Source organism: Bos grunniens, chromosome 27 (assembly GCF_055505025.1).
Source record: "Bos grunniens cultivar Pamir isolate PY7600 chromosome 27, Bosgru_T2T1.0, whole genome shotgun sequence".
NCBI lineage: Eukaryota > Metazoa > Chordata > Mammalia > Artiodactyla > Bovidae > Bos > Bos grunniens.
This window is the reverse complement of record NC_141191.1, coordinates 655,512-716,459: the sequence shown is the minus strand read 5'-3', so window position 1 is coordinate 716,459 and position 60,948 is coordinate 655,512. Positions and strand designations below refer to the sequence as shown.

The following is a 60,948-nucleotide window of genomic DNA, read 5'->3' as shown; positions in this document are numbered from 1 at the left end:
TCACGTTCTTCTCTGATGTCTTTTGCCTGGAATGCCCTCTGCACTCTTTGGCTTCCATCCCATAGGGCATTTTTCGTTTCTTGAATGTCCTAAGTTTCCCTGGTCACATAGCCTTCCAAGATGCTATTTTCCCTGCCTGAAATTCTTCCTGAAACTCAACCCTGGTTTACCTAGGTTCAACCTATGGACCTCCACGAAATGGGGCCTCTGGAAAGCCTTCCCTGACACCCAGGTTTTGTGGTGAGGGAAGAGGCCCCTCTATAGGTTCTCAAAGGATCTGCCTGTGATGTATCATTAGAGTCGTCTCGGTGAAAGCAGGAACTCTGTGTCTTCTTCTCTCCGCCTTCTATTTCCTGAAACTTATTACATGCCTCCTAGCTCATCGTAGGTGCTCAGTATTTACTTAGTGTGTGAACGACAGAAAAGCTCTTGGAAGCCTCAAGGGGTCACTTGGCTCGGCCCTTTTGATCTCTTTGTATATTTGGCGAGTCAATTCTTTCCTTTCCTGGGTTGATGTGTACACTATATTCGAGGCACAACCTAAGGCATGAAGACATATCCATACATAGAGGTTCTTGCTTTCAAGGAACTCGTACAGCAGATTTCTACAAGTTAGGGCTTTTCAAATGCTCTAGAAGCATGTGAACGTTCAGTATGCTCCATTTTCATTTCAAAGAAAGATCGTTTGACTTCCATAGCAAAGGTGGAGACCTTCCAACGTTGAGGCCAATACTTATACCTTGACCATTTCAGGCAAGTCTTGTGGTTCCTTCTGGAGGTGTGTGGCTCTTGCAGAAATGTGAAGATCTTCCATCGTCCTCAGACTTTGGTGTCATTTGCAATCATCCAGAAAGCTTCCAGGTCTAGGTTCCAGACCACCACCACACACAGTCAGTAGCCAACGGAGTGGATTCCAGGAATACGCATTGTTCACCGACATTACCGTTGATATTGTTGCTGCACACTCAATGCAGTGGGCAGGGCCTGGATTGTCCACTGGGTCTCATGTGGAATGGAAAGAAGGGCTCCCCCCCCACACACACACACACCCCACCCCCACTGTTGACAGCCTTGTGACTAGAAACGGTCCCCGAAACAAGAATCAGACAAACCAGAGAAGCCCAGATGATAGTCCTTGAGATGAAGGAACTAAGCAGCTGGTTGAGATGGCACCAAGGGGAAAGGTTGCTCTTTTTGTCTGCCCCTCTACTCCTTTCTTCCTGGACGCCTTAGGGTTTTGTCATGGAGATTTGAAAGAAAGTGCACAAAAGTCATATGTGTTGAATCAAGATTTTGCATTTAACCATCTCTCAAAAAGGAAGAGAGCTTCACCTGCACATGTTTCTTCCAAAACCGTCAATTGCTTTTCAATTCTGGGGTTTCTCTCTTGCCTTGTTCAGTTAGCCTTAACAGTAAAAATCAACGAAAACTACATAAAGATTCAAAGATACCAACAAAGGACAGCTTCTGTTTTTGAAACCATCTTTCCATTTAGTAGAACACGAGCTCTATTCTTTGTATTTTGCCTAGGGAATTAGCAATGTCCTGGTTCAGATGGCAAGGCATCTGCGCGCAGGAGACTGGGGTTTGATCCCTGGGTCGGGAAGATCCCGCCGGAGAAGGAAATGGCAACCCACTCCCAGTATCCTCGCCTGGGAAATGCTACGGACAGAGGAGCCTGATGGGCCGCAGTCCATGGGTTGTATTCAAGTTGGGCTCAACCCAGCAACTACGAACACAAGTATTTCCAAAGACCACACTCAAGTGTGTGTGTGTGTGTGTGTGTGTGTGTGTGTGTGTATCTCCTCTTGCCGTCTTGGGGTCTGTCTCGGAATCTTCATGTATTTCTGCCTCTGTATCTCCTGACAGCCAGCTGCCGGCCCGTTCGTCTGGCCCCCGCCTCTCCCAGGCGCTCTGGCTCTGGCTGAGGAGCTTGCGCAGGCCAGCTGTTTCCCTTGGCGTCGGTGTGTGCGAGTGTCTGTGTGTCTGTCGGTGTGCCTGCCTGTGGCTCGTCTGCTCTCTCAGGAAGGTCGAGGGCTTGGCGTGGGGGCAAAGGGGGGCGTAGGTAGTGCGAAGGGGCGTGGCTGAGGCGCTCCGTCGACCGTGTCTCCCTGGCTTCTGGTGGGTTTGGGCACCGGACAGGTGCTGGGGAAGTTGAGTGCTCAAGTTTCCCTGCGCCTAGGCCCGCAGGAGGTTCAGAGGCCCCTGGGCCGCGGGGGTTGGGAGGCGGCGGGCCCCGAAGACCAATACCTCCGAGGCCGCGCGGGCCTGGGCAGCGAATGGGATCAGGGGGGCGGGAAGGCCCCGCTCAGCGAGCGCGGCCGGGTCTGGAGTGGCCGGGGGTGGGAGGGCACCGATACCTCCGCACCCCTCATCCCAGCCCCCAGGCCCCGCGCGCACGCGTATCCTGCCAGTTACTTCCTAGCACCAAACTGATTTTTCCTCAACATTGTTCAGTGCCTGTCATGGAGGGAAAGAGGGAGAGTTACTGAAAAAATATTCAAAGTCTCTTATAGGAAAATATTTTGAAATATTATATTTTAGAAGTATAGACTAGTAAATTATTTTTAAAGTATTCATCCTATTATGTACAGGCTGTAAAATGCTATCAAGGGGCACTTTTGGATAAATACTTTAAAATATACGAGTCATTTTGGCCTGTGTGAAACAGACTAAATAGCCTAAGCCATGAGTTCCGTTTTAGTCTTAACTCAGATCAACTCGTGGTGGTGGTGGTGGTGGTGGTGGTCATTCGTTAAGTCGTGTCGGACTCCTTGAGACCCATGAACTGCAGCACACCAGGATTCCCTGTCCTTCACTATCAAAGAACCCTGTCTTTTTCACTATCAAAGAGCCCTGTCTTTTTGGGCTACTGTTGTAAATGCCGTAGACTAGCTGATAAACAACAGAAAGTTGTTTCTTGTAGTCCTGGAGGCTGGGGAGTCCCAAGATCATCAGCAGGTGCCACGTCTGGTGAGTCATGTTTCCTGGTTCCTAGACTGCCTGCTGCTTCTCCCTGTCCTCGCAGCACGGGAGCCCATTCCTTCCTGGCCTGACCCCTCCCAGAGTGCCTGCCTCCTAGGATCATCACCACGTGCGGGGTGAAGTTTGAGGGCCCATAAACTGTCAGCCCATTGCAGTCCCTAAGTATACTCTGCATTATTTCAGTCTTTTGAAATAATTCGAGCTTTCCTAATAGCCCAATACATGTTCTTTTTGTTATATGTTCGTTGGGCTCTTGAAAATAATATGTATCAGTGGGAATGCAGTGTTCCGTGTGTATCAGTTACATCAGGTATGTCACTCATGTAATTCAGCTTCCAGTAGCCACGTTGAGTAAAAGCAGAAGTAGGTGAAATTACCTGTAATATATTTTATTTTAACACACCCCAAATATTATCATTTCAGCGTGTAATCAACATGATAAAACCTAATGCAATAGTTCACGTTCTTTTTTTCATGCTAAGTCTTTAAAATCCAGCATGTGTTTCAGGCTTGCAGCGCATCTCATTGTAGAGCCAGCCACATTTCAGGTACTTCATGGTTGCAGGTGACTACGTACCAGGGAGCCCAGTTCCAGGAGAGATGTGTCTTTAACGTCTCCCACTGGGATTATGAACTCGGCTGTTACTCCTTTTCTATTTCTGTCAGTTTTTATGTATTGATATTTTGAGGTTATGTTATTAGGTACATTCAAGTTTAGAATCCTCATCTTCTTGCTAGACTGAACTTGTATCAGTATGAGATGTTCTTTTTTATTGCTAGTAATGCTTCTTTCTTTAGACACTATTTGACAGTGATGTTGCCACGTCAGTTTTCTGTCCGTGTTAGCTTGGGTATCTTTTACTTTCACCTGTCTAAAAGACCTTCCATCTTAACATGTACCTCTGAATAGTGTATAGTTTTCACTGGAATCAGTTTGAGTATTGGCTCTGTTTATAATGTTGATATTTCAGTGTGTAGACACCATGTTGCTGTGTGATTTCTGTTTGTCCCACCTAGTCTGTGTTCTTTGCTCTTGCCTTCTTTTAGAAGTATGAAGTGTTTCTCTAGTTCTGTGCTCCTCTGTCAGGTTGTTGGGTGTACATTTGCAGACACAGCGTGTGTTTTACATTCAAGTCTAACTTAGTACTCTTACTGCCTCCCTGACACGACTGTTTCCTCCTTGTCACTGTCACACTTTAAACGGTTAGATATATTTTTGGCATTAACATCATTGTTTTGTAGAGTTAGTATTTACCCTCACAGTTACCTCATTGTTGGTCTTTACTTGTTTTTTATATTTCCATCAGAGACTACTTTTCTTTTTCCCAAAGCACTGCCTTAATATTTTTTTTTAGTTCATGTGTGTGGGTGATGAGTTGTCTCATTTCCATTTGCCCTCAAAGTCTCTATTTTGCTTTCACTTTCGAAGAGAGTTTTTGTTGGATGTAGAATTCCAGGTTGGTGGTTATTTGTTTTTCAGCATTTTACAGATGCCAGTCCATTATCTTCTGACTTCCTTGTTCTTGGAAAGTCAGCTCTCAGTGTTGTTGTGCCGTTAAAAGCCACACCCTTTTTCCTCTGAGTGCTTGAACATTTGCTTCTTGCCTTAGGCACCCGCAGAGCTGCTGAAACCAATGTGTGGTTTTCATTTTTGACTCAATGGTCTGATTCTTGAACCAACTCTTACCACTGTCCCTGTCAGTCAGTTCAGTCGCTTTGTGTCTGACCCGTTGCAACCCCATGGGCTGCAGCACGCCAGGCTTCCCTGTCCATCACCAACTCCTGGAGCTTGCTCAAGCTCATGTCCATCGAGTCGGTGATGCCATCCAACCAGCTCATCCTCTGTCGTCCCCTTCTCCTCCTGCCTTCAGTCTTCCCCATCATCAGGTTCTTTTCCAATGAGTCAGCTCTTTGCATCAGGTGGCCAAAGTATTGGAGCTTCAGCATCAGTCTTTCCAATGAATATTCAGGACTGATTTGCATTAGGATTGACTGACTGATTGGATCTCCTAGTAGTCCATGGGGCTCTCAAGAGTCTTCTCCAATTCCCCAGTTCAGAAGCATTGATTCTTTGGCATTCAGCCTTCTTCATGGGCCAACTCTCACATCCATGCATGACTACTGGAAAAACCATAGCTTTGACTAAATGAACCTTTGTTGGCAGAGTAACGTCTCTGCTTTTTAATATGCTGTCTAGATTTGTCATAGGTTTCCTTCCGAGGAGCAAGCATCTTTTAATTTCACCATCTGCAGTAATTTTGGAGCCCAAGAAAATAAAGTGTGTCACTGTTTCCACTGTTTTCCCATTTATTTGCCATGAAGTGATGGGGCTGGATGCTATGATCTTCATTTTTTGAATGTTGAGTTTTATGCCAGCCTTTTCACTCTCCCCTTTCACTTTCACTAAGAGGCTCTTTAGTTTCAGCCCCTGGAGGCATTTCTTATTCCCCTTTCTGTCTTTTCTCCACCATGAGGGTCCCCATTTATAGTTTTTAACAACATAGTTTAACAACAGATTCCTTCAATACATTCTATCCCTTTTCCCTCTTATATATATATTGTAACCGATCCGTCCTTCAGTTCACTGATCGTCTCTTCAGCTACATCCAATCTGATGTTAAGCCCAGAGACTGAGTTCTTAAATTCAGTCACTGTTATTGTAAAGTTCTAGATTGGTTTTGATTCTCAGAAATTTTTCCTTTTGTCAAGTATATTTTTGAACAGGTGACATTTGCATCTGATACCTCTAGCATACCTCTGATACGCTGATATATATCTCATACCTCTGGATCTGGTTCAGTTCTTTTTCTCTTGGTCCTGTTTGTTGTTACACCCTCTTTTGCTTCTTTGGTTGCATGTTGGACATTATGTTTGGAAAACCCTAGAGGTTCTGAGTGATGCTGCCTTCTCCAGAGTTTCCTCTGACGCAGACCTCCAGTGGGGACAGAGCTGTCTGTTCACTCAGGGCCTGAGGGACTTGAGGCTTGGGGATCCTTTTAAGCTCAGTCTCAGCAGCCTTCACCCACCTTCCCCCCCAACCCCAGGGAGGAGCTTTCCAGCGTCTCCAGTGTCTGGAAGCCTGGGGTGCCTCCCAGGGCCCCGCGTTCTCGGCAGGTCCTGAAGCCCACCGTCTCTCCTGAGCACCAGGAGGTGACTGATAGTCAGCGCTCAGCCGGTTTGGGCAGAGTGTTGGGTACGTTTTCTGACATCCGGACTGACTCGTCAGGCCTGCGCTTGACTTTTTGTCTCCACAGCCCAAGGAACCCTCCAGAGCTGTGTGAGCCAGCCCCCTCTGCTTGACTTTTTCCCTTCCTTTTCTTCACAGAGTCAGCTTTGCTCAGATGCCCCGAGGGAACGAGCGGCCCTCTCAGTCTCCAGCTCCCTCACTGAGCTTCGCTTTTGTTTGAAATCTTGGATTGTGGCTGCCTAAGGACCTCTTTTAAGCCTTATTTAGCTTTTCTAGCTCTTGGTAGGCTGACCTACAAGATGCTTGCGTCTGTCACTGGAAGTGGAGACACCCTGGGGGGAGGGTCTTCTGTCATCTGAAGCCACATGTAACAATCACAGTAATTGTCTTGATCAAGTTAATTTGATACCAGGGAAAACAAGAACCAGGGGGCCTTGCTTGGTATCCATGGCTGTGTTTCTGGTCAGAGTCCCCAGGTTGCCTGGGCTGTTTCAGTGCCATGTGAACTTGGGAAGGAGGTGGAGCAGGCGGCCCACGCGGCCTGGAGACAGAGGAGCCGGTCTCCCCTCTGCCCTTGCGCCTGGCAGCTTAAGGCAGGCCTTGCAATGCCGGGCTGCTGGTGGTGGAGGCCAAGGCTGAGGAGGGAGGGGTTACGTGACCTGTATTCTGTGACATGGTCACACGTGGGTTTTCTTTTTCAATTTGAAAAAATGACTGCTTTTAGTCTTCCCTCCAGTTTCACTTTAAGGTGGAAAATGAAGATTTTATTCGTAAAATTGAGCACAGTGACCTTACAGTCTTTTTGAAAGCAACAGTTGATGTTTTAAGAACACATCTCAGAGAACTCCAGTAGATAAAGCTAAAAAAAGAGAACGTGTTCAGGGTGAACTGCAGGCAGGACCCCAAACTGTACCCTGTCTCTCCCAGAGTGTGTAATTGGTGAGATGGGTGGATATAGGACCCCAAGCACCCTGGGGACCGAGGTCCTCAAATGACAGCAGAGGGCTGGGCTGAGCCAGGAGCAAGTGGCGTGTGTGCTGGCGAGTGGAGAACCGCGAGGGTGGGAGTGGAGCCAGGAGAGGGGTGGGAGACTCAGGCGGGGTCTGGGAGGCGCTGGCTGTCGCGGCTCGAGGCAGGGACACCCCTGAACCTCCACCATGCAGTCCCCACGGGGCAGAGTCGTCTGGCAGCCGAGGGTCGAAGTAAAGAGGGCGAGTTCACAGCAGATTGAATGAACCCCTGTACCCACTGTGGGTTCATTTTAAGTGCCTTGAGTGAGGTTGGTCAAGCCCTTGCTGAGCTCGAGTGAGGGAGTCCGACAGGGAGGACCGAGCTCAGGGTGAGAGTGAGGGGCAGCTAGCGTGGTGAGTCCTCCTCAGCTGAGTGGGTTCTGGGGACGCCCTTGAGTTCAGGGCTGCCCTTTCAGTAGCCTCACTGGAGGCTTGTTTGGGGGGTAGAGGGGGCAGAAGCCCACTTAGAAGACGTGCTCATTCCCAGGGCTGGTGGTTTCTGAAGGAGTTTATACTGGTTGGTTTGACTGTGACCCAGTACCTTGCAGGGTCATGTTTGACAGGGGGCCTGAGCTGTGGGCACAGCCTGCCTTCTCCTGCACTCCACACTCAATTGTTGTCTTTTTGGCAGCCCCTCCCCCCTCTCTGCACCCTTGACAATGGACCTGAGCCCAGCCCCCCTGTTGCCACAGAGCCCCTTGTGACCGAGTGGGTTCCAGTTCTGGGCTCCTGGGAGATGTGCTGGAGGCGGAGCCTTCATGCCATTTGGTGGTCATAGTGTGAGAGCAGTGGTCATAGTGTGAGAACGGTGTGTGTGAGAGTGGTGTGTGAGAGCAGTGTGTGTGAGAGTGGTGGTCGTAGTGTGAGATTGGTGGTGATAGCTCGGTAGCCGAGGTATCCTACCGTGAAACAGCGGTTGCCCCCGAGTGGGGGGCTGCCCCTATCCGCGAGGATGGGTCGCAGAAGGGCCCGCCTTTGGGCGTTATTCCAGCGCTGCAACCCCAAGGCAAAGGCGAAGACTAGGAAGGACTTGGCCTCGGCCCACGTCCTGGAAGCAGAGCGGCCTGAGGTGAGAGCAGCTGGGGGCTGGGCCCGTCAGATTGGCCCTCACCTGGCGAAGCACTGGGGTTGTGTTTCATTTTGTTAGCATGGTTGTGGGCCCTGCCGGCCAGGGCATTCTGGCCTTAGTGGGCAGGATCGACCCCAGCAGGTTTACCTTGTAAGAGGTTGTGCAGTTGCTGCATGGAGGATGGGCGGGGGCCCCACAAGAAGGGAAACACTGGCTGGAGAAGTCACTGGGGCACATGGACTGAGCTATAGAGTCAGTCCTTGAAGCAGAAAGGGTAAGGCCCTTAATGTCTCCCTTCTTGCAAAGAAAGGATATACGGGCTGGAGGAATCTCTGGGGCATGAGGATCGAGCTAGAGAGTCAGTCCTTGAAGCAGAACGGCTAAGCCCGTTAATGTCTCCCATGTTACAAAGCACAGACCAGTGTGTCCAGTATTTTAATGACAGGTACCTACTGCTTACGTGTATGACATACACCCTCATAGCTACACATGTCTACTGCATGCCTCTTACAAGTGCTGGGCACTGTTCTGGGTGCTGAACACTCAGTATGTAGTAGTGGATACGTAGCCCAGGATTTTTTTAATTTCTGCAAAGAAAAATAGAAGAACGAAAGACTCCGTGTGGTTCAGTTTGAGCAAGTTCACCACGTGGACGGCCCCGCATGCACGCAAATTGTGGTAAAGTACATATAACATAAATTTAACATTTTAACCAGTTGATTGAATGACTGGGTGGCTTCTGTGGAGTCAGGCTAACAGATGGCTTTGAGGTGCCATCCGCCTTTTTCCCAGAGGAACACTCCAAAGCCTCGTGGCCTTGTAGACCTTCCTTTTTTTCTTCACTTTCCCCAGTGGCTCCAGGTCTGTGTGTCGTTTAAGAATCTCTTTATCCACTTTGTTGTTAGGTTTACGTTTTGGAAAGTTTCTCAAATGTCCCTGGGTCTTGAGAAGGCAGGCTTGGATTCCAGGTTCTCTCCTGCCGCGTGCCTGCCAGGTCGAGGTGGAGGCTGAAGGCCGGTCTGAGTTGTGGTGGTCTGTGTGGTCTTGGGGTCAGTGGACCCCTCTTCTCTGGAGGGGCATGGAGATCCTTTGTGTGGAGCCTGGAGAGACTTGACAGGGTCAGTCTTCACAGTCTCACTCTCTTTTTAATTTATGTTTGCATTTAGTTTCTCATTTAACTGTTTTCTAGGAATTTCCAACTCCCGAAGGATACACCTACAGGGAGCAGCTTTGTAAAAGCAAAGAGGAAATCGCTCAGCTGAAAGCTGAAAGAAACAACACCAGGGTCAGTAGGGGGATTCTCACGTATTGACATTTGCCCCTCGGGGGTCACTGCTGGCCTCCGTGTGCTGTCTTTAAACTTTGTCTGATTTTCAAGTCATTTTCCACATCTTCCCGCTGAACAGACCAGGGTGGATCAGTTCTGGGTTCTCATACCTTGCTTCAAATTTCTGATGAGAGCTAATGTAATTTTAGTACATATGAGGGGGGAGTTCTCTTAACTTACATTTTTGTCCACGCTACACTTTGTGTGGGATCTTAGTTCCCCGACCAGGGGTTAAAACCCATGATCCTTGAAGAAGTGTGGAGTCTTAACTACTGGACCCCTGGGGAAGTCCACTCTAACTTTCGACTGAACTGGCAGGATTCCAACGTGCCTTAGCATGTTTCCGGCTATAGCGTGAGGCTGAGAGGAGTTATCGGCCCGGAATTCAAGCATGAGGTTGAAGGTGTTCCTTTGGCCCTGCCCTGCAGCTGCTGCTGGAGCACCTGGAGTGCCTGGTTTCGCGATATATTCCACCCGTCGGGATGACAGCAGGCAAGCGGCAGGCGCAGTCCCCAGCCGGCGTGAGGAGTGAGGTGGAGGTGCTCAGGGCGCTGAAATTGCTCTTTGAACACCACAAGGCCCTGGACGAGAAGGTACCAGCCATCCGGCCGTCCTGGATTTGTACACTTGCTGCCTTGTTAGGCGGATGATGCACATATTTATGTAACTAGTTGACTTCTGAGCGTCTTGAATTCTTGTATATACATTTTTTTCTGTAAGAATTCAGAGTTTTATATGGTTAAAAAGCGTTGCCTGCATACATGCTCAGTCGTGTCCGAATCTTTGCAACCCTGTGGACTGTAGCCCACCATGCTCCTCTCTTCATGGGGCTTCCCAGTCATGAATACTGGAGTGGGTGGCCATCTTCTACTCCAGGGAATCTTCCTGGCCCAGGGATCGAACCTGCCCTCGTGCATTGGCAGGCGGATTCTTTACCACTGAGCCACCTGGGAAGCCCCCAGTTAAAAAGTATTAGTTGGCATGAATGTCTCAAGATTTATTATATTCTGTATATCAATTTGCAGTTAAAAGCTGGGTAATAATTAATTTAGGAGAACATTTTGTTCTCTCAAACTTAGAATTTAAAGCTGTTAACAAGCAGATTCTCTTGATGTTAAGATCAATGAGAGACATTCAAGGTATTCTGTGACAGTATCCATGTATTAGGGTGAGTATACACTAAGAAGTGTACTAACGTATATACACACATCAACACACAGTGACTCAGCCCCTTTTATTTGAGTTGAGAGCGTGATTACGAGTAGCACTCGAAAGGTGTAGTTTGTTAGAAGAAGAATTAGGTGCCACACATAAAGAGGTAAGTTTGATCAGTCTTTGTGTAATTTCCGTGAAGGGTTTGTCATTTGAATCCTTTCATTTTAAAAAAGAATGAAGGCTGTAGTGGTGGGCATCAGATGTCATTTATCTTTCTGATTGAGGACCCGCCCACCAGGGTTATTTTAATGACTAGTAAACTAGACTTGTGGCTCAGAGTTGCAGGATCTCTTAAGTACCCCTTTGTCCAGTAGAAGACAAATTCTGACTCTAATCACCTGGTGGTATTCGGGATGGATAGCATCACCATGTATTTTCTTTTTATGTTGTGTTTTCAGTTTAGAGTTGAGTTTTCCAGGTGGAGTTTTGCTGTCTTTACTTATTTCTTAACTCTGATTCAATTTTTTTGGTTTTAGCAGATGATTCTTTCAGAGGAGAATAACCAGGAAAAGATACTAACGGACAGGGTGCTTGATGTACATCATGAGCAAGAAAACATGCCAAGCGCCAATGGAAAGGCAAGTCCTTGGTCTCGCTCTCTGTCTGGTTCTCGTCTTACCATCCAGTCTATGCGGGGCTGTTGGGACCTCTCACCGATGCACCATGTAGGTCTGAGTGGCCACGAGGGTCCTGTGAGCTCCCAGAGCGCAGAAGGCAGTTTTGACCTCACAGATTGCCCGGAAGTACTGTGTTCCCTCCCTCCCAAAACCAGGCTGTGTAAGGCTTCCTTTCCCCCTTAGAGACCCTCCGATGGCTCTCTAAGCCACAAGGAAGACATGGTTAAGAAGATGGAGCTACAGGAAATCATAGAGAGGCAGTTGCGGGAGCAGAGCCAGATGGAGGAGCGCCTGGCAGCCCTCTCTGCCCACGTGAAACATCTGGAGGAGGACCTGGACACGGCCAGGAAGGACCTCCTCAAGTCCAAGGACATGAGCAGAAAACTTGAGCGGGACGTCCGCGAAGTGAGTGACTGCAGCTGTGTCTGTTGTCCTGAGGTGGAATGTGGGTTTCTTGTTCTCCCGGGGATCTCAGCCTTGGGATGGCTGCGTGAGTAAGAGCAGAGCACCGGAGAGACCACAACTGGCTGCCTCCCTGCCTCTGCATCGAGGTCTCTGGGTAGAAGAGGCCTGGTCCAGGCGGTCCGTTGGCAGTGGACCAATGTGAGGGCAGCCCTGACGCTGTGCTGCACCCTGGGTGTGGACTCCTCATTTCCACAAGTTCTAGGGGGCCCACTGTGTTCCTTTTTTAAAAATTCATTCATCCATTCATTCATTTATTGGCGTATAGTTGCTTTACACTGCTGTGTCAATTTCTGCTGTACAGCAAAGTGAATCAGTCATCTATCTATCTATCTATCTATTTACGTATCTGTCTCTCTTTTAGATTTCCTGCCCATTTGCTTCACCACAGAGCACTGAGCGGACTTCCCTGTGCTGTACACTAGGTCCTCACTCGTTGACTTTATGTGTAGTATCAGTGCTGTATATATGTCAACCCGAGTCTCCCGGTTCATCCCCGCCCCCCGCCCCCCGCAACTGCCTGTCGAATGTGTTCCTGATGATGCTGAAATTTGCTTCTGATTCACTCAGGCGAGTCTGGTGACACCTGTGGAGCCTGTTCTCTCGGAGAGATGGGAGCATGCTGTGTGGGCTCTGCTGAGGCAGCTTGCCTGGCCATCTTCTCGAGTTTTCTGAGGTTCCGCTCCTTGAAGGGATGTGTGACAGTGATACCGGCGGTCAGACAAGTCGAGTGGTGTTTGCTCACCCTCAGATCCTCAGGCCCGAGCTGTGTAACCATGTGGAATCGTGATGTCTCTGGCGGTCATGTCTGCGGGTGTCCTGATTTATGAGAAACTCCCTAGCGGTCACTGTGAAAACAGAGAGTGCTGGGGACTCAGGCCTCTTCCTGTGAGCCTCGCCTCTCCTCTGTGCACAGACAGACAGCACCCACCCGGCCCACCCCTCCCCCGTGAGACCGTCTCAGAGAGAACCCCTCCAACATGTGGTACAGCAGGTGTACTTGTTTAGTAGCTTGGTGTGAGTAATTCTGTGTGAGAACTCAAAACAGAAATATTTGCACAGGTTTGCATAAGCTATTCACACTACTCTTTGGCAACAGGAGATTAGGTGGCACAGTTTAATACGTATAGAATTCTAGAAAACGCGTTTTCAAGACCTTTCACTTTTAAAGTTAGGACTTTGCTCTCACATTGGTTACTTAGTGACCAGGGAGGGACCTGAAGTGGATTTTGAAGTGGCGGACAGGAGTTGCACCAGCAGCAAGTTCTGGTCCTGGTTTGAGCATTTCATCCATGTGGTGTAACTCTGCTTTTGAAGAACTAGGCTTGAGAAGGCTGCTCCCAGTTTTGTACAATTTGACTTCTGTTTCCACTCGTTAATATTCTACTTTAATTCTGAGGAAATTGCATGAGACTTTTCCAACTTTCACTCGAGGAAACGAGCCTCAGAGCTCCCTGTTGGATCTGTTGAAGGTCCCTCCCTGTTCTGGGTCAAGCCCGCCTGTATGGTGTAGCCGACAGAGGTCCTGACTTCATGCCAGATACCTTCCATCCTGGAATTCTTGCAATAACAGGGTAGTTTAGTATACTTTTCGTTTGCTGTTTGGGTTTATTATGTAGAAAAGAAGCTTGGTAAATCAAGTGGCTGGACAGAACGTTAAGACAGATGGGTGCCAATCGTGGCAAACGTGACCTTTGGGATAGGCGCATTTTTGCTCACGTCCGAGAAAACTGCCGTGTGTAAGACTTTTATTCTGAGGATGTTAACTTAATGTTTGATTTGAAACTTAGGACGACATCAGTAATAAACTTGAAAATGAAGTTGCAAATAAGGATTCTAGGCATCGACAGGTAATGGCTTTTATGAACCGTGTCTGACTTTTATAGTAGTGAATTACTGAGGAAGGAAGGTAAAGATCTTTTCATGTGACTCCCACATTGGAAATCAAGTCCCAGTGTAAAGTTCTTATGACCCTAAAATACTGTGTTCAAAAGTGTGGATGTACATCATGGTAAATCAGCTGTACTGGAAGGAAATACATTTTTAAAAAATTGCGGGTGACTGCAACTTACAGGTTTGAATTATTTGGGACTTGGTTTAACCATTTTGTGGAATTCCATTCCTGACTCTTTTGTTTTACTTGAAGGTGAATCTGTTGGCTTGTTAGAGTTGTTACCGAAAGAGTAGAGAGCAGCAGGGAACTTCACGGCAGCTGGCTGCCTGTTGGGAACTGGGGTCACTGTGACAAAAGGCAGGGTTAGAGCTCCGGTCTGATTAGGGTTTGTACTTCCTGTGGTGTGGTGAGCCTTACTCGCTCCTGTTCCCGAGTGGTCTCAGATAATCAGGACTTAACCAGGAAAACCAAATCTGGCTTCTCCAAAACAAAGTGAGTCAGTCTGGTGTGTGCCAAAGTGTATCATTGTCCCCACCCCAAAAATAAAATACTAGAAAGCCATTGAAAAGTATGATGGGGAATGCTAATTAAAAGCATCACGATATACAAAATAATGGCTGTAAAAGGCAGATCAGAAAATACTATGTACCATATGCTATTGTTTTCTGCGGGTTTTAAAGCATAGCATATTGTTTGTGTACGTACATAGAGGAATACGCACACAGAAAAAGTAAGAAAGCTGCTTAGAAACAAATGCTAACCTCTCAGGAACCTGAGCTTATAGATAGTTTAATTTTTTTTTGTTTTTTAAAAAAGAATCTGTCTAAATGTTCTACATTGAAAGTTTTTCAGTGTAAGAAGATCTGTTAAAAGAATAATCGTGCATTTACAAATACTAGTTGACTGGCATTTCACCAGGCATGCTCTTATCAGGTCTGTATTTCAGAAGAGATGAAAGCCATATTTTGGCTTACACGCCCGTAGCCATCTGCGGTCGGTAGGGTTCCCTCTAAATGATGATTCTGGTGATATTTTAATAAGGGTCTGTAGTGAACCCTTCTTCCCGTAACTTGTCGATAAGAATGAATAAGATTCTACAGATCTTCTTTAATATAGAAGAACTTTTTTTTTTTTTTTTTTTACGATGTCCTTGGGGAATGTTTAGGAAAAGCAAATACTCTGGCAGGAGGTGTTCTGCTCACTGAGACCAAGCCCAGGAACACTGAGAGAAAATTTACCCTGAGGGAGCTTCCGAAACAGAATGAATCCACTAGACACGTGCATTTAGGTTTTGTCTCAGCTTACTTAAAGCGACAGTGGCTACACCTCTCGGCCTGTGTTGATCCTCTGCTCTCCCTTTGTAGACAGAGGATAAGAACCGCCAGTTGCAGGAGCGCCTGGAGCTGGTAGAGAAGCTGCAGCAGAGACTGCGGAGGGCAGAGACGCTGCCCGAGGTGGAGGCGGAGCAGGCGCAGAGGGTGGCCTCGCTCTCCAAGGTGCTGCTCTGGGTCCCTGGGGGGCGGGCACAGGGAGGGCCTGTTCCCCTGCTCTCCCACCGCGCCCCTGCCCGTGCTGCTCAGTCCACACAGGAGCGCAGACGTGGGGGTCGTGCTGCCCGTCTGAGATGGGAGCGCTCCCTGAGTGTCAGGCACGCCCCACTTCTGCATCATCCCTACGTTAATTTCCCTCCAGTTTTGTCCCAAGTTGTGTGTGTGCCTAGGACGCTTCAGCTCCGAGTCACTGCTGCTCAGAGTTCAGTCAGCCACTCAAAGCCTAGCAGGATAGAGACCTAGAAAAATCCCATTCTCGTTTAAGAGATGGCCAAAATAGCTCTGTAATGAACACAGTTTTAAGTTGTTATCCATACACTTGTTAAAGAAGTCCCAGCAGGGCACGTGCAGACCCGAGGCCCCACTCCCCACTCGCCGTCCCCAGAAGCCCGTGGGTGAGAGGCCATGTCCTTGGGATGTGGCGCTGCTGGGGGCACCGACCCCATTGCCAGCCAGCCAGCCACCCTGTCCTTCTGACGGGAAAGGTGTTGCCCTGCGCTGCCAGTGGGCACTGGCTGAACATAGAGAGTCGGGCCGGGTCTGTGCTGACGTGGCTGTCGGAAGCCTTGCCAGGAGCTCAGTGAGTGCCTGAGGGGCCATCACGTCGCGGGAGGCCGCCAGTGTCCGGTGCTCACAGACCCTCCCAGAGCAGGGTCACTAACAGCCGCCAGGGGGCACCCTTCTGCCTGTGATCTTCCTCTCCAGGCTTGGTTTCTCCTCTCCCCTGGCATCTCTGCTGTCCATCCCCAGTCGGCCTTGTAGTCCGACCTTTTGTCTTCCGGAAGCTCTACCACTCAGGAGGCTAAACGGTTCGAACTTCCTTCCCAGCTTAGGAAGGTAGAACGTGTGCCTCGGGTTTGCCGCTGTGTGCTGCCCACGCGGGATCGCCACAGGCAGTCAGAGGAGGGAGTGCAGCGGCCGTGGGTGTGGGGCCTGGGGCACGGGGAGCACGTCTCCTCTCACGAGCTGGTCACCAGCATCCTCCGTGAGCCATGTGTCACACACGAAGCCGCGCAGGCTGTGTGAGCAGGCATGCGGGCATGCCCCCGGCGAACCCAGGGCCCGTGGTTCGCACAGAGCATGGCCCGCTTGCCGCCCCTGCGATCACAGCCCGCGTGCTGTCAGGACAGGGTTGTTGTGAGCGGAGCTGACGCTGTTCTTGGCCGACAGGCAGGAGAGAGAGACACAGCAGCATCGAGGATAGGCTGTGCCAGATGGAGGCCCAACTGGAGGCAAAGAACAAGGAGCTGCAGCGGGTGCCTGTGCTGACAGGGAGGCGGCGTCTGGGCAGGAGACATGGCTTGGGCAGGGGCCAGCACTGCCTTTCTCCACCAGTCCCGTCTCTGGCATCGAGTGTGTGCCTGTGTGGCCCCATCTGCTGATCCGGGCACCCACCTCCTTGGGAGCAGGGCCAGAGGTGGTCGCCCATAGGCAGTGGGTAGGAGCCAGGGCTTCCCCACATTCAAAGAGGCTGCTTGTTGCTCTGACCAGCCAGTCCGGGGAGCTGCTTGGGATACAGGTGGACCTCCCAACTGCCCCTCAGACAAACCTAGGGGTGCCAGCCTGGGGCCCATGAAACTGAAGGCATGGCACCCAGGTGTGGAGCCTGCTTGCCTCGGACGTGGCGCTGGAGTCCCACATGCCAAACCGCTGGTCCAGACACGGTGTGTGTGTAGGATGGCTGCCTCTAGACAGGAGAACCGCAGTTGCGCTGCAACAGAAGGCGCGTCAGGAAAGGGTGATGGTGGAGGCTCACATCACCGAGTCCTGAGAGAGGTTTCCTGGAAAGGTTGGCCACACGGCAATACAGACCATCCAGGAAATGGAGTGGGGATCCCGGGTCCAGCCTCACGTGTCAGTACTGTCCCCACCATACCTGTGTTCTTGGGCCTGGACTGCAGAGCCTCACAGGCGGACTTCCAGGGGGCAGTGGTTCTGACTCCCATCGTGAGACCCCCGGTGAGGCGCCCTCCCCGCTTAGGCAGAGAGCTCAATATCTCCCGATCAGGTGTGCACTTCTTACTTTCATAACTGCTGCTCAGAGGCTGTTGAGATCGGGATGCTGTTTATGACTAGACTAAGCCAATTCAAAGTCAACTTTTGTTTTGCTTTAAAAATCTTTGAATGCCGATGCCTTATTGTGGAAGCTGTGACAGGTTTTGTTTCCTTGGGCTCAAAAATCACTGCAGACGGTGACTGCAGCCATGAGATTAAAAAATGCTTGCTCCTTGGAAAGCTATGATAAACATAGACAGCATATTGAAAAGTAGAGACATCACTTTGCCGACAAACCATATACTCAAACCATATATGACAAACCATATACTCAAAACTATGGTTTTTCCGGTAGTAATGTATGGGTGTGAGAGTTGGACCATAAAGAAGGCTGAGCACTGAAGAATTGATGCTTTCGAATTGTGTTGCTGGAGAAGACTCTGCTTTAACAGAAAATAAACTTTTTAAATGTATTACGATGGAGAATTGCAAACATGCACAAAAGTGGATGGAGTAGTATAATAAATACCCATGACCCGTCCCGTCAATTAGTCTCAGCAATTTCTCATACAGAGCCAATCTCAAATAGATCATTCTTTTGTCTTCTCTCCATTTTTTTTTTAATACAGTAGGTCCTAAAACAGCTTTTTAAACCTTGAAATTGATGCTCATCTTACAAAACACAGACTTGGCAACTTTGTTATTGCATTTAAAAATTGCTTGAGGTAATTATTTCCAGTTTTTTAATATGAATTTTCATATTGGAAAAGACCCTGATGCTGGGAAAGATTGAAGTCAGGAAGAGAGTGGATGACAGAGGATGAGATGGTTGGACGGCATCACCAACTCAGTGGACATGAGTTTGAGCAGATGCTTAGCAGAAGTCAAGTTCCATTTTCCTTATGGCTAATCCACTGCTATAACACGTATATCACTTCTGGTTTTGAACACTGAATGTGTTTGCATTATAGATGGATGTAGAGTGTGTGGCTGTTGTGTGTGGTTCAGAATTCTGAGTAGTCCTTTCAGGCATCACCCAAAACCTCAGACAAAGCGTGAGCCATTCACGTGGACTGTGCTGTGCGTCAGAAAGATAATACGAGCCACCTACACAATCTAAAATTTCCTAAAAACCAATGGGCTACTCGACGTCCTTCTTTCACCACGAGTCTTGAAATCCTCTGTGTGATTTCCACATCGGGCTTTGCACCAGCCTGTCTCACGTGCTCAGGGGCTGCACGAGGCGAGTGACTGCCGTGGCCGACAGCACAGAGCTTCCAGGTTGAGTTGAGTGACTCACAAACTTGGCCCGTTTGACTTGTTTTACCCCATGAGCAAGTGAAGTGGGCTGTAGAGGAATGAATGTGAGGAATGCAGGTGAGCTCCATGGAGACAGTTTAAAGCAGTGAGAGGAGGGAGGGCAATAGAGTGAGTCGTGTCCCCCTGACCCGAAACCCCCGCCTGAAGTCTAGCTTCTCTCTACAGACTTCATCGTTGTTAATGGCTTGCCATGTTTCCTCCAGAGAAACCTTTTCTACACCTGAGATGGAACTTCCTCCTCATTATGGTTTATAAGGGTTAATATTGTTCTGAGTGTTTCTATTTGCTAGGGACTCTTAGAGAACATTTTCTCAGAATTACAATGTTGGGAGTTGATACCTACTGATGTAACCTGTTCTGCACATTTTGGTGCAAGTCACGTTACATCCAGAAAACAAGCGGTGCAGGCTGTGTCATTTACTGTTTCCTAGGACCAGCTGATTCTAAACCTGGAAACCCTGAGAGCTGAAGTGGACCAGACGAGACTGCGAGGGGCTCCCTTCCACCACAGGTAGGCTGCTCCCCCGGGCAGCTCCCCTCAGCGCTGTTGAGTGTGACAAGGGCCTGTCTGGTGTGTGGACAGTATGACTGGGTGTTGCTCATGGTCGCACCTCAAGGAGCCTGTAGCTTTGTGGCCAGCGAGAGGGAAGAGACAAGCATCGTTCCTTAGGGTCAAACTTGGTACCACGGAGTGGTCGTCACAGGATTGACAACACTCAAAACCACAGGCAGAGGTTTGGAAGTAGGGGGCCGACCAGTTGGTATTTGGGCGTATTCATCTGAGGGGCCTGACAGACTGTGACGCTGACGTTTCTGAAGAGTCGCAGAAGGTTAATGACCTGTAGTCTTTTGACTGCGGTGGGAGGAATCACCTGGCTTGTGAATGAGGAGAGCAGATTACTGAGCATCCTGATTTTTTCTTCCTCGTTGTTATAGGGGCAGTAATTCTTATTAAGTATTTAAATGTTTCTTTGGCTTCTTCACGGAAAATGGTCACAAGTGAGAGAGAAACTTTAGCAAAGGTTATTAAGTGCTTACTGGTGACATTCATTCATCTGTAGGAAATGGACTACTGCTTGAATCCTGACTTAGGAGACAGTTTGGAGCCCATACGCATATTTCTGTGTTTGAGTGCTTAGGGGATCCTCGCAGTCCAGAGCCCCCACCCAGCTTTCTTCTAGAGAAAAGGAGATGTCATTTGAGACAAAGGCAGAGCCAGAAACTGGTCCTGTGTCTGAAACCATGGTGGGTGGAGTTCAAGGAGAGCACGTGCCCTACAGAACAGGAGGGGACGTGGCCGGACTTGGTGGCAGAGCTCCTCCAGGGTGAGGGGCTGGGGCTGTCAGAGGTGGGGAACCCCTGCTCCCAGGGTGGACGAGGTGAGTGTGAGGAGGACTGCGTAGACAGTGGAGGAAGAGGAGGTGGACACGGCCTCCTCCTCTTGGGGGTTTTTGGGTAACGAGGAGGGACCTGGTGCCAGGAACCGAGGCCTGACACAATTGGGGGCTTCAGATGGAGAAGCCTGGGGCCTGGTCACCAGTCCCGTGTGTGTCAGTGAGAGTGAGAGACGAGAAGAGGAAGCAGCCGCGGGGCAGGAGGAGCCGCTGTGCTCTGAAGACAGTGGGCCACAGCGGCTGGTGCGAGGGAGGGATGTCTCCAGGAGGCAGCTCTGGAGGGGTCACAGCAGTGACTTAGCAGCACAGGTGGGGCCTCAGAGTGGGGCTTGTGGGCAGTGTGGGCTGGGTGGGGGGCACTGTGCTGCCTCAGGAGGGAGGGAGTGGGGACTGAAAACTGGCTCACAGGCAGGGCAGGCACGGCGTATTTGGTGGGACCTCCCAGAGGAATTGGTCACCTTGTCTCTGAGACCTTCTCCCGGAGGAAAGAGCTTCGGGTGAGGAGGGGGAGAGAGATGGAGGCTGCACCCCGCGAGGGGACTGGGAGGTGATGGTTGGGGATTGACCCAACCCGGAGGCCTCTGTGGCCCTCAGAGGACCCTCGAGGGTCCCCAGTCCACAGCGGGACTGTGTCGTACCCCCCACTCAGTTCCCAAGTGTGCTCTAGCCCCAGGCACTTGGGTGGAAATGGAGCAGAGAAGGGAAAAGTTCTGTCAGGAGGGAGGGGAGATGGGAGGGAGGACAGGTGTGGCTCCGGGAGATTCCAGATTTCTATCTCCTGTGCAGCACAGTGTTCACAAAACTGTCGAGCAGAGCAGCCTGTGACCCCGAGCAGGCTGAGCTGGTGGTTGGCCATGGCCACTCTGCAGACATATGGGGTGTCCTGTCCTCGGAGGAAGGCCCTGTCTCCTGGGTTTAGGGACTTCTGCACATGAAGGCACCACCCTCGTCCCAGAGACAAGACTGAGCAGAGCCCGGGCAGTCCTGCAGTACAGGCGGCTCACAGTCAAGGCGGGGCTGCCCTGCCTCCCAGCAGGCCCCTGCTGAGTGAGCTCCTGGCACCTGCAGGCCCAGGCCTTAGTGCTCAGGGCCTGAGCATCTGTGCTGGGCCTTGTTCAGCCCAGACTCTGGTGACACGCTCACCTCTGCTTTAATGGGAGACACCAATGGTGCTCAGCTCCGAGCTGTGGGTCCAAGGCTTTTCTGCTGCGGGTTGCCTGAGGCGCCTTTAAAAGCACTGAGAGCCGTGCAGACAGTGTTCCAGGCAGACCGGTGATTGTGATCCACAGACTTCCCGTGGGAAAGGGAGGTCAGAGCAGGCGTGGGCCAAAGGGGAGGTGGGGTGCCAAGGGGAAAGCAAAGCAGGTGCACGCCCTGCCCTGGAACTTCAGAGCGGGCTCCAGGGGGACCCTAGACGCCCCAGCCCCAGACAGCCGGTCCTGTCCTAGTCAGCTCCACACCCTCGCGGCAGCACTGCCTTCCCCACATACGGGAGTTTTCCAGCTGCTGGGGATGAGCCCTGAGTGTCTGCAGAGCAGCGGGCGGCCTGTTGCTATTGGAGCCAGGAGGGCAGTGCCCTCCCGGGGGCCCTTTTGCTGTGAAATTGCCGATCTTCCAAATGGACAGGCTTTGGCTCGTCTGACAGAGTGAGCTCTCTTTTCTTCTAACAGCACTCTTCTTCCCCGTGTGTTTCAGCCGACCCCACTTGGGCAGCGCCCCGGACCTCAGGTTCCCTGTGGCGGACCGGCCGGCAGACTCCTTGGGCAACGGGGCGGTGCTGCGGTGCCCCCAGAAAGGCCGGCTGGCAGCGCTGCACGATGAGCCATCCGAGGCAAGGACCCCGCCACCCCCTTCCCATCCCTGGTGGGCACCTTGTGAGGCACCTGCCCCCTCACACTGTGGTCCTGAGGTGGGTTTGGAACAAAGCGCTGATAGATTGTTTTACGTCTCCCCATTTTCCTTTTTCTGGCTAAGAGTTTACTTTGAAGGCATGCTTTTTTTCCTTAACCAATTTTGATTATTTGTGGCCTACTGTGAGGCCCAGCATGGTACTAATTAGCACAGTTTTGAAATCGTCCTACGAGTAAATGGATACACATATCCATCAGCTTATAGTGAGAAGAATTCTCATTGGGAGTTTAAGTGCCTTTATCTTTTCGCCTCATTCATGCCATGTATTTGTTCATACATGTCTGTGTTTTGAGCTTCCACATTCAGTGAGCAGTTAGTTTGGGCCAGACATGGTCAGAAGTAGGACTCCAGCAGTGAATTAAAAACCGTGTGTGTCCTTTATCCACTGCTACGTAACGAATCATTGCAAAGCTTAGTGACTTCCCAGGGAGCAGCTCACAGTCCCCAGTGCCTGTGCATTCTAGCAGGCAGGCCTGGTTCAGGGCCTCCTGAGGGCAAGGGAAGGCCCCCCAGGGCTGGATGGCAGGCTTTCAGACTCACCTGGCTGCTGGGGACAGGCCGAGGTCCCTGCTGTGTGGCTTTCCCATGGCCTGGCGCTCCTCGGAACACCCTCTGAGAGCGAGAGTGCGGGGTTTAGCCCGGGGCCTTTCACGCCCTGGTCTCAAGGCCGCACACCTTCACTTCTGTTTGCGAGAGTGAGCTGCGAAGTCCTGCCTCGCTCAGGGGCTGAGCAGGAGTTGCCCCTTCTGCCTCTTGAAGGGAGGAGGATGGAAGAATTTGTGGACCCCTTTTTAAACCCGCGCAGCCTGTTGAACAGTAATGAGCAGGGAAAGGAGACCAGAGTGCCTGAGTTGTCCAAGGAGGAGGGGATGATCGTGTGTAAACAGGGTGGCCAGTGAGGTGACACCAGGAGGGTGACCTTGAACCAGAGACCCAGAGGCAGGAAGAGAAGTAGCCACTCGGAGATAGAAAAAGGGTCATGTCAACCAGCGGGGACAAGGGAGAGAGTAGGCCACATCAGGGAGGAGCCTGGGCTCAGGCCTGAGCAGCTCGAGGCCAGAGCCTGTCACCTGAGGTGAGGAGGGCTGCTGGGGCGGGGAGCTAAGAGCCGGGCCTCAGCCCTGTTGAGGTGGACGAGCCCATTGGGTGTCCCGGGGACGTGTCAGGAGAACAGCTGAGTGTTCCGGCCTGCATCCGGGAGAGAACTCATTCAGGTCAGGGTGGACTTCGGGTCGTGGGCATACAGATGGCATTTAAAGGCACGAGCACAGTAAAGTCACCAGGAGGGTGCCCGTGGGAGAGATGGGGTGCAAGGGTAGGGCTGTGGGGCATCCTGCATTCCAAGGTTGAGAAGGGGCGCAAGGGACTGAGGAATAACCGCAGGGAGGGCAAGGCGTGGAGCCCAGGGAGAAACATGCTGGGGGCAGGGGGTGGCGTGGGGGAGGGCAAGGAAAGGAAGGGGCTTGGTAACTCGGGTTCCTCGAGCCCCTGGGGAATTGCCCTGCAGGGCGGGGCTCACCGCCTGCTGGCAGAGAAGTGGAGACCTGGCGGGGAGGGGGACCATAGAGGCCACTCCCAAGGAGCTTTCAGAGACCCGCAGTGGGCGCTGCAGGGAGCCCTGGAGGAGGAATCTGCTGGTTCCCCTTGTGTGATTGGAAGGCGAGAGAAGGGAGAGGACATGCCGACCGGGCTGATGGGGGTGAACCCATAGGCAGCTGGTTCGCTGGAGCAGAGGAGGAATGATGGCAGGCGGTCCCGGAGCCAGCGAATGGGGTAGCCCAGCCCTGGGGCGGGGTCGTGATGAAGACAGGAGGCTAGGGCACTGGACACAGGGGCAGGGAGCCAGCAAGCCAGCACCTCGAGGCTGCCCCTCAGTTCCTTTGAGGTCCTGTCTGGGAAAGAAGGCAGGACCTGGGTGACAGTGTGGCAGGGGGGACGTTTTCCGAGAGAAGGGTGTGAGGTGTGAGAGCGGGAGGGCGGCACGGGGCCCCGCTGGCACTATCCCATGTGTCTCTGATGACAGAGCCACCCTTGCGGTGCGAGGAGCCATCCCCTAGAACAGCCCGAGGGCCTGTGTCCCGAGAGGAGAGCCACGGAGGGGCAGGCCCTCCCGTCTCCTGGCTGCCCCTGCTTGCGCCTCTCTGTGGGTGTTCAGACCAGCCTGGGAAACGGAGGACTGGGAGCCTGCGAGGACGGCACACTCTGGTGAACTGGTGCCAGTGATGACCGCTGATAGGGACCCAGCAGCTGCCGAGCTGAAGGGTTCTTTTTTCTTATTTTCCTCCAGCCTGGCTGATGGAGGCATGGATGTATTTTTGTAATTTTCAGTTTCTTTCTCTGACTCCATCAGCCCACCCTTGTGAATAACCTCATAGGATTGCCTGCCGTCCACGCTGAGACCTGAGTGTCACCAGGCCATCTAGGAACTGGATTCTCCCCCTGCCTGTTTCTTGAGTCCTGTTCACTTAAGAGATGGCAGTGTCTCATGAGCATGGTCCATTTATCCAGAGTCAGGGCTTCCATGTAAAATTGGGTTCAGTTCCTGATAGACTTGAGCTGCCCTGAATGTCGCTGATGAGACGTGGTCCTCTCATGCCCAGGTGCAGACCCCGAAGGAGCAGGACTGGGAGCGCATGCAGCAAGCCAGCATGCTGGCCGACGTGGCCCAGGCGTTTGAGAGTGACGAGGGCGTGTCTGACGACGAGGGCGACAGGGTCACCCTCTTCAGCTCGGCCACTCAGCTGTCGCCCGGCAGGCAGGCTGATGCCAAGACTCTGACCGTGATGATGCAGGAGCAGCTGGACGCCATCAACGAAGAGATCCGGTGGGTGATCCTGAACTCAGCTCCCCAGAAACTCGGTTTCACTGAGGAGCTGTCTTCTCCTAGGGACATCTGAGTGTTCCATAGTAAGAAACCTGACCTCAGGTCTGCTTCAAGAATTTTCAGTTTTGAGATGGCCCTTGATTACAGAGCTCGGTCAGCCAGGGCATTCTGTCCGTGGTGTGGTGTCAGCACTCTGTGGGGGCGGGGGGGGGCGTTGTGGGGTGTCCCCCCTCAGCTCTGAGCCACAAGGTGAGTGAGGTACCGAGGCGGTGTCCCCTGTGGCCCGTGGACCCTCCTGTGTCCCTCAGAGGCCCCCATGTTCTGGTGAAAAGCCACCTGGTGAAAGCTGGGGTTTTGCGCTTGGCAAATTCCCACTCAGATCTGCATTTTCCTTTTTAACTTAATGCAGTGTGAAGATTGGCTTGTTGTAAGACAGTGGTCCAAGGATGTGTGTTTGAGTTTTTCTCATCTCATCAGTATATTTAAGAAGTTTTCTTTAGACACCGTCTTGGCAGTTATAACAATTTTCAAAACAGGATAGAATCCAAAGGCCTGCCTCGTGGTGAGCGGGGGGCTTGGGTCTGGGTGCAGCCAGGTGGCTGGGGGCCCCGAGGCCTGCCTGGTGCCACACCCACACAGCTATGCCCGTGTCCCGAGTCCATGTTCAGAGTGGCCGCAGGCCGGTGACCCTGCACAGGACCAGGCAGAGCTGCTGCTCAGACTGTTCTCATCACGTCAGCCCAGGCCGAGGTGCCCGTTCCTGTCGGCCGAGCGGGATGCTCCGGGGGGAAGGCAGGGGGTGAATGGGACAACCAGCAAACGCAGGTGGTGTCGCCTGCCCATTTGACGCCAAGACAGACAGCTTTGTGGGCCGTGTTTGAGCACAGACGAGCTCAGAAAGATGGTCTTTCCGCATCCCTGCAGGAAGTATGGAACGGTTATATATTAATATTTTTATTTTTACAGCAAGTTGTCAGGTAAAAGTGATTTTTCCTTATGCGACAAGTTGACTTGATGTAAATGGTCAATTCTGTCCATCAACTTGTTATCAACAGTGAAAAACTTTCCAGATGTATGAGTAGAAGTGAAGCTGGAGAGTTTACTTCCTGTAAGAATCTTGTATTTTAATTTGAAAGTCATTTTATTTGCATAATCGTGTATTTAAACTGCTATATAAAAACATCCACCACACATTAGGGGAGAAGAGCAGAAACTGTGAATTCTAGGTTAATGCAGCACATTGACATGAATCCAGGAACTCACACAAAGCTGGTGGAGAACCTCATCAAGTGATGCGTCTGTATATATACAACCTTAAAAAAAAAAAAAAAAAAAAAAAGATCAACTCAGCACTTCATCTGGTCTGGAGACTTGTGTTTAGAAACTGCAGCTTGTTCGTGAATTGCTGTTTTGATTATACAGAGTTCCTGATTCCCAGTGGAAAAGACTTGAGGCACTGACGTGCATCTCTGCCCTGAGAGCAGGGGAGGTAAGGGTTGTCAACTTGAGGTATCTCTTCACAGGAAAGAGAGTTGCCACCAGGGCCCCTTCAGAATTTTAGAGTAAATAAGTGAAATCAAGCGTGAATGATCAGGGCCAGTTTGTAAGACTCAACGCTAAGTTATTCTAAGTTTGAGAATATTCAAAAGAGGAAACGTAGAACCTTTTGGCTGAGATGTTCATTGAGCAACTGTTTCTGGAATTTGCTAATCATGACACAGAATGCCAGCCCAAATTTATTGTCCAGATAGGTTCCTATGCTGACAAAGGCAGGTGACGCATTTTATTCTATTTTAGGTTGATCGAAGAAGAGAAGGAGAACACGGAGCAGCGGGCCGAGGAGACTGAGAGCAGGGAGGGCAGGGGGAGCTTAGGCAGCCTCCGTCGTTTTAAATCAGTGAGCTCCCTCAACCTGCTTCCCACCTCCTCGCATGCTGGCTCCTGCCCGCCCCTGCCCAAGCCCAGAACGAGGCGGCACAGCCTGGCGCAGGAGGGAGACCAGCTGGGCATCATGACTCTGGTATGTGTCTGCCTCCTCCCTGCCGCATCCCTCCCCCAGCACGCTGTTTTTTGTTTGTTTTTTGATTTTTCTCTTTATACCCAGAAGAAAATCAGGTACATTTGCTATGCTCAGAGGTCTAAAAGTTTTTAAACCGCCTAGTCTTTAATCATTCCACAATGGCACAGCAACAAATTAGTCTTGATATTTGGACCACTACTTAGCACGTCATCATGAACTCAGCCAGAGCCTGCCTCTGTAACGTTGGGCCTGGCCTGTGCTGGGCACAGCAGCTGCAGGGAAGTTTCTGTTCTCAGGGAGCAGACAGCTTCGTGAAAGTAGCCATAGGCAGCTCTCATGGCATGGGAAAGCCGTACAGCACATTCTCCATTGGGGATGCCTGGCTGCAGGGTGCAGGGCATGCGGTGGGAACAAAACCAAGAATCTACACTGGTCTGCTTGCTGATGGACCTGGCCATGCGCTCAGTCCAGCTCTGCGTGTGAAACCAGGTTAAAAGCCCAGGGCCCCAGGGCCCCAGGGAAGACATTGGGCTGCCTCAGTTTTCTGAGTCTAAAACTGGGATGACGACCTAGGGCTTTTGGTGACAGAGTGTGCGGCTCTAAAGCACATGTTCCAGCTTTCTTGTGTGTTTAGCTTAGGTGTTGTGAGTGTATTGCTGTTTACCCCATGAAATCACGTGTACAACATTCTGCTTTGTAACTGGACTTGTATTGTCTCTTTTTTCTGTTACCACCCATTTCATGTTAGCTGCATTGTTAGTCAGCTTATAATTAAATTAACCGTGAATCATTTTAGCGGCCTGTGAAGTGGTAACCAGTCCATTTTGTGGTCTTTTGACACTGTTTTTATAATTGGCATCATTGGCTAATTAGTTGATATTTAAAATTCTTTGATGATTTCTCTGTGGTTTCATGCTTGATTTCTTTCCAAATATTTGGAAAAGAACAGTTCTGTATGTTTTCCTTGCTGTTGGAGTTCTCTGACAGTGTGTCTGCTTTCATCATTGGTTTTGATTCCCTCTCTCATCCTGTTGTCTGCTTAGTCATCATGAATCCAGATCCCCCCCAGCCCCCGAAGCTGTAGTTTACCCATCCATCTCCCGTCCCCCGTCCCCTCACTTGCTCTGGTCATAGCCGTTCTGTGGTCCACAGCGTGTGTCCCCTTAGTCGGGTTTGTGCTTTGTCTTCATGTGTCATTAAATGGTGTTTTTTCCCCATAGCAGTAAGTTGAATTGGTGTATCACTGTGCAGTTACAGGAGAAGGCAGTGGCAAACCACTCCAGTACTCTTGCCTGGAAAATCCCATGGACAGAGGAACCTGGTAGGCTGCAGTCCATGGGGTCGCACAGAGTCGGACACGACTGAAGGGACTTAGCAGCAGCAGCACGCAGTTATAAGCATAATATATGTAGATGGATCCTAAACTACATATCATGTGTAATTCATAAATGAGATTGTGCTTACATAAAGAAATGATCCTCTTAAGTGTAGAATTAATGGACTTTTAGATATGCAGATGACATCACCCTTAAGGCAGAAAGTGAGAGGAACTAGAAAGCCTCTTGATGAAAGTGAAAGAGGAGAGTGAAAAAGTTGGCTTAAAGCTCACCATTCAGAAAACTAAGATCATGGTATCTGGTCCCATCACTTCATAGGAAATAGATGGGGAAACAGTGTCAGACTTTATTTTTTGGGGGCTCCAAAATCACTGCAGATGGTGACTGCAGCCATGAAATTAAAAGGCGCTTACTCCTTGGAAGCAAAGTTATGACCAACATAGATAGTGTATTCAAAAGCAGAGACATTACTTTGCCAACAAACGTCCATCTAGTCAAGGCTATGGTTTTTCCAGTTGTCATGTATGGATATGAAAGTTGGACTGTGAAGAAAGCTGAGCATCAAAGAATTGATGCTTTTGAGCTGTGGTGTTGGAGAAGACTCTTGAGAGTGAGTCCCTTGGACTGCAAGAAGGTCCAACCAGTCCATTCTAAAGGAGATCAGTCCTGGGTGTTCATTGGAAGGACTGATGCTAAAGCTGAAACTCCAGCACTTTGGCCACCTCAAGTGAAGAGTTGACACATTGGAAAAGACTCATGCTGGGAGGAATTGGGGGAAGGAGGAGAAGGGGAGGACAGAGGATGAGATGGTTGGATGGCATCACCAACTCAATGGACATGAGTTTGGGTGAACTCCAAGAGTTGGTGATGGACAGGGGATCCTGGCATGCTGCGATTCATGGGGTCACAAAGAGTCAGACACGACTGAGCAACTGAACTGAACTGACACAATATCCTTTCTGTGTTGGTGCTTGTATTTAAGACTGTAAATCTCATCAGCTTTTGCACAGTTAATGTCTCTATTAGACTCGTTAAAAAAGTATCTTCTATGGTTAATGTAAAGACTGCACCTGCTATTATGCTAGCTTTCATTCTTACATATTTTCACAGGGAACTTGCTTTAATGAATTTATTCTGAGAAGTTTTAAATCAAATTCTGTGTCAGAATTTTACATTAATGTCCAAAAGGTGGTTAGATTTGTTCAGTGTTAAAATAGATATTATGGTAACTTCCTCATCAGTTAAATTACTAAAGTATAACATGTTTTTGATTAAGAGAAACGAACTTATAGAGAAATTTGGCTGAGAATAGACACCTGTTAAGGCCCTTTGTTGTACAGAATGCTGTGCTTTAATAAATCATGATGTTGTAATAGAATGGTATCTTCTTGAGTAATAATTTATAGTGTTTCTCTAGTAAATCTCGAATAGCTTATTTAACTTCTGTGGTCAAAAAAAATGTTCTGTTTCCAGTCACATGTTCTCTAAATCTTCATGTCACTTACATGTTTGCCATCATTTTTGCTTTACTGTATTTGCCTCTACGGATTCTTGAAATTTTAGCTTCAAAGTCGCAAAGAATCTGGTTTCTCTTCATTTCTTTGCATGCATCTATCAGCCTAGTGATTTAAGGAAGCAGCGTCGAAAGGTAAACTGTTTACTAATTTAGCAGGCCTTTGTTTCTCTGTGAAGTATTGAAGAGTCCTTATCGTTTAACGTGAATGAACACTGTGTGGTTATGTCTTGGTGAATAATTGATGTTTTAATGGAAGTAATGAAACTCACCCACCACTTAAAATGTGCTGATGGTTCTGTTGGAAATAGGTCATTCGTTGGGACAGTTGTAACAGTTTGCCTTTCTCCCACTTGTTTGCCTTCTGATCATCTCATGCTTGTTTATAATAGACATAGTATTATTTATTATTTTTAAAAGTTTCTATACTTATGTTTTTGGCCATGCTGCACAGCTTATGGGATCTTAGTTCCCCAAGCAGGGATCAGACCAGTGTCCCGGCAGTGAAAGTGCCAAGTCTTAACCTTTGGACCACCATGGAATTTCCGCTTAGTGTTTTCATGTAAGAAATGACTGAATCAGAGCCATAGATGTTAGATTTGCGGGAAGCCAATTTAATGATGGTGGGTAGCAGTGTGCAGGAGACTCTGTGTGCCGGGCACGTGCTTTCCAAGTCTGTCATATCATCCCCAGGTGAGGTCCAGGCTGCTGCTATCCCCATTCAGCAGACATAGACACTGAGGCTTAGCGAGGCCGGGCACACTGCCCAGGCTCTCACACACAGCAGTGTGGTGCGGACTGGTCTGATCAGAGCCTGGACACTTAACCATGGTGCTGTCCAGCCCGCTTTCCTCCAGAGGCTCTCGTGTCCATCACGGCATCCCTGATGGAAGGAGCATCAGGAGGGAGCTCTCTGCCTCTCCCCTCGGGTCACTTGGATGAGCCCCTGTTGTTGGAGTCCAGTGCCCCAAGGGCTGGCCTTCCTTGTCCCTCTCCTGCTCCCAGCCCGCTGACCGAGCACTCCTGGGCCTTCCCGCAGGACTGGGGTGGCCGTGCTCCAGTTCAGGCAGCTCAGTGCACAGGAGACCTTCTGCTGAGCACAGCAGAGCAGCGCCGTCCCCCTGGGGTTGGTGACCTGGGTGTGCTGCTCGCCTGCTCTGTAGCCTGCTTTGCCCTCCTGTTCAGCGAGGACACGGCACTGCCCTTCCTAGCCACATGTTGCACCAGTGGGGCAGCTCCCATCCTGGGGGAGGGCAGCCAGGCGCAGACCCAGAGGCCTTCCTCAGGAGGAGGCCCGGGGGAAGGGGCTGGCCTGGGCCCTGACTCTGAGGCAGGTGTTTGTCTCCACTGAGTCCATAGTCAACCCAGGCGTGTCACTTTCCTGCTCTGTTCGTTGTTATTTTCTGATTTTTATAAATGCTTATTTTAACTTGAATTTGAGATTGATCCGTGTTCAGTTCCATGTGGAAAATTTCTAGCCTTTGTAGCCTTCTGTTGTCTGAGGGTTCTTGTTAGAGCTCAGGGGAGGGAGCCCAGTTTATCCAGCTGCCCTTAAATGAGTTCAGCTGTATTTTGCACTAAGTTACTTTGTTGTCACCAAGCTCCTGTGGGGCTGCACGGGATCAGTATTCTTTACAGAATCCCACCAAAAAAGCACAGGTTAGTTGGTTAGTTGGTCAAAACAACGCACTCATTGTTTATAACAATACATGCCATGCATGTTTCCTAAATCCTCCCCTGGTTTAACCACACACCGAAATGTATCAGTGAGACCTGTTTGGACCCTGCAGGGTTAATCTGTTCCCACACTGTCTTTCCTTTCCTCACACCCAGGACCAGCGGAAACGCTGGGAGTCCAAGAGAGATCATCTTCTTCTTCTTCTTTTTTTTTTTTTTTAATTAGTTTATTTTTTAACTGAAAGATAATTGCTTTACAGAATTTTCTTTTCTGTCAAACCTCAACATGAATCAGCCATAGGTACCCATATGTCTCCTCCCTTTTGAACTTCCCACCGCTCTAGGGTGATACAAGATCATCTCTTAGTGAAGACCTGGGGGTGCCTTATGGAAACCACTGTGAGCGAATGACACTCGAACTGCATGTAAGTACTTCAGTGGGTAGTCCCCAGTCTGTATGTTACCGAGACATACGATCCAGGCACATGGTGTTCGCGTGGAGGGGTTAGGTACCTTTTCTGTGTTTCTCTTGTTGTCATGGGTTCCAGTAACCTGCATCATCACTACAAATGATCTTGGATGGTGGCACAAGCTGTGTCTTTTTCTCCTTCAAACAGAAAGGTCTGGACGGCTTTGCTGAGAGGTTTTGTACTCTAGCTGTGGTGCTTCCGAGCAGCATCTGGCGGTGAGCACAGTCCTTTCATCAGGGCAGTTCATGCCGTGCAGGATTCAGGGTGCCAGCATCGCTCTGCTGTCCTGCCCCGCAGGGCCATCTGGTCGCTGGATTCCAGGGAGGGCCGAGGCCGGCTGCAGGGAGGCTCCCGTCTGGGGTCTCTGCACTCAGTCAGATGCTCTCGCTGCCCCATAGCCTCGCTTTTTTTGAACAAGACAGTCCTTGAAGATGGCATTAAGCTATAACAAGGGTTTTTTTGTACTTGGGGGAAAGCATAGCTAATAGATCTTCAAATAAGTTTCTGGTTATAATGTAAAGCCTGTGTGATTGCCTTTTTCAGAACAGTCTATTGTTAGCCAATTTGACACTTACCTCACTCCCTCAGCTGCCAGCTATACGGGAAGAGGTAGGAGATGACAAGACCGCCATCAAATGTGAAACCTCGACCCTCGCCTGGCCACGGTCGCTTCGGATGGGCCGCCTGCGCACGGGGGCGCTGCACACAGCCACCCATGAGGACCTCAGGGACGCCCACAAGTAAGTGACCTGTGTGTGCATCGTCAGTTTCAGGAGCCCTGCACCTCTTGTCTTGAAAGAGTTGCAAGGATGATTTTAAAGGAATACCACTGAGTTCGGTGCCTGTGTTTAGTGGTGAACTTCAGGTGCTGGGGAAGAAGAGCTCAGTGACCTCAGTGATTTTAGAAAATGTCCATCTCTACAGATTGACTCCTGTGGGAGCTTTCTTCCTGCTCTGGGTAGAGGGCACGTTCCTGACAGTGACGGCCCCATGCCTCTCGGGTTCGCTCTTGAGGGTCCCTCCCTTTTCTGCAGGGGTCTCCTCTCAGGAGACCCTGTCCCCTCCTGTGACTGACACTGTCCTCATTCAGACCACCACTTGCTGAGCTCCCGTCCTGAGCCAGGCAGCACTCGATGGGGGGCACGTGTGGTCACCTGACCAGCAGCCCTCCACGGTGACCGTCGCTCTCCTGCCACGGCCGGGGACGGTTACCCTGTGGGAGGCGGGGGGAACTACCCAGAGCAGGGGAGCTCGTCTTCTCCTGGAGCGCCGTCACCTGCCGAGCAGCGACCCTAAGGGAGGGTCAGAGCGCCCTCTGCACCAGCTGGCCTGGAGTCAAGCCCTCCTCTCGGGAGAGCTCGAGGCAGAGAATCTCAGCTTCCCGGTGCGGTTGTCTGACACCGGGGGCCTGCATTGCTCGTGTGGAGTGTGGTTGGTGAAGGAGACTCCAACTGTCAGCTGCGAGGTTGAGGCACGGGTGTTTCTGGGTGCCCGTTTCTGTCAGTAGCTCTTGTGGAGGGGTGTGTGTTTGCACAGGGGTGCCAGTTAAAGGTCGTTTTCTCTCCCCGAAGCTCCACAGGCTCTCAGGACAGCCCCGGGAATAACCCCAGCAGCAGCACCAGCAGCAAGGGTTCGCTGCACAAAGCCCCAAAGAAGAAGGGCATCAAGTCCTCCATCAGCCGCTTGTTTCGCAAGAAGGAAAAGGGCCGGCCTGAACACCCCAGCAAGGAGGCGTTAGGACCAGGTGGGTGCTTCACTGTTCAGAGGGAGGAGGGCCTGCAGGCATCTCCCTTCTGTGTCTCCCCTGTCGTCCCCACGAGGCTCCTGTCAATCACGCTGGGGGTCCTCCTGGGAGCAGGAGTGGAGGAGGCGTCTGTCTTCTCAATGGGTCTGAGATGATCCGCTGAGTTAATGAGTGGATGGTTGGATGGATGGATGAATTAAGAGTGGATGGATGGATTGATTAGTGAGTGGTGGATGGATGAACAGATGGCTGGCTGGCTGGGTGGATGAACGGAGCATGGAATGAATAAAGCAGATGATTGTACTCCAGTGCTAGAAACATATTCTACGAAATTGATTGAGTAGGAGCTGGGCGATGATTGTTTCATCCTAACAGTGACATGTGTTTGGAAACGGCCTAAGTGCTCCTCAGTGAGGGGTGAAGTACAATCTGTGGACACCCCACAAGGAACAGCCCGCCCTCCTTCCTGCCACCTTCCCCATCCCCAGGAGCTCATCAGGGGTTCTGCTCATGCCCCCCACCACACCCGACAGCCACACAGGTCCTCCTGGGGTCCCCTCATCAGACAGGGTTATCATCAGGCCCCCATATCACTCAGCTTCCTCTCCTTGAGGACAGCGTATGTTCCTGCCTCTTCAGCCACAAATGTGTTGAGTCTCGTTTGTGCTGGGTGTGGGATTTACAGGGGTAAGTAAAGCAGATGTGGTCTGGAGCACAGTTTAGTGACAAGACAGAAAAAGGAGCAGATTATTAAATGCTATCCCTATTAGTAGTAAATACAATGCTGAGATGGATGGTGCATTGATTATGTACCAGATGCCGTGTGTGCCCCTTACCAAGCAGGTGCTGCCCCCTCCCGATTTACAGAGGACAAAGTGACAGTCACCTGGTTAGGGAGTGGTTAGGGCAGGTTCACACCCACCCAGTGGGACCAGACACTTTGCCGAGCCCCAGCCACCTCTCTCGTGGATGAAACAGGAATGAGATGGCTCTATGGCCTGATGATTCAATGGACATGAGTTGGAGCAAACTCCAGGAGATAGTGAAGGACAGGAAAGCCTGGAGTGCTGCAATCCAAGGAGTGACAAGAGTCGGACACAACTGAGTGACTGAACTAAAACCTGAGTGTGTGCTAACCTGTTTCAGTCGTGTCTGACTCTGCGACCCCAGGAACTGTAGCCCACTAGCTCCTCTGTCCATGGGATTCTCCAGGCAAGAAGACTGGAGTGGGTTGCCATGCTCTCTTCCAGGGCATCTTCTCAACCCAGGGATCGAACCCACATCTCTCATTATCTATTGCATTGGCAGGCAGGATCTTTACCCCTAGCGCCACCTGGAAAGCCCCAGTGAATGCTGACAACTAGAAATGCAGAAAATGAGGGCTGCTGCTAAGTTAAACTGGAAGAGCAGCAAGCACAGGTTGTAAAGAGGAAAACACACGATGAGCGACAACAGCGCCAACAGAAACAAGGGATGCGTTCACCCACAGAAAGAAAATGTCTGTGCTGTTCGGAAGGGGGGCCCTCCAGCCCTTGGAGGGACAGTTGGAACCAGAATGAAAACCGAGGACATGGTCAGCAGTGCCCACCACACGGCCTGGGTGGCGTGGTGTCACTCACCAGGCTTCCTGTATCCCCAGAGCTGCTGGCAGTAACATCTCTGAGTGCCAGGCTGGGCAGCGTCCCCGAGTGAGCTAAGGCATCACTGCTCTCCTTCCAGTGCTGCTCCGGAGCCCTCTGTAGGCGGCCACCCTCATCCCCTGCCCTGCCACTTGCTGGGGCCCAGCTGTCCCCCTGGAATCCTTTCAGCCCTTGAGCTTGGGTGTTCCCAGCCCTCTGCCACACCGGACTGGGACGCAACTCAGGACTTGGGCTTGAGATATCAAGGAGACCGTGAATCTGGAAGGACACCACCCTGGGGCCTGTGAGAGAGCAGGAGAGCAAAGCCCCTACGGGGAGGAAGCAGAGCTGGGGGAACGTGCCCACAGCCTCCACTGCCTCCTGCACAAGTGCCTTTTCTTTGTCTCTCCTTGATCTGAAACAAAGCCCAGCTGCTGCTGCTCCGCAGGTGATTCCTAAAGATGCACCTCCTGCCAGAGCTATTGTCCTGCTGCTCTGGGGCTGCCTGAGTGTGCTCAGGAGTATCAGACAAGTAGGGCTGCCACACCTCATACTGGAGGTGGGGGGCCTGATACTGGGGAAGGGTCGGAGGTGGGGGGAGGGTTTGAGCGTCGGGGAGGGCCTGATGCTGGCCTAGGGCCGTGATGCTGGACTGGGCTCTGATGCTGGACTAGGGTCTGATGCTGGGGGAGGACCTGATGCTGGACTAGGGTGCATCATTTGGGTCCCCGTCAAGGTTGCCCTCGGACACCCCACGCTGTGACCGATGGCGAGCCTCGACACCTGCACTTTGTTCCCACCCTCGGCCCGCTGCTCACACCTCAGCAGCAGAGGGGCCCTGTCCCCGCAGATGCTGAAGTGATGGAGCCTCTTGTCTCCGGAGCCAAGGGCATGAACACACCGTCGGTCGTCCTCTAGGGACACCTATGCTTCCGCCTTCTGGCCTTTCCATTGCATCCGTCCATTTCTCTTAACAGAATGTCCGTGTGATGACACGGGCTCCCATTACCAGCTCTGGTCTGTTCTCAGTGAGAGTACAGCTTACCCTCGGCACTCTTTATTGGCCCTGGGAAATTTTGCTTCAGTACTTTATTGAAAGAAAGCAATAAATAATACTGTGATAAAAATAGTTCAAAAGTAGACTGTACATACTTTGTCACATATTCGGGAAGTTCACAAAAGATTAATAGGAAAACAGAATGATAACAATGAATTGTACAAGTAAATTAAAGGCGGAACCCACATGTAAAGAAACATGCTGTCTCTGTCTACCAAGATACCAGCTGCATAATAAATATCACACTGTGACCTGAACGCATCTCTTGCTGGCTTTTTTAATGTGCCGCTGAAAAAGTAAAAATTACATTTGCTACTTATACAATCCAGAATGGCTATGTCATCACAATCTAAAAATGTACGCCTAGGTCCATTCTTTAAACATGTTTACAATCATGTAAAAAGATGATTTCCATAAAAATAAGGCCTTTGTCAGAGCTACACTACCCTGTCTGTCTGGGAAGTGGCACCTTCACTGTCCAGCTCGATGGCTCTGTAGCGGGTGCAGGGCATCGAGATTGGTCCCCAAAGAGTCTCACCAGAGAGGAGGGATCCAGGTCCACAGAGACAGTGTTACAGGAGAGATTTTCAGTCTTCTTCTAGGCATCCTTTCAGCCCAAATTTCATTAGAAGCTCACATTTAACACCCAGTACTTTTAAATCACTTCATGCTGTGGACAAAAAGCATTTCTTGCTAGAAAAAGTACAGTTTAGGCCAGTCGTTAACATCCAACAACAATTGGTTGAAATTAAGTTTTCTTATTTCAGAGTGATTGTTGGAGAGCTTAGTTACATTCTGGAAGGATAATAAAGCACACCGTGTCATGATGATTTTACAATCGCAGGAAAACCCCTTCTCTCATGGCTTAACATTGAAAAATTAAACAAGAATAATTACAATAAATGCATCATTTACAAAAGCCCTGTGTTTGTTCATAGGATTTATACAGACAAGCACTACAGTACATTCATTTGAAAGACTGAAATCAGGTATCAGAACATGAAATTGATCTGAAAGGATATTCATAGCCTGAATATACAAGAAAAAGGAAGGAATTATATAAATGAAGTCATAAGTTTACATAAATATCAGAAACATTAAATTCTAAAATATTTTCTCTATGGTATTCATGAATTTTTCACTAATTAAAAACCCTGTAATATCTTCGGGTCCATGTAACAAGTATTAACAGAGTAAAGATTCCATCGAGTTCAAAATGTAGTCTTTGTTGTATACTGGATGCTGTATAAACATCTGGAGAATTCGTGCAGGTAAACTGGAAACACACACAGAAAAGTCAGTCCTGGGTTGGCAGCTGGTGCCCCAGCCCCTGCCCCTCCTGACACCCCCACCTCCCACCCCATTTGGGGCTTCAGCTGCTTTGAGAATTCAGAGAAACATGGAGGGCCAAGCAGATCAAGGAGAGAACTCTGTGGCTGACTTTATTCTGACATATAGCTAAAAGCTGCTGGTAAAAAAAACTCAAAAGCCCAATCCAGCTTTCTAGCCGAGATGTGAACAGGACAGAGCAGACAGCCTCCTGCCCTCAGAGTTGCTCGAGCAGGGCTGGGCCCCAGGGCCAGACCTACCAGAGGCCCACCCAGAGCAGCACCTGCAAGGGAGGGTGGCCCCTAAGCAGCAGCCGAGCCCCAGATGCCGGTGCACCTCCGTGTGAAACGCTGGCCTCCGTACGGAGAGGCCCAGGGCAGGGCAGCCTCGTGAACCCTGACGCTCTGGGCCCTGTTCCCTCCGAGAACGTGCACGCAGGGCGTGGCTGGCAGCACTGCCGCTGTGGGAGGGATACCCATGCGTCCCTATGCGAGGGGCCTTGGCCATGCTCTGACCACTCCGGCGGCAGTGGGGCGCCAAGGTCACGTTCTCTGGTGTGAGGGTTCTCCCAGGCTAACCTCCAGAGACCCACTGACCCTCCACTCCCTGGGGGGTGGGCTCCGTGCCCCCGCAGGACCAGGCCGGCCTGTACTCACCCCAAAGCACATCAGGAGCAAGTCTTGACTGTAGCAGAATCCAGCCCCTGCGTTCCCGCCACGCTGCCTGGTCCCATGAGCGCGGGAGGAAGGGTGCAAACACAGAGTGCGGTTAGTCGTGCAACGTCACATGGGGCACGAGGACACACAACGCACACCCGCAGCAGTGCCCACTCCTACTGAGGGTCTGGGGAAACTTCTAGAGGGTGGATGAGCCAGAGAGAGCGAGCCTGGGGGCTGCCACGTGGGGGTCCCTGCCACCCGGGGTGGGGGGAGGGAGGTCAATGGCACATTTGATGACGTAAACGTGGTCATGGGGACAGATACTCCACGTCGGCAGCTGCCAGTCTCTCCTTAGACCTACGGATTCACAGAGCTCCACATTCACAGATTCCACACAGTCTATTGTTATTCAATTTTACACTTACCTCATTCCCTCAGCTGCCAGCTTTACGAGAAAGAGGTAGGAGATGACAAGACCACCATCAAATGTGAGCCCTCGAGATCAGATGAGATCTGGCGCGTTCAGGGTGGTATGGCCTTAGAAGGAGGCGGCTGCCGCCGGGCGCCCTAAGAGCCCTGCACTGTGCCTCCCTTTCGCTCTGACCTGCCGGTCGGGCCAGCAGGCCGCACCTCACCGTGGGGGCACGTGCTGTACTTGAGCCGAACGACCCGCGACCAGACTCCGCCAGCCAATGCCGCCACGCCCCTGAACACTGCCACCCCGCGGCCAGCAAACGCCTGGCCAGGTTCGGCAGCCCGGAGGGCTTCCGGGACCCCCAGCGGCATGCCAGGCGTGCGTGCGCACGGGGCCTGGGGGGTGGGCTGAGGGGCGCGGAGGTCTTGGCGCCCTCCACCCCGGGCCTCTCCAGGCCCGGCCGTGCTCGGCGAGCCGGGCCTCCCTCGATCCCGTTCGCTGCCCAGGGCCATGCGGCCCGGAGGTGTCTGGCTTTCGGCCCTGCCGCCGCCCGACCCCCGTGGCCCTCGGGCCTCTGAGCCTCCTGTGGGCCTAGGCGCAACCCAGCCAGGGCCCTGAGCGCCCATCCTGCCTGACACCTGCCCGATGCCCAAACCCACCGGGAGCCACGGAGGCGCGGTCCACCCGAGTGCCTCAGCCCCGCCCCTTCGCCCTACTGAGGCCCCCACCTTTCCCCCATGCCGCCGGACAAGCACACAACCTTCCTGCGAGAGCAGACGAGCGACAGGCAGGCACACGGACAGACACACAGACAGTCGACAGCCCGCCGTCGCAACCTCATCAGCCAGAGCCATAGCACCTGTGAGAGGCCGGGGCCAGAGGAACGGACGGGCCGCCGGGTGTCAGGAGAGACAGAGGCAGAAAGAGATGAAAGTTCAGAGATAGACTCCAGGACTGTGAGAGGGAGATACAGATAGACAGACAGACAGACGCGTGCGCGTGCGCGCGCACACACACACACACACACGGAGGCAGAGACAGAGGGAGACACAGAGTGAGTGACAGAGAGACAGCAAACAGGAGACAGGGGAGAGAGGATGGCATCGGATCTGAGACAGACACACTGGCACAGCCCGTGACGCACCTCAGAGGAAGTCACGCGGAAGAAGCAGCTTCCCCAAGGGAGGGGGCGTCGGCTTTGGGCCGGGCCCGGCTGGACGCGGTGCCCTGGGGCTGGCGGTCACCCGTGGGGACCCCAAGACTTCCTTGAAGCCGAGGTCTCAAAGGTCCCCTTTGGCCTGGCTACCTAAGGCGAGACCCAGCCCCCATCCCCAGGCCAGAGGGTGAGTGTGTGAGAGTGTGTGTGAATGTGTCGGTGGGTGAGGGTGAGGTCGGGTCGACTTGGGGCCGAGTGAATACCCAGAGTGGAGGGGGGAGGGTGTGGAGGCCGGGGGTTGGGAAGCTTGCGTGTCCTCTTGCTGTCTCTCTCTCCCTCTTTCTCCGTCTCCCTTACCTGTGGTTTCTAGCTCTTGACCTGTCTCGGCGGCAGGGTGTGTGTGTGTGTGTGTATACCTCCAAACCCAAAGCAACTTTCTATGGAGACATAGTGAAGGGTAAATGCATTCTTACTCATCTGATATATCCTAAAACACTGGACATGTCTGGACTCAAACTTTCAGGGCCGCCTTCCTGCCACCTCTGGCAAGCATTGATGGTGCAACTGTAATCCTCTAAAGGACCAAAAGTCCTGTACAAGTCCAGACATCTGCTCTGTACAGTCTCTTCCTGCAGTACAGAAAGGTATAGAACAGAATGACACATTCTTTGTTAATTGTACAGAAGAATCAGCTGCTATCTGCTGCCTAGTCAACATGGTCAACATGAGGAAGTCAAGCAAGAGTTCCAAATCTCTTGAATGTGGTCCTTGGAAATACTTCTGTTCTTAGTTGCTCAGTTGTGCCCAACTTTTATGCTACCCATGGACTGTGGCCAGTCAGGCTCCTCTGTCCGTGGCATTTCCCAGTCAAGAATACTGGAGTGGTTTGCCATTTCTTTCTCCAGGGGATCTTCCCGACCCAGGGATCAAACCTGAGTCTCCTGCAGGTGGATGCCTTCCCATCTGAGCCACAATACAACTAATTGCCTAGTCAAAATACAAAGAAAAAAGCTAGTGTTCTACTAAGTGGAAAGATGATTTAAGAAACGGAAGCTTTCCTTTGTTGGTATATTTGAATCTTTATTTAGTTTTATTTTATTTTTATGATTAAGGCTACTTGAACAAGGCAATGGAGAAACCCCAGAGTTGAAAAGCAATTGACTTTTTAAAAGAAACATGTGGCAGGTGAAAATTTCTTCATTTTTTAGAGTTGGTTCAATGCAAAATCTTTATTCAACAAATATGACTCTTGTGAACTTTATTTCAGATCTCCACGATGAATCACTAAGGCATCAAGGAAGAAAGGAGTAGAGGTGGAGAAAAAAAGAGCAACCTTTCCCCTTGGCTCCATCTCAACCAGCTGCTTAGTTCCTTCATCTCATGGACTACGATCTGGGATAATCTTGTTTGTCTGATTTTTGTTTGGGGACCGTTTCTAGTCACAGGGCTAGAAACAGTGGAGGGGGTAAGCCCTTCTTTCCATTCCACATCAGACCCAGTGGGCAGTCCAGGCCCTGCCCACTGCATTGAGTCTGTAGCAACAGAATCACCAGTGATGCTGGTTAACAGTGCATATTGCTGGAATCCACTCCATTCGCTACTGACTCTTTGAGGTGGTGGTCTGGAACCTATACCTGGAAACTTTCTTGATGATTCCAAATCACACCAAAGTCTGAGGACTATGGAAAATCTTCACATTTCTGGAAGAGCTGCACACCTCCAGAAGGAACCACAAGACTTGCCTGAAATGGTAAAGTTATAAGTATTGGACTGAAAGTTGGAAGGTCTCCACCTTTGCTATGTAAGTAAAATGATCTTTCTTTGAAATGAAAATGGATAATACTAAAAGTTCACATTGTTCTAGAGCATTAAATAAAAAAAAACCCTGAATTATAGAAATCTGATGTATGAGTTCCTGGAAAGCAAGAACCTATATTTATTGATATGTCTTCATGCCTTAGATCGTCCCTTGAATATAGTGTGCACATCAACAGAAGAAAGAAAAGAACTGAATAGACAAAGATACAAAGAGATCCAAAGTGCTGAGCCAAGTGAAAAGCTGAGGCTTCGCAGAACTTTTCTGTCTTTCACACACTGAATAAATATTGAGCACCTACTATGAGCTAGTAGGCATGCAATATGTTTCTGGAAATAGAATGCTGAGAGAAGAAGAAACACAGTTCCTTCTTTCACTGACTAATGATAAATAACAGGCAGATACTTTGAGAACTTCTATAGGGGCCTCTTCCCTCACCAAAAACTGGGTGTCAGAGAAGGCTTTTCAGACTAATAATTGAGTTGAGATCCATAGGTTGAACCAATGTCAACCAGGGTTGAGATGCAGGAAGAATTTCAGGTAGGTAAAATAGCATCTTGGAAGGCTACATGACAAGGGAACCTTAGTACATTCAAGAAATGAAAAATGCCCTATGGGATGGAACCAAAAGAATACAGAGGGCATTCCAGTGAAAAGAAATCAGAGAAGAAAGAGGGGACCAAGCAATGAAGGGATTTGGTCATATCTTCACTATGATGGGAAAATACAAGAGCAGTTGGAGCAGGGAGGTGATAGAATTGCATCTGCATTTTAAAAAGGTCATCTTGCTCCACATCACTCATGATTGGACAGACTCAACTCCAAACTACAACGAGGTTCCACTTCACATTAGTCAGAATGGTCCTCATGGAAAAGTCTGTAGATAACAAATGCTGGAGAGGATGTGGAGAAAAGGGAGCTCGCCTCCACCGTTAGTAGGAATGTGAGTTGGTAGAGCCACTATGGAAAAGAGTATGGAGGTTCCTGAAGGAACTAAAACTAGAAGTACCATATGATTCAGCAGTCCCACTCCCAGGCATATATCCACCAAAATTATAACTGAACAAGATACATGCACCGTCTGTGCACATATATCTGTGTGTGCGCGCGGTGCGCGTGAGCTCGGGCGTTCGCCGGCGAGGATGGGGGTGGGGTGGGGTGGGGGTGGGGTGGGGCTGGGGCTGGGGCTGGGGCTGGAGCTGGTGCAGCTCCCTAGGATTGCCTGAGGCACGCCAAGGAGCCCCAGACGGAGACCCGGGACGGTTGTCTGGTTTCCTGGAAGCCAAATGCGGAGGGGCTCGCGGGCCGCGCGGAGGCAACCCAGGTCTGCAGCGGGAGTCAGTGCCCTGGCCACCCAGCCCCAGGAGGGGCTGGGGCTGTGGGAGCCCAAGAGTTGGGACGTGGGGCGGGGGCTAAAGGAGAGGGAAGGCAAAGAGCCTACAGCACCCGGTATGCCCAGGTGGTGTCCCACCCAAGTACTAACCAGGCCCGACCCTGCTTAGCTTCAGAGATCAGATGAGATAGGGCGCGTTCAGGGCGCTATCGCCTTAGACAGAGGCTGCTGCCACCGGGCGCCCTAAGAGCCCTGCGCTGCACCTCCGTTTCGCTCTGACCTGCCAGTCAGCCATTCCGTCTACAAGTGATTTTACTCTCTCCCCTTTCTCTCCCTGCTTTCTGAGAGTCTCCCTCCTTCCATACTTGATGGTGTAATGAATGGATGCCTTACATCATTTTCCCTCAACATTTTTTTCTCTTTATTTTTACATTGATTTCTATGAATTCATCTTCAAGTTTATGGATTATTTCTGCTAGCATCTCAAATGTGCTGTTGAACCTATCAATTTTTCATTTCAATTATTTTAGTTTTCAAATCCAGAATTTATGTTAGTTTCCTTTAAAAAAATAATTTGTAGCTCTTCATTGAGTCTCTCTGTTTGTTGACTTCGTATCATATTGTCATCTAATTCTTCAAACATGGTTCCATTATTTCATTTTGTAGTTATCATTATTTTGATATTTTATCTTTTGACCTTCATACTGAATTTATAAGTGATATACTTATATGAGTTATCAGTGGTATGTTATACAAATGCTTTACTCACCACCATTACAACATTAGAGTTTTCTGAGTTTAACTGTATACTTACCTGTCCCAGCAGGCTGATAAAGAGTCCAAGCCTAAAGCCCCTTTAAGGAGGAGGCAAGCTTGCTTTCTTTTTCACATTCTTTTGCCTAAGACAAGTAGGCATTGTAGGGAGCAGTATCTCAGGTTCAAGGACATTCCTCTTTTTGAGCTTTGGATGTATGTTATAGGAAAGGGTGTGGGCAAAACGCTCACATCCTTGAGATGTTTTTTGTCTATTCTCAGAGGCTAGTTGAGAAGTATATATGGCCCCACTTAAATTAGTGAGCCCCTTCTGATGTCTGTGTCAGAAGCTTTTTCTGTCACCTTCACTTTAAATAAAATATACACAAAGCTCTGAGTGACTGAGACTGTCTTTGGCCCCAGAGTAATATCTTCTTCTTAGACACCATGAATCCAGTGGCATCGGTCACCGTTGACTGCTAGGTTATCATCTTGGGGGCTTGTCCAAGATCTTCAAGACAAGGTAAGAACACTCAGAGTTGAGATTCTTTTGCTCTTTTACTGTGGTCTCTACTTTACTACGGAGAAGGCAATGGCACCCCACTCCAGTACTCTTGCCTGGAAAATCCCATGGGTGGAGGAGCCTGGTAGGCTGCAGTGCATGGGGTCGCTAAGAGTTGGACACGACTGAGTGACTTCACTTTCCCTTTTCACTTTCCTGCATTGGAGAAGGAAAGGGCAATCCACTACAGTACTCTTGCTTGGAGAACCCCAGGGGCGGGGGAGCCTGGTGGGCTGCCAACTCTGGGGTCTGACTCAACAGAGTCAGACACGACTGAAGCAACTTAGCAGCAGCAGCAGCAGCAGCTACTTTACTAAATCAGAAGCATGTGGACTGAATTTCTTTTCCCCAGTCAGCTTTTCCTGGTCCCTCTGACCATTTCATATCTGCTTGGGGAATTAAAGTTATTAACCTTGTGTGCCGGATTGTAGACTTTCAAGGGACTTGCAATCCATGCTGTTATTGTGCTTTTCTAGCAAGGCCCCCACTCCAAGTTTTACAGGACACTGCAGACAGGAGCACTTTAGGGAGCTAGCTGGAGCTCTAGCTCCAGGGACATCTCTCAGACTGGAAATCACCATCCTGACCCCACAGACACACAGGCAAGTTCTTGTCATGGCTATGCCTCTGGACGATATGGATTGAGGCATTGCTGGTGAGCATGAGATTCCTGAGGACACAGATTGGGACACCCCAGATTTGGGCAGATTGAAAGTGCATTGGGCTTCTTCCCTTAGTAACGCTAGCTCTTAGCAGAGCAGACGAAGCCCTCCAGTGGCTCTTGTCTCAACTCCTTAGGTATTCTTTTTGTACAGTCTGCTGGACAGGAATAAAAAGGATGATGTTGGCACTCCATGAATATGAAGGATTAGTTTTTCCTCGCAGGCGGGCCCTCCATCGCCTCCTTTGTTATTAAATAGACTCGTGTGGCCACTCTCAGGAGGATGTCTTGGGTTTTCTGTTCATCCCTTTATGACTTGCCACTTATACTGTTATGAGGAATGTGCACAGGTACACAGAAGTTGGGTGCTTCCCCTAGTGGTCTTGGCTCGGCAAGCATCCGGAAAACTACTCTGTTCCACCCCAGGTGGTGCCGGAATAAAAGGGAAATCAAACCAAGGTTTTAATGGTGAGGACCTGGACATCAATCTGGGATGCCATCAGGTCTAACCCTGGTGCATCTCCACCATGCCTGGGTGGTAGAACGAGGGGGGTTGGGAGTAGGACACCTTCACCTGTAAGAGACAGGTTAGCTCTGGCCAGGGAAGGAAGCTTAGGTGGAGAATCAGTCTCCAACCCCGTCTAGAGCAGGGGCAGACACCTCTGGTAGAAAAAAGCCATGGCACTGGGCACTGCTTTTTTCTCTCTTACAGATGGGGCCTAACAGTCCAGAACCACCCCCCTTGAATAATATCTTGAAAAACTGGGATAATTTTGATCCTCAAGGCCTAAAAATGCCTTATATATGGGGTTTCTTTGCTTTAAGAGAAGACCTCACCTGCCCAGAGAGAGAATCCCTGCTGGGACATCTTATCGATCAGTCTACCCCTGTCATCAGAGCCCATCTGAGCACTCTCTGGTTTAAAGTTTAGCTATGAAGCTATGACTACATGAAGGAGAAATGACATTTTGAACCCTGAATGGCCATGTGTATTCTTTAGACTCCGGAGAAAACTAGGTAAAATGGAATCTTTTTGAAATTGCAAAACTGGTTCTTTTTGCACATGTAATTACTAAAAGTTTGACTTGTGAAAATACTCTTTTGGGGAGCTGTGATCCTGCCTGAGAAACAGAAACATACCTGGGGAAAAACCTGAGTTAACTCTTATCATGTCCTTGAGATACACAGCCCACTCTATCTGGGACTCCAGCCATGAGCTGGAACTCAAGCCAAGAAAATAAAAGGGACAAAGAGACATTTTAAATTTCAGGTGGAAAACTGTGAGGTTTCTGTCTGTCCAGATTTGTGTGTGTCTCGGTGTATGTCTCCATCCTTGGAAAAAATTGCTAAAGGCTAAGTGGTTCAATGAGCTCTAATTAATTGGCCTAAAGAGAAGTCAGTGCTTACAAATCAAACAATTCTAAATTCAAGAAAATTAAAGTAAATGAATTTGAGGCTTGTGTGATCTGGGAAATAATCATTACTGAACTGATACATGATATTGATGTTTGTTTATTGATCTAATTAACAGAGGCATTGTGAAGATACTTTTATAAATGATATAACTTTGGGTGATTTATCCTTACCAATCTACAGAATGATGATGTAAAGTACAAGTCATGGTTTCTGAAGAAAAGTAAGATGTGTGTTTTCAATAAAAAGTAATAAGGAATGGAATTCCATTCTATTAAGGAAAAGCAAAGTAAGTCTAAACGTACAGGTGGCTGTCCTCTAAATGGACAAATGAAGTGATGAATACAGAAAGTGTAACCAGGTGTGTTGCAAGTGAAAGAAGAGTTTTGTGCATGCTACAAGTTTGTTAAGACATTAAACTGCCTTTGAAGTCTTATTGTTACTATGACTAAGTGAATAACTATTGTTTCACAGTGAATATAAGCTGTTACCAAACTGGAATTTGGTTTTCTCGCACTGATTAAAAGAACAAAGTTTTCTTGGAATGTGGCTTTTGAGAACAGACTACAGCACATACGAACAAAGCTCATTCTGCTTCTACAAAAGTTAACACGTCTTCAGGGAATTTAAAATGGATTAAAAATGGCCATAAACCAAAGAGTTGGGGCTATGAGAGGTCCAAGATGGCCACTTGGCTTTTCCTGGCTCCCTGACAAACCTCATTTGTATTTGATAATGCCTTTCCTGGCTTCAGGATTAATATCTCAGAATAGAAAAAAATGGTTAAAAGGTGCTTTCCACAATCTCCAGTGATCAGGGCACTCACTTTGCTGGACAGGTCATACAGACGTTCACAAAAACTTCATGAGTCTCTTCGAGACTATTGCTTTCACTGATGTCCTTGGTCATTGGGCAAGGACAGCAGAACAAAGGGATCAATTGCATGGGATGGAGTAGACTGCTAAATATGACCACAATTTTCATGACTTTTTGTCTGACATATTGTTGACTTTTACTCTGTGTTTTCAGATATAAAGAAGCACTTCTCCTCGAGTTACTGATCGTTTAAAACAATCTAGTGATTTACTCCTATGGGTAAAATTATACCTTTTTTCTCTCTGCCTCATCCCTCCAGAAACTGGAGACACTTGGGTTCTGAACAGCCTTATCAGGTAAATAAAAAGACTGTCTCCTGACATATACAGAAATCTCAACATATACTGGGGAGCTGTAAAAGAAAAATCCACCTAACTGATGTCAGGCCTATGGCATCTATTATGTTTCACTGAATATTAAGTTCCAGTTTTTTTAATTAAGGTCTGTATTTACTAAGACTCACTCCTTAGATAGTTCCTTGTGGTTATGTTACATTGCTAAGAGGTTGAATTAAGTTGTTAAAAAGGACATTCTGAGTTTGTTTCTAAAGCTTATCTCAATAACCAGTCTTTGAATAAAGATCAGATGCTCAGGATCTACAAGCAGGATATCAACAGCAAGCTATAGTCATTTAGCAAACTAAGTCAGATGACATGGAGATGTCACTGGGCTACACCTAATAGAAGTTCTTGACTTAACTTCTTATGATTCTACTATTACTGCTATTGTTTTCGATATTGCCTGTTTCAAGAAGTGTTGTTCCTTACATTCTCAAGTGTGTGACTGAGCCACTAAGTGAGTCACTGTATGACTTAGCTGTAAAAAGAAGAGAAGTGAAAAGCAAAGGAGATAAGGAAAGATATAAGCATCTGAATGCAGAGTTCCAAAGAACAGCAAGGAGAGATAAGCAAGCCTTCCTCAGCGATCAATGCAAAGAAATAGAGGAAAACAACAGGATGGGAAAGACTAGAGATCTCTTCAAGAAAATGAGAGATACCAAGGGGACATTTCATGCAAAGATGGGCTCGATAAAGGACAGAAATGGTATGGACCTAACAGAAGCAGCAGATATTAAGAAGAGGTGGCAAGAATACATAGAAGAACTGTACGGAAAAGATCTTCACGACCCAGATAATCACGACGGTGTGATCACTGACCTCGAGCCAGACATCCTGGAATGTGAAGTCAAGTGGGCCTTAGAAAGCATCACTATGAACAAAGCTAGTGAGGTGATGGAACTCCAGAGGAGCTATTTCAACTCCTGAAAGATGATGCTGTGAAAGTGCTGCACTGAATATGCCAGCAAATTTGGAAAACTCAGCAGTGGCCACAGGACTGGAAAAGGTCAGTTTTTATTCCAATCCCAAAGAAAGCAATGCCAAAGAATGCTCAAACTACCGCACAATTGCACTCATCTCACATGCTAGTAAAGTAATGCTCAAAATTCTCCAAGCCAGGCTTCAGCAATACATGAACCGTGAACTTCCAGATGTTCAAGCTGGTTTTAGAAAAGGCAGAGGAACCAGAGATCAAATTGCCAACATCTGCTGGATCATGGAAAAAGCAAGAGAGTTCCAGAAAAACATCTATTTCTGCTTTATTGACTATGCCAAAGCCTTTGACTGCATGGATCACAATAAACTGTATAAAATTCTGAAAGAGATGGGAACACCAGAACCCCTGACCTGCCTCTTGAGAAATCTGTATGCAGGTCAGGAAGCAACAGTTAGAACTGGACATGGAAAAACAGACTGGTTCCAAATAGGAAAAGGAGTACATCAAGGCTGTATATTGTCACCCTGCTTATTTAATTTCTATGCAGAGTACATCATGAGAAATGCTGGACTGGAAGAAACACAAGCTGGAATCAAGATTGCCAGGATAATATCAGTAACCTCAGAAATGCAGATGACACCACCCTTATGGCAGAAAGTGAAGAGGAACCAAAAAGCCTCTTGATGAAAGTGAAAGTGGAGAGTGAAAAAGTTGGCTTAAAGCTCAACATGCAGAAAACGAAGATCACAGCATCTGCACCCATCACTTCATGGGAAATAGATGGGGAAATAGTGGAAACAGTATCAGACTTTATTTTGGGGGGCTCCAAAATCACTGCAGATGGTGACTGCAGCCATGAAATTAAAAGACGCTTACTCCTTGGAAGAAAAGTTATGAACAACCTAGATAGCATATTCAAAAGCAGAGACATTACTTTGCCAACAAAGGTCCGTCTAGTCAAGGCTATGGTTTTTCCTGTAGTCATGTTTGGATGTGAGAGTTGGACCATGAAGAAGGCTGAGCACCGAAGAATTGATGCTTTTGAACTGTGGTGTTGGAGAAGACTCCTGAGAGTCCCTTGGACTGCAAGGAGATCCAACCAGTCCATTCTGAAGGAGATCAGCCCTGGGATTTCTTTAGAAGGAATGATGCTAAAGCTGAAACTCCAGTACTTTGGCCACCTCATGCAAAGAGTTGACTCTTTGGAAAAGACTCCGATGCTGGGAGGGATTGGGGGCAAGAGGAGAAGGGGACGACAGAGGATGAGATGGCTGGATGGCATGACTGACCCGATGGACATGAGTCTAAGTGAAGTCCAGGAGTTGGTGATGGACAGGGAGGCCTGGCGTGCTGCGATTCATGGGGTCACGAGGAGTCGGACAGGACTGAGCGACTGAACTGAACTGAACCGACATAACATAAGAAATCCCCATGCAATAGGAATTAAAATCAGTATATGAGTTTTCTCATACAGTGTGATTTACTAGCGAAAAGCAACCACCACCCCACAACCTGAACTGCTCATGAATCCAGACTGAATGAGGCAGGCAGAATAATGTCTTATTTTAAGCCTCATTCCGAGAGAGAGAGATTTGTATGAATGATGTCTCTGTGAAATGAAGCAATATATTCTGGCCTCTTTATTTCCTAGTACTTGTACTTATTAACAAGAGAGATAAGAATGGCATATATTGTAAGCATCTTTTTTTAAAAATTCCTCACCCAAAATATCTGGTATTAAACTCTGTAGTTCGTGGCTGAAGGTCATGGATTATGGTTTATGCTTAATTTACACATGAAGGCAGAACTGAGGTCTCTATGGAAGGCTATTAAACACTATAAGCAAACACAGAGATGGGGATATTGAAAAATATCAGTTATTACCAGATATTCGCAACTATCTGGGAAGATGAATGGATGATCTTTATGAAAATGTAACTCCAAACAACTGATCCACTTGAGGAGATAATTCAATTGGGAAAATAAGTAAGATTTGGTTAATTTACATTATTTACTACATATTCATTCAGTTACTTTGATAACTTTTGCCTCCTTAAGATTATTATTTACAATTCTGAAACACCATTCTTTTTTGACATGTAAATATGAAGCAAAATATGAAAATAATATTTGCAAAGTATCTTGCAAGTACAAAAATAAGACACATACATATTCAGTTCAGTTCAGTCCCTCAGTCGTGTCTGACTCTTTGAGACCCCATGTACTGCAGCAAACCAGGCCTCCCTGTCCATCACCAACTCCCGGAGTCCACCCAAACCCATGTCCATTGAGTCAGTGATGCCATCCAGCCATCTCATCCTCTGTTGTCCCCTTCTCCTCCTCCCCTCAACCTTTCCAAGCATCAGGGTCTTTTCAAATGCGTCAGCTCTTCTCATCAGGTGGCCAAAGTGTTGGAGTTTTAGCTTCAACATCAGTCCTTCCAATGAACACCCAGGACTGATCTCCTTTGGGATGGACTGGTTGGATCTCCTTGTAGTCCAAGGGACATTCAAGAGTCTTCTCCAACACCACAGTTCAAATGCATCAATTCTTCGGCCCTCAGCTTTCTTTAGAGTCCAACTCTCACATCCATACATGACTGCTGGAAAAACTATAGCTTTGACTAGACAGTTGTTGCTAGTAAAGTAATGCTCAAAATTCTCCAAGTCAGGCTTCAGCAATACGTGCACCATGAACTTCCAGATGTTCAAGCTGGTTTTAGAAAAGGCAGAGGAACCAGAAATCAAATTGCCAACATCTGCTGGATCATCGAAAAAGCAAGAGAGTTCCAGAAAAACGTCTATTTCTGCTTTCTTGACTATGCCATAGCCTTTGACTGTGTGGATCACAATAAACTGTGGAAAATTCTGAAGGAGACACACACATAATATAGCCAAATATTAATATGGCCTATCTTTGTGTGGAGAACAGTTAACAACATTTTTATGACATATTAATAATATGATTCTTTAAAATTCATAATCTTTCCTATTAATTCTAAAAAATATTACATTATTTGAGAGAGAAACATTAGAAAATATCCTATTACCTAAAATAAATCTATAGTATTAAATATAGTTTAACTCATTATATAGAATACAAATCTATACTATCAATAGTTACATTTTATATCCAAAACTATGCACATTTTCATAAGAAAATGCAGCAATCTTAAAAATGTATTTCAAACAAAATGTATACTTTGCACTAGAAAATCATGAAAATCCTATAGGTATGGATGTATACACATTAGACTTCCCTGGTAGCTCACCTGGTAAAGAATCCATCTGCAATGCAGGAGACCTCTGGTTGATTCCTGGGTCAGGAAAATCCCCTGGAGAAGAGATAGGCTACCCACTCCAGTATACTTGGGCTTCCCTGATGGCTCAGTTGGTAAAGAGTCTGCCTGCAGTATGGGAGACCTGGGTTCAGTCCCTGGCTTGGGAAGATCCCCTGGAGGAGAACATGGCAACCCACTCTGATATTTGTGCCTGGAGAATCCCCATGGACAGAGAAGCCTGGTGGGCTACAGTCCATGTGGCCACAGAGTCAGAAACACCTAAGCACAGCAGCAGAATATATATATATATTCCCATCACTGAGTCTGATCTATATTTTGTCAAATATTATTTTAGGATTATTCTACACTTGAAATTAGAAACGAAGTGAAAGTCTTTTACTTTGAAATAAATCATCTATTTTGAGGAACTAAAGGATTTATATTTTCTTCTTTTTTGTAGCAAAGTCAGTTGTAGTTTATTTATTCCTTGATCATGTATACTTAATGTCAAACCCAGTTAAAATAGCAAGAGTTTGTGTGTGTGTGTGTATATATATATATATATATATATATATATATATATATATATATATGTACAATGTTACTTCACAAACAGATCACACAGTGACTTGCTTTTCAGACTGTAAGACTTGCCATGTAGACTATAAGGCTGGACTTTACACTATGTTGTATTTAGATCTATATATTCTTTTCACTTAAGTAAAATAATCGCAGTTCACAAATACACACAAAAAGATCTCTAGGTACTTGATTAAAAGAAATCTAGAGTTGTAGGATACGAGGCTAGGTATATAGTTCTGAAAGGAGTTTGCAGTATGTGATTGTTCTTATTTTCCTATAACTGCCTTTTTGTTTTTGTTTAGTCGCTGAATCATGTCCAGCTGTTTTGCATCCCCATGGGCTGTAGCCCACCAGACTCCTCTCTCCATGGGATTTCCCAGGCAAAAACACTGGAGTGGGTAGCCATTTCCTTCTCCAGAGGATCTTCCTGGCCCAAGGATTGAACCTGTGTCTCCTGCATTAGCAGGTGGATTCTTCAACTGTCTTTTACCTTTTAACATATTATTACCTTTTATACCTTGAGGCCAAGTATTTTGAGAGCGAAGTCTCCCCCAGGTTTAGCCTTCAATACAGGCAGGATCACTCTCCCTCCAGACTTTTCACTGTGTTTTTACTCTGTAAAAAGTTTTCTTTTCTTTTCTTTTTTTTTAAACAAAGGGGATTATTAGTGAAAAGTGAAATCAAGGAAAACACATTGAGAGGAAAATAAAGAAGGAACCACTGAAGGCAAGCTGTTGTTGGAGGCTTGGCTTTTACACATTCTGACTGATTTTCCCATTAGCAGGAGAGAATCAGCAACAGAGGGAGTGATGAGAAGACAGTCACTGGCGTCAGACGAATGACCTTCAGATCATTAAGTTTCCTTCCCAGAACCTTTTATTGCACCAAACTCTTCTTATGGAATTTTTCATCTCCATGTTTCTAAGTGTGTAGATAAGCGGGTTGAGCATGGGGACAATAATTGTGTAGAAGAGCATAAACACTTTATCTTCTGGTAATGTTGTGGCAGGTCTAATGTAAACAAAGATGACAGGTGTGAAAAAGAGGATCACGGACTGTGATGTGGGAACTACAGGTGGAAAGTGCTTTATGGGGGCTTTCTGCAGAATATGTGCACACATTATACAGAATCAAAGTGTAGGAGGCCATCAAAACCACAAAGAGCACCAGTCCCATCAAGCCAGAACTGGCAATGACAAAAAAGCCAATTTTGTGAGTATCAGTGCAGGCTAGTTTCAACAAAAGATATGCATCACGGAAATAGTGATCTATTTCACTGGGGCCACAGAAAGGTCAAACAATCGCAAGAAGAAAGAGACCAAGAGAATGAAGAAGTCCCCCTGCACACGACGCTATGAGAATTGAGTGACGTTTTTGCCTGTTCATGGTGATGGCGTCGTGGAGAGGTTTGCTGACGGCCACATAGCAGTCACAGGCCATCCCTGTGAGGGTGAAGACCTCAATCCCCCCTCAAAGAAGTGGGTGGTGAAAAGCTGTGTCATGCAGTTTTTATAGGAAATGGCCTTTTTCTCCATCAGTAAGTCAGTCATGAGTTTGGGTGTCACAGTGGAGGTGTAGAAGAGGTCTGAGAGTGCAAGGCAGTTAAGGAAGAAGTACATGGGCTGGGTGATTAGCTGACTGCATGTAATAGAAATCACAATGATCAAATTCCCCAACCAAATAGCCAGGTAACAGAATAAGAAAAATAAAAAGCAGAGGATCTGGACTTTCTTGTCCAAAGAAAGTTCTAAGAGGATAAATTCAGTAACATTATTTCTATCTTCCATGATCTGATGTTCAAGAAAGTGATCTGAAATGACAAAACCAATGAAACGAATCATTGATGAGAAAATGGAAACCTAATATCTACTTTAAATGGCACCAATGCCTTTTAAAGACAAGTTATTTTGAGACCCACTGAAATCATTTTCATTTAATACGAGTCTTTGACTATCTAGTACTAATATTCTTCTATGAGCTAAGAATACAGTGATAAATTAGACAAAGTTCCAGTTTTTATATAATTTAAATTATTTTGTGAGGAAGCAAGGAATTATATTTATCAAGAATTTTTAAAAAAGAGATAATCTTAATAGTGTTAAGTAGGGTGACATATAATGTGCCAATTTAGGATGTAAAATAGAGGTAACTATAGAATTTGCTTGATTAAGTGGTTTCTAATGAAATCACAAAATTGGTGTAGGGTGTGTGGGTGGGTTTTGCAGTGCTGGCACAGAGTCAATGTTAAATAAATATCAATTAAATAAAAATCTGGAAAGTGAACAATGTGCTATAATTTTGAAGGAATAATACAATAAATAATCATCCTTTAGTCAGGTAGTTCATGATAAAACTGAAGAACAAATCATTTTTATGAGTGGACTCATAATCCTTTTTGACTTTTAAGTTAGTTAAGTTGCTCAGTAGTATCTGATTCTTTGCGACCCCGTGGACTGTAGACCACCAGGCTCCTCCATCCATGGGATTCTCCGGGCAAGAATACTGGACTGAGTTGCCATTTCCTTCTCCAGGGGATCTTTCTGACTCAGGGATGAAACCCAGGTCTTCTGCATTGCAGGCAGATGCTTTAACCTCTGAGCCACCAGGGAAGCCCTTTTGACTTTTAAGAGGAAATAATTCCTTCATGTGAAATACTCCATGAAACTTTCATATTTCTTAAACAATATTTGAAGCATCTCTAGGTTAATATATTGACAACTATGCTTTTCCTGTTTGTCTATATTTCTCTTGCAAGATTATTTCCTCTTTCAAAATACATTAACATTCAGAAGTTATTTGAGTTCCATCTTATCAGACTGTAATTATAGTTGCCTAGTTTGGAAATAATATACTGAGAAATGGGCTCCACTAATTCCAAATTAGTTCCCCTAAACACAATGCAATAAACAAGATGGAGCACTTCTTCCCGTAATTTCTTAGAGAATTCACCCACACAGTCTGCATGTGGAGTAGAGTTCCCTTTGGTCCACATCTTCGCTAGCATTTGTTATTGATAGACTTTGCAATGAGGACCATTCGGATTCGAGGAAGTGGTCCCTCCTTGTAATTTGCAGTTGAGTCACTCCAATCATTAGTGTTATGGAGCAAGATGAACTTTTGGAAATGCAGATGCAATTCTATCACCTCCCTGCCACAACTGCTCTTGGATTTTCCCATCATATTGAATATATGATCACATCCCTTCATTGCTTGTTCCCGAAGTTTGTCTCTGATGTCTTTTCACTGGAATGCCCTCTGCACTCTGGCTTCCATCCCATAGGGCATTTTTCATTTCTAGAATGTCCTAAGATTCCCTGGTCACATAGCCTTCCAAGATGCTATTTTCCCTGCGTGAAATTCTTCCTGCATCTTAACCCTGGTTTACGTAGGTTCAACCTACGGATCTCAAACCAATTGTTACTCTGAAAAGCCTTTCCTGACACCCAGGTTTTGGTGAGGGAAGAGGTCCCACTATAAGTTTGCAAAGGATCTGGCTGTGATGTATCATTAAATTCCTCTCAGTGAAAGCAGGAACTCTGTGTCTTCTTCTCTCCACATTCTATTTCCAGAAATTTATTACACGCCTCCTAGCTCATCGTAGGTGCTCAGTATTTACTTAGTGTGTGAAAGACAGAAAAGATCTTGGAGGCCTCAAGGTGTCACTTGGCTCGGCACTTTTGATCTCCTTGTATATTTGGCGATTGAATTCTTTCTTTCCTGGGTTGATGTGTACACTATAATCAAGGCAAAATATAAGGCATTAATACATATCCATAAATATAGTTTCTTGCTTTCAAGGAACTCGTACCGCAGATTTCTACAAGTTAGGGCTTTTCAAAAGCTCTAGAAGTATGTGAACGTTCAGTATGATTCATTTTCACTTCAAAGAAAAATCGTTGGACTTCCATAGCAAAGGTGGAGACCTTCCAACGTTTAGTCCAATACTTATACCTTGACCATTTCAGGCAAGTCTTGTGGTTCCTTCTGGAGGTGTGTGGCACTTGCAGAAATGTGAAAATTTTCCAATGTCCTCAGACTTTGCTGTCATTTGCAATCATCAAGAAAGCTTCCAGGTCTCCCACCACACACAGTCAGTAGCCAACGGAGTGCATTCCAGGAATATGCGTTGTTAACCAGCATCAGCGTTGATACTGTTGCTGCACACTCAATGCAGTGGGCAGGGCCAGGATTGTCCACTGGGTCTCATGTGGAAAGGAAAGAAGGGCTTCCCCCACCCCCACAGAGCCCAACACCCCCACCCGCTGTTCACAGCCTTGTGACTAGAAACGGTCCCCAAAACAAGAATCAGACAAACCAGAGAAGCCCAATGATAGTCCTTGAGATGAAGGAACTAAGCAGCTGGTTGAGATGGCACCAAGGGGAAAGGTTGCTCTTTTTGTCTGCCACTCTACTCCTTTCTTCCTGGACGCCTTAGGGGTTCGTCATGGAGATTTGAAATAAAGTGCACAAAAGTCATATGTGTTGAATCAAGATTTTGCATTTAACCATCTCTCAAAAAGGAAGAGAGCTTCACCTGCACATGTTTCTTTCAAAAACGTCAACTGCTTTTCAATTCTGGGGTTTCTCTCTTGCCTTGTTCAAGTAGCCTTAAGAGTAAAAATCGACGAAAACTACATAAAGATTCAAAGATACCAACAAAGGACACCTTCTGTTTCTGAAATCATCTTTCCATTTAGTAGAACACGAGCTCTATTCTTTGTATTTTGCCTAGGGAATTAGCAATGTCCTTGTTCAGATGGCAAGGCATCCGCCCGCAGGAGATTGGGGTTTGGTCCCTGGGTCGGGAAGATCCCACCCCCCCCCCGCCGCCCCGGAGAAGGAAATGGCAACCCACTCCAGTATTCTCGCCTGGGAAATGCCACGGACAGAGGAGCCTGATGGGCCGCAGTCCATGGGTCGTATCAAAGTTGGGCTCAACCCAGCAACTAGGAACAGAAGTATTTCCAAAGACCACACTCAAGTGTGTGTGTGTGTGTGTGTGTGTGTGTGTATCTCCTCTCGCCATCTTGAAGTCTGTCTCGGAATCTTCATGTATTTCTGCCTCTGTATCTCCTGACAGCCGGCCGCCGGCCCGTTCGTCTGGCCCCGGCCTCTGCCAGGTGATCTGCCTCTGGATGAGGAGCTTGCGCAGGCCAGCTGTCTCCCTTGGCGTGGGTGCGTGCGAGTGTCTGTCTGTGTGCCTGCCTGTGGCTCGTCTACTCTCTCAGGAAGGTCGAGTGCTTGGCGGGCGGCGTGGGGGCAAAAGGGGGCCTCGGTAGTGCGAACGGGCGGGGCTGAGGCGCTCTGGTCGACCGTGCCTCCGTGGCTTCCGGTGGGTATGGGCACCAGGCAGGTGCCGGGGAAGTTGGGCACTCAAGTTTCGCTGCGCCTAGGCCCACAGGATGTTCAAAGGTCCCTGGGCCGCGGGGGTTGGGAAGCGGGGGGCCCCGAAGACCGACACCTCCAGGGCCCTGCGGGCCGGAGCAGCGAATGGGATCGGGGGGAGGCCCCGCTCAGCGAGCGCGGCCGGGTCTGGAGTGGCCGGGGGTGGGACGGCGCCGAGACCTCCGCACCCCTCAGCCCACACCCCAGGCCCCGCGCGCACGCATGCATGCCCTCCCGGTCACTGGGTGGTCCTGGAAGCCCTTCGGGCCCCCGGGCCCGGCCAGACGCTTGCTGGTCTGGTGTTGGCGGTGTTCAGGGGGCGGGCCGGCGTCAGCAGGCTGGAGTCAGGTCGGGGGTCATGTGGCTCAAATACAGCACGCCCCCCGACGAGAGGTGCGGCCCGTTGGCCCGACCTGCAGGTCGGAGCGAAAGGGAGGCGAAGTGCAAGGCTCTTAGGGCGCCCGGCGCCAACCGCTTCAGTCTCCGGACATATCAGCCTGAAGGCGCTGGATCTTGTCTGCTCTCAGAAGTTAAGCAGGGTCGGGCCTGGTTAGTATCTTGGATGGGAGACCACCTGGGAATCCCGGGTGCTCCAGGCTTTTTGCCTACCAGAGGAGGTCCTTTAGCCCCACCCCCTCCCACCTCCCGCGTCCCAATATTTGGATCCCCCCCGCAGCCCCAGCCCCTCCCAGGGCGGGGGGAGTGGGTGGCCCGGGCCCCGGCTCCCGCTGCAGACCTGGGTTGCCTCCACGCTGCCCGCGAGCCCCTCCGCATTCACATTCGACTTCCAGGACACCAGACGACAGGCAGTCCCTTCTCCATCTGGGGCTCCTTTGGCTTGCCTCAGGCAATCCCAGGGCTTGCACCGACTCCAGCCATAGCCCCATCCCCCACCCCACCCCCTGCCTAGCAGGCGATCGCGCGCGCGCACGCACAGATAGATGTGCCCAAACGGGGCATCTATCTTGTTCACTTATACTGTGGGTGGATCTATGCCTGGGAGTGGGACTGCTGAACCATAGGCTACTTCCACTTTTAGTTCCTTCGGGAACCTCCATATTCTTGTCCATACCGGCTCCACCAACTCCCATTCCTACTCACCATGGAGGAGAGTTCCCTTTGCTCCACATCTTCTCCAGCATTTGTTATTGACAGACATTGCAGTGAGGCCCAATCGGACTCATGTGAAGTGGTCCCTCCTTGGAGTTTGGAGTTGAGTCTCACCAGTCATTAGTGATGTGGAGCAAAATGACCTTTTGGAAGTGCAGATGCAATGCTGTCACCTCCCTGCTCCAACGGCTCTTGTATTTTCCCATCATATTGAAGATACTACCACTTCTCTTCAGGCTTGCTCCTCACGTTGTTCTCTGATGTCTTTTGCCTGGAATGCCCTCTGCACTCTTTGGCTTCCATCCCATAGGGCATTTTTCATTTCTTGAATGTCCTAAGTTTCCCTGGTCACATAGCCTTCCAAGATGCTATTTTCCCTGCCTGAAATTCTTCCTGCATCTCAACCCTGGTTTACCTAGGTTCACCCTATGGACCTCAATGCAATGGTTCCTCTGAAAAGCCTTCCCTGACACCCAGGTTTTGGTGAAGGAAGAGGCCCCTCTATAATTCTCACAGGATCTGCCTGTGATGTATCATTAGAGTCCTCTCAGTGAAAGCAGGAACTCTGTGTCTTCTTCTCTCCACATTCTATTTCCAGAAACTTATTACTTGCCTCCTAGCTCTTCGTAGGTGCTCAGTATTCACTTAGTGTGTCAAAGATAGAAAAGCTCTGGGAAGCCTCAAGGTGTCTCTTTTGATCTCTTTGTATATTTGTCGATTCAATTCTTTCCTTTCCTGGGTTGATGTGTACACTATATTTGAGGCACAATCAATGGCATTAAGACACATCCATAAATATAGGTTCTTGCTTTCAAGGAACTCGTACAGCAGATTTCTACAAGGTGGGGTTTTCAAATGCTCTAGAAGAATGTGAACGTTCAGTATGCTCCATTTTCATTTCAAAGAAAGATCGTTTGACTTCCATAGCAAAGGTGGAGACCTTCCAACGTTTAGTCCAATACTTATACCTTGACCATTTCAGGCAAGTCTTGTGGTTCCTTCTGGAGGTGTGTGGCTCTTGCAGAAATGTGAAGGTCTTCCATCGTCCTCAGACTTTGGTGTCATTTGCAATCATCAAGACAGCTTCCAGGTGTAGGTTCCAGACCACCACCACACACAGTCATTAGCCAACGGAGTGGATTCCAGGAATATGCGTTGTTAACCAGCATCAACCTTGATACTGTTGCTGCACACTCAATGCAGTGGGCAGGGCCTGGATTATCCACTGGGTCTCATGTGGAATGGAGAGAAGGGTTTCCCACACACACACACACCACCCCCTCTGTTGACAGCCTTGTGACTAGAAACGGTCCCTAAACAAGAATCAGACAAACCAGAGAAGCCCAGATGGTAGTCCTTGAGATGAAGGAACTAAGCAGCTGGTTGAGATGGCTCCAAGGGGAAAGGTTGCTCTTTCTGTCTGCCCCTCTAGTCCTTTCTTCCTGGACGCCTTAGGGGTTTATCATGGAGATTTGAAATAAAGTTCACAAAAGTCTTATGTGTTGAATCAAGATTTTGCATTTAACCATCTCTCAAAACGGAAGAGAGCTTTGCCTGCACATGTTTCTTTCAAAAATGCCAGTTGCTTTTCAGTTGTGGGGTTTCTCTCTTGCCTTGTTCCAGTAGCCTTAATAGTAAAAATCAACAAAAACCACATAAAGATTGACAGATACCAGCAAAGGACAGCTTCTGTTTTTGAAATCATCTTTCCATTTAGTAGAACACGAGCTCTATTCTTTGTATTTTGCCTAGGGAATTAGCAATGTCCTGGTTCAGATGGCAAGGCATCCGCGCACAGGAGATTGGGGTTTGATCCCTGGGTCGGGAAGATCCCCCGGAGAAGGAAATGCCAACCCACTCCAGTATTCTCGCCTGGGAAATGCCACGGACAGAGGAGCCTGATGGGCCACAGTCCATGGGTCGTATCAAAGTTGGGCTCAACCCAGTAACTAGGAACAGAAGTATTTCCAAAGACCACACTCAAGTGTGTGTGTGTGTGTGTGTGTGTTTGTGTATCTCCTCTCGCCGTCTTGGAGTCTGTCTCGGAATCTTCATGTATTTCTGCCTTTGTATCTCCTGACAGCCGGCCGCCGGCCCGTTCGCCTGGCCCCGGACTCTGCCAGGTGCTCTGCCTCTGGCTGAGGAG

The 60,948-nt window shown here is 48.6% G+C and overlaps 2 protein-coding genes and 3 pseudogenes across 2 annotated transcripts; 1 reads left to right on the top strand and 4 right to left on the bottom strand.

Moving 5' to 3' along the window:
* Positions 1-7,995: 7,995 nt before the first annotated feature.
* LOC147343340 (liprin-alpha-1-like) lies at positions 7,996-27,044 on the top strand. Its single transcript, XM_086379845.1, has 10 exons — positions 7,996-8,251; positions 9,441-9,536; positions 10,007-10,171; positions 11,270-11,371; positions 11,594-11,848; positions 15,131-15,262; positions 19,063-19,142; positions 21,721-21,934; positions 24,537-24,760; positions 26,558-27,044. The coding sequence occupies exons 1-10, from the start codon at positions 8,135-8,137 to the stop codon at positions 26,910-26,912; spliced, it is 1,740 nt and encodes a 579-aa protein (XP_086235971.1). The 5' UTR covers positions 7,996-8,134; the 3' UTR covers positions 26,913-27,044.
* LOC147343341 (uncharacterized) lies at positions 15,404-17,262 on the bottom strand (annotated as a pseudogene).
* Positions 27,045-38,752: 11,708 nt separating the features above from the next.
* Positions 38,753-39,541, bottom strand: LOC147343339 (uncharacterized). The gene has a single exon (XM_086379842.1). The coding sequence runs from the start codon at positions 39,452-39,454 to the stop codon at positions 38,753-38,755; it is 702 nt and encodes a 233-aa protein (XP_086235968.1). The 5' UTR covers positions 39,455-39,541.
* A 3,465-nt stretch (positions 39,542-43,006) lies between these two features.
* Positions 43,007-43,125, bottom strand: LOC147343338 (5S ribosomal RNA; annotated as a pseudogene).
* Positions 43,126-53,500: 10,375 nt separating this feature from the next.
* On the bottom strand, positions 53,501-54,275 carry LOC147343337 (olfactory receptor 4P4-like; annotated as a pseudogene).
* Between the last annotated feature and the right edge of the window lie 6,673 nt (positions 54,276-60,948).

Coding starts and splice junctions, on each gene's coding strand:
- LOC147343339 (XM_086379842.1), bottom strand. CDS start 39,454: ATGGCTCTGGCTGATGAGGTTGCGACGGCGGGCTGTCGACTGTCTGTG.
- LOC147343340 (XM_086379845.1), top strand. CDS start 8,135: ATGGGTCGCAGAAGGGCCCGCCTTTGGGCGTTATTCCAGCGCTGCAAC. Junction 9,537..10,006: donor CTGAAAGAAACAACACCAGG/GTCAGTAGGGGG, acceptor CCTGCCCTGCAG/CTGCTGCTGGAGCACCTGGA. Junction 10,172..11,269: donor ACAAGGCCCTGGACGAGAAG/GTACCAGCCATC, acceptor TTTTGGTTTTAG/CAGATGATTCTTTCAGAGGA.